Below are 70,941 nucleotides of genomic sequence, written 5' to 3'. Positions count from 1 at the left end.
AGGTGTCCCCTGAAACAACCAGTAAATGAATCCCCCAAAGCTGTGCGCTCTGGGAGCTGGGCTGGGTAGGGCAGAGTATAGACTTGCTCTCCTTGATGCCCGCTTCAGGCATGGTAGCTGGCTATATCACAACCCCGACAAGGTTATGGGAAAGAAGTGGCAGTTGTGTCACCCACTGGTCTCTGTCTCCGTTTCTCTCTCTCTCTAGGAGTGGAGGTGAGTCTCTTCCTGCAAAGGAGAAAGAAGCTAGCCAGAGACAGCACTGCTTCCCTTTGCAGCAGCAGCTTTGAAGGTTGTCCCAGTGGGAAGGCTGGAGGTTTACGGCAGGCATATCTGATGGAGCAGGCCCAGAGGATGGGCTGGTCTCTACAGGTTCACCTTCTGGTCTGGCATCCATGAGGAGGTGTTACTCTTCTGGTCGCCTCAGTTTTGCAGGTCTCTGGGTGCTCCTTGATCCTGTCTAGTATTTGTCGATGCAGCGGAGGAGGAGAAGAAAAGGTGCTTGGTTCATCCAGTCCTGTAGCTAGCTGGCTGCTGTTTTTCTGCAGATGACTTTCCTTGCCTTCGCTGTGTCATCGCGGTGATGGGTGAAGTCTGACTCTTGCACAGCGCTGGGTGGAGCTCATTCCTGATATGAAAACCTACTTTTCTCCTCTTCCCTCCATTATTGGATATATGCAATGCGTACAACTGAGATGGGTGCTTGGCGGGTAGGAATTTCAGGGATGCATGTGGAAAAACAGCTTGGCAGCCCATCCGTTTCATAGCAAGGTCTACTTAGCAGACTCCTTCCTTTGTGGGTTGCTCAGTGTCCTTCCTACTGTTACCCACCTGGGAGGTGGAACAGTCCTTTCTCAGGCTTCCTTGCATTGCAAATATGGGATGAAGAGAATCCACCTAGAATTAAATATCTCTATGTGTAGCTTCTGAGACTGGTAACACTTGTTAGTGGTGGGTTTTAATCTTTTAATCTGCACGTTGTAGTGAATCACTTCCTGTAAAATTTCTGTCCTATATTTTTGTTTCCCCTTTTTAATGGAGGAGCACCAGTTTCTGTAAGGGACATGTGATATGATCACCAGAGTCTGGGTCACTGGATCCAGTTTCCTTACAATCCCATCGCCCATGATATAGGAAAAGCTCTAGCTCACCCTAGCTTTCTTAACTCTCCCATTGCTTTACTTATGGAAGGGCATGTTTCACTAATGCTTATGTATGTGTATATATATATGTACAACACACCACATATCTATATAAAAAATATAGAGTAATTCCTCCAAGAGTTACTGGGCATTGGCTGCCACTATGGAGAGCGGAGAGGAGAAAAGTGTATTGTTAAACACGGCATTGCTGAAGCTGACTGGTAGCTTAATACATTCCCATTAATAACGATGGGTGTTATATCAAACAAAGGGAATGTCAAGAAGCTTGTCAGAGCTAGTAGCTTCTTTCCAAGAATGTCTCTTAATCATGCCACACGATCTCTCTTTGAGTGAGACAAACACATGCAAATCCCTGTAAATCTCCTCAGAGGTGCAGCAGAATAATAGAGAGGGTCTACAGAAGTGCACTCGGTCTCTGTGGCTGTGAAGGAACTGCTACTGGGAAGACAAACTGACCAGTGGCTTTGGAATGATGAGTTTTTAATTGCAGTGCTGTAGCATATTGTCTCTTACCAGCTGAAGGAGGCCGGTTTCCAAAAAGTGAGCTGCTGAATAGTTACTTTTAGATAATTGAGTAAAAGAGGAAAGAAGAAGAAAATAACCACCCAAATATCGCTTAGACTGTATCAACTGCAACCACTGTGTTCTGCCGTACTCTCTTGGAATAGCTTAATACCAGATGGGGAAATGTGCTGATGTTATCTCCATCTTAACTGCATCTGAGTCATTTCAGTTGGGGGAAGGAATTTTCCTTTTCTTACAGGATTGAAGTAAGCATCCAGAATCCTTTAGCTAGGCCTAGGTTTTTCCCTTGCCTTCGCTCCTCACCCTCCCTCCCTTTTTTTTTTTAATAAAAGGTCTTACAGTGCTGGAAAAGCACTTGGTATGGTCCCAATGCACAGCCTATATTCTCTTCTCTGGCTCTGATTTAGGAAACACAGCTATGTTAGTAAGTTTTTGCAATGTTAGGTTGAAAAACATCTGCTAATCTTGGAGACCAGTTAAATTTTTGGCACTTCTTTAAGCTACCTGGCTTTCCAACTCCAGAGTCTGGAGTCCTCGCCAACGTATTTTTCATAATGTTCACATTTTAATTATCCCCGGTGTTTATGGTAGTCTTTGGAAGTTTGGAGCTGAAACATTTGTCTTCGGTGCACGGGGGCCTATTTCAAGGTGGAGGCAGGTTGTGGCGGGAGGTTTGGGATTATTTTCCCTTGTGCTCCATATATAACTGAGTGCAGCAAAGTACTGAAGGACATGCGTAACTTGAAGAACAAGAGCAGTCCCCTCCAGCTGGACTCATTGCGATTCGGGTTATATAGTGCAGATGTCCATCTCTGAGGTACCGTCTCCCCCAGCACGGGAGTCAGCATCACGTACACTCTGGGGTGCTGTCATTCGAAGCAAGGAAAGCGGTAAATGGGCTGTCTGCTTTCCAGCAGGCTTTTTGGGTCTGTCTCCTGCTCTGTGACCCCGGTCACCAGCTGCAGGTCAGCAGATCGCAAAGCGGACTGTGTCTGGCATGCGTAGGGTCAGACAGAGGCCCTGGCGTTGTGCCGAGACATCCCAACTGCGTGGGGCCCCTTCTGCGGACCTCATGCTTGTCATGAGAAACACAATGTGTCTGTGGCGCGAGGGTTTGGGACAGCTGGGGCTGAAGGAAGGTGGTAACAGAGAGCCCCAGAAATGGAGTGGTCTGATCCTGATCCATCTGTATTTCCAGGAGAGGTGGAAAGGAGGAGGTGTTTAGTAAGATGGACTAGGCTAGATGGAATCCTCCGAGGGAGCTGGCCTCATTTTTTCCAATACTATTTAAATGACCAAGGTCACTTTTTTAGCATTTCCAGTTGCTGAAGTGCTTCAGCCTTCTGGTCAAGTCCTGCAAGAGCCTTACTGGGACAAGTGAGGAGCTCCAGTCCCCTGGGTCTGATTTTTCCCTTCCACAACACGAACCCTCCTTGCAGAGAGCCTTCACGGCCCGGCCCTCTGCAGCTTTCCCTGTCCTGGGGCTTCTGAGGGAATCTGTCCATCTTTCTAGCTTTTCTTTTGGCTTGGGGTTTATCCTGGACAAGGACCAACTACAGATTCTCCACAACAGAGTCCTATGCCTTTGTGCACCCCAAAATCTGTTTGCTGGCTCTGAGAAAGATCAGGAGCTCCTCAGGTGGCAGGATGCAAAGGGCTCCCTGGGAGACCTGCATCTCTTTTTGCTATGAAGGACAGCAAAGGTTTTTATTAGCTGTGATCTTCCAGCCAGCAGGTGACTCATCACACCAGGCATGGCTTGGCCCCAGCATGTGATTTTTTTACACAGGAGGGAACAAGGGCACTAAAACGTTGAAGACACAGGAACAGGTAAGGACTTTTTAAATAGCTAGCTTCTACATTTAGTAGCTACCTTTGGAGCAGCTGTCCTTAATACATACAACTGAGCTGCAAGTACAAGCATTGACCCATTCTCAACTCCTGGCAACATAAAGCAAAATGCACTTTTCCAGTTCCTGTGCCCCACGTAGAGAGGATACCAAGACTGCAAACCAAAAATGGAAACAATTTGCAAAGCCCAGCTCTGTCCTTCAAACCTGTTTTTTTCCCTGAATTTCTCTGCACCTCTGAGGAATTGTGTTGAGACTCCTTGTGTAGCATGATGATTTTATTTTCAGGCTAAACATTGTAGGTTGGGTACTGCAGTAAGAAAGAGTTGCTCTGGGTGTTAACAATCCCAAAATGCTAGAACGAGGGGAAACATATGGAAACAAGTAGATCAGTTTAAAAGGGATAATAGGAAGTACTTTTTTTTTTTTTTTTACACAAGCGGTAAACTTTTGGAATTTGTTGCCACAGGAAGTGGTGGGGCAGATATCATATCAGCAGGTTCAAAGAGGGTAGACAAATTAATAGATAACAGGTATTATAGTGAATAGGGAGGGATAAAATGTGCGCTGCCATTCCCAGTTGAATGACTGTGGATGCTGGGAGGAGCATGAGGTGAATGGACTGCAGATAGTGGTCAGGCTTGCGTGCTCACCCAAAAGATGATCTGTCCTGCCACTGTTGAAGCACTGTTCGCTGGAGGAGATGCACCATTGCACTGACCCTGTAGACCTTTTCATACATTCCTGTGATCTTGGATATTCCTGCAATCTTGGTGTAGCTGATGTGAAGCTACACATTTTAAGTGTAGCGTCAAGTGAAGACTTGATGACGTCCAGCCCAAAGAAACAGTTTGAGTGACAGAGTGCTGGGCATCTAGTGCACCCTGTGTTGGGACTTGAGGAAGTTTCCTCTCCCTCTGACTGTGTCTAAATTAGTGCTTTCCTTTGGAGCAGCAGTGCAGTTTGGAAGTGAATCCCTTCATAGTCCCCACTTACTGCACATTGATGTGGACGGCAGAGCCTTTTTGGTGCACGCAAACTAGATAACTTTCAGGGACGCCAACCCAGATGCGCTGTTCCAGGGCCACAGCAAATGTGCTCCTCCATGGATGGGGACCTGAGGGCCTGAACCCATAACGGATCTCTAGAACAGATTCCAGCCCAGACTTGGTGGAGACATTTGGACACTGGGGACTAGACTAAATCTAGGCTGACGTAAACACCTGAACTGAGTATATTCTACTTGTGGGGACCTCAGTTTGGATCTGCTCCTGTCGTTTCGAATAACTTGTTAATGTAAACAGAGCCTCTAAATTAATGGCTTTTCTTTCCGTGCTGTATTCCTTTAAGATCAATAAAATATATTAGCATTAATAACTTGATTTCACTGAGCCAAGACCCGAAAATCTGACTTTTGTTCTTTTTAAAGGAATTGGAATTGAACGTCTCTGGAATGAAGATTTTCATGACAATACCGAAGGAAAATCTGTATGATTCAGGGTCAGATCTCATGATGCAATAGTTTTGCAAACAAATAAGTGTTTTTTCCCCCAAAAGGTTCAAGACTTCTGTAGTCTAGGACAGGAGGCTGGAAATTAGGAATGATCTATACCCACTACTTTGTGACAGATGTGTTCCCTGTATCTCTATGCACTGTGAGAGTGTTGTGTCTTCAGAAATGGTATTTTCTGGAGAAGGTAGGAGGGGAAGCATGAAGTACGGGGAAGAGAAGGACCTAATCAATCTTAATCTCTGAAGTACTCATGCAGTAAGTGCTTAAGCATGTGATAAAGCCCATTCTGACCCAGCGAAGCATTTCAGCGCATGCTTAGGATACTTCGTGGTTAGGGGTGAATTAAGCACATGCCCGGGAGTGCTGCCGGATCGAGGTCTCTAAGCTTGTCTTTGTCCTGATGAAATGCCTGTTTGTGCAAGCTGTCCCCGTGACTTCTCTTGGCTAATGCTGGAAGGACTCCCTGCTGGCATCAGGCTTCAGAGTCAGACCTGTATGGAGAAACTCGTTGCAAACTGATCATCTGAACATCTGAACTGAGCGATGATACTTTGAGTCTGTGCTTTAAGCAATAATAGCAAAAAATAGTAAGAGGTGCATTTGGGTTTTTTTTGTGTTTGAGGTGACCGAGCTAAAATGCTTAAAGGTAAGTAAGAGTGAATGTGCTTGTGCTCTGCATCGATAGCAGATGTCCATGTAAGCCCCAGAAATAACACTTGAGGAAGAGGCAGAATAACCCTTTCTTCATCAGTCCCTTCCCTTGGACATCCAGGCAGAGCTGGGAGATTGATCCGGGTAGGCAGGGCCAGCTGTAGGCACCAAATCAGTAGTGCCTGGCTAGTGATGGCTCGTGGTTGCTCTGGACTCCCTGGTGAGCTCCAGGGAGCACCACCATGCACGTGCCTAGGCAGTCTTGTCGAGTCTCCGTTTTAGGGGTGGGATTAGCAGCAAAACAGTGGGGTTTCTGGGTAGCCCAGACCTGGAGAACAGAGCTAAGACAGGTAGAGAGGGTGGCTTTGCCTGGTTTCAAGAAAAGATGTTTCCTTTCAAGGTAAACTTACTTGACCGAGGAAACAGTAGAAGGAAGAAGGGGTTAAAAGTTTGTCTTCTCTTCCCAGACACATTATTTACAGTGGGTTGGTTTCCTTTTGGAAGGGCCCACTGTAAAAGGAGACGTTCCCAGCGTTTCTGCGGGTTAGGCCCATATCACATTACAGTGTTCGTTCCTGGACTCTCGGCTAACACCATTTCCCGAGGTTGCTCTTCTCTCGGGAAGGAGAACTCAGGAAAGAGTAGGAGTTTGCTGAAAATCCAGAGCCTTGGAAGGCAAAAGCACAGCGATGTCCTTTTCTTTCTAGACAGAAGGTCAGTCCTTAATGCTGTGTCATGCTCCGTGTCTCCTGGTGCAGGGCAAAGGCTGGGAAAAGAGTGGGAGAGGAAATCCATCAGGTTTGATAAGAGACTAGTCTGTAAATCCTGTTGGAGCAGCTTGCAAGGGCCATGGCACCGGCCACAGGAGCATTGCCCGACTGTATCGCACAAGCAGCTGTCATGCCTTGTGGCCATTGAGGTCAAGGGCAGCGTTGGCTATTGACCTGGATATCTAAATCAGTGCTATTGCGTAGGCCACCTTCGTGCCTCCAGGCCATTGCAGACACCATATCCATCCTGGTAAGTGTTTCCTTCATTTTTTTTTTCTTTTCCCCTTCTTAATGAAATAAGTTGTGGCTTGGCATTAACACACAATGCTTGATGAAACCGAAGTCCTGGCTTGTTTCTCCTGTCAAACACCTCATGATAGTATTTTCCTTGATATTCAATTGCTTAGAAAAGAGGGAAACTATCCCCTTCTCATCTGCAAGATGTCCATGTTTTACAGGAGTCTCCTGGCAGGCGTGAATGGAACGACGCACCAAATAACGCACCACCGTGCTGGAGCACCCCCCGAAGCAGCCCTGTGTCTGCACAGTCCGCAGCTATCCCAAGTTACTTTTCCAGCAGGGATATCCAAATCTGTGCCAGATCAGGAGGTTGATCAGAGTTTGCCCACCGGAGACCCATTAGTGCTTAAGACGAAGCTACTCTGCAGCAGGCAGCTGGGGAGGAGGCTTGGGGCAGGTCGAGCCCAGCTTGAGAGGAGCAGCAGGGCACTCTGCTGAGGAGAGCGGAGCCAACTTGTTCTCCCTCTCCCCCCCCCCCCCAAATTTCATCTGCTCACCCATGGGGTTTGGGGGCTAAGTACTGGATCTATGTGCATGAGGAGGGGCTGACTTGTGGCTGCCCAGCCTTGCTGCTCTGCTGAGGCTCTGTTTTCGCCCCTGGCAGCCTACTCCGGTTAGAGATGATGGGGCTTTGCTGCAGGCTCTGATTCCTGCAGCCTTGGGCAAATCTGAGAGCCCTGGATTGATGCCTAGGAGCAAAGCTGGAGCTGGGGTGAATGTGGAGCTGCTGGGCCCTGTCCCTTCCCCTCCCCATCTCTCCCTGTCCTGCTTTTTCCTATTTCACCATGGTTAACAGGGCAGACAAAGGGCTTCAGTTTTGTATTTTGTATCCAAGGAAAACCCAAAGTTTGCTTTCAGAGGCGTTTTATCAGCTCAGCCCCTCCCTTCTCCCTCTCGGTGTCTGGGCAGCCTGCTGAGTACCACCTCTCTGGGGTGGTGTGGTGTCTCTGGCACCAAGCACTGCAGGATGCTCAGGAGGAAGCACCCTCAAGAATGTTAATTATTGGTGTTAAAGGACAAGCTCATTTTCTTTTTTCCTTCCTCTTTGCCTTCAGTTCTGTCATGGGGATAGTTGTCTCTGCTGTGGTTCCCCCTGCTTTCTTTTTCCTGTTTTGATCTCTGACAAGACTTGCTGCCCTTGAAGGACGGGGTTAGCTCTGTCAGTTTTTTATTGCTGAACCACTGACTTGCAATGCTACAGATGCCCACCATTGCCCTGGGTAGGTTGCCCAAGCTCAGGAGCACGTAGGGTGTTGGAGACCAAGCTGCTGTTCAGGTTTTTGCTTTCCCAAGGAGGTATATGGAGAAATGCATCTTCCTTTGGGGATCCGTGGGTATGTGCATATGTGACTTTGGTGCAAAAGAAGTGGATGAGCAGGGTTCAGTGGTCAGCGCTTAGGCCAGACATCCACAGTATGTATTTTGCAAGGGTGCAGAGTGGTTAATTTTAATTTGGCCTAGGCCTGCTCTGGTCCCACGGACCGAATGCCCGCTAGAGCATGTTATGTGAGCTTCTGGATTGCATCTCCTGATTTGGTAAAGCAGAGAGTGTTTAAAGTTTTTCTGTCTTGCTGACTCTGACTGCAGGACGCTTAGCTGTGGGGGTGATCCTCATGACTTCAGGACACGGCACTTAGTCTGTAGTGACCTTGGTGGATCCATTGTACAAGTATGAAACAAGTAACAAATTTCATATCTGGAGAAAGGTGAGCAGAGAGCTGAGCTTTCTTTTGGGTGTGCTTTTCCCCCATACCTCATTAACTTCTCAACACAAATGTCATGATATGGACAGGAAAGACAGCAAAATAAGTAAAATAATAAATCATCATCTCTAATGCATGGTGTCAATGCTTTCACACGGTGGGGAGAAAACAAAAGAACTTTTGTCCTGCCGAAGAACCCTCAATTTATATTAATCTAAAAACCTAAATAACTCACTGAACTACAGATAATGGGGGTAACAGTATGGACAAGGGGAAGTAGAAACCTGTGAAGCTGGACAAAATGAAACAGGTCCTTGCAGGAGAAGCTGCTTGCTTTGGCTGCTGGATCCCTCTTGTTCCTGCTGATTGATTCTGTGAGACTGTTTTCCTGGTGGTCACGGCTGCTTTCAGAAACCACTTATGGCACTCTGATGAAAAGGCCAGTTTTGTGAGTAAACATCCTAATAAGCAGGTCTTGACAGATGGTTTGTTGCTGAAGCCCCACATAACCTTACAGCTGGTGTCAGTGTCTCCCGCAGATGTTTCCCTGGAGAACTTCCCTACAGCGTGCTCTGAAGCTTTCTGCTTTCACAGCATGGCCGGCTGCGTCTGAAACAGGAGCCTTGGCGCCTGCTTGACACGTTGCTTATATGACTTTTGGTACAACAGAGACCTCTGGAAAGGTGATTCTCACAGCGTTGCTAAAAATGGCCTGGTGGAGCCTATTGATGATGCTGAGCAGGGTAAGCAAAGGTGTCTGGGCACAGCAACTGCTGTCCCTACCTCTTGGTCCATAAACAGCGAGAAATGTCCAATGTTACACGAAGCAGATTAAGAGACCTTTCATATGCTTCCAAGTATCCTTCAGCCCCTCTTCTTTTGGCATTGGCTCAATCTTTCCAAAATCTGTCCTCTTCCCCCTCTGTTCTCTAGCCAATCATAGAAAAAAATTCATTTAGACAGTGATTTTTCCCAGAAAACCTCTTCCCCTTCTGCCCTTCCCTTTGGCTGTGGGTCTATTGAACTGGACTTAGCCCTAGGGTCAGGCCCACAACCCTATAGTCACTCTCAGCATCAGATATGTAGTCTCCAGGCAGATGAAATATTTCCATTAGAAGATGACAGATAAATTACAGAGGTTTTTACCTTATTCTGGTCCCTTGGGGAGTTCCTGGGACTGTAAGATACTTTGTGTCATCTGCCTTCCAGATCAGGCAATTTAAACTTAACTGATGCGTATATCCCTGCAGAGTTCCTTGACTGGGGCAGTCCCCCGTGTTTGGTGGGCTATTGAGGAAATGCAGCTCTCTGCCTCCAACACCTTCCCAGAGAGCAGCTGAGCCAGGATTCAGCTGCAGAGGCTGTTGCTGAGAGGGAACTGCCCCTGCGAGGGTCTCCGTTAGAAGCGGGCTTAGAAAGATGACTCTGTTTTGGGAAAAGTTTGGCTTTGATGAACTTAGGCTGAATTCAGTTGGACCCGGAGCAAAACACAAGCAGGTGGAAATGCTGCAAAAGGGAATTAGTGCACCAGCTTGCACTGCCAGCTGCCTCGAAGGAGCTGATCTCGGGAGCACCAAGCCTTTCTGCTTCCTCTCATGGGCTCTCCTTCTGCTCTGACATTTCCTCCCTGAGACAGTCTAACATCTTGGATGCCTCCAACTGAAGTGTGGGAGTGCAGAAATCCCCTTGTGCGAAGCAGCCTGTTTGGCAGCGGGCTGCCCCAGGGCCCAGGAAGCCGGAGTGGTGGAGGAACCAGATAGGTGACCAGGCAGGAAACTCAGCAGGTTTCTGATGTTGGGAGCCCTGCACGAGTTTCATGGGAACCTGGGCGAAATTGAGTCACCTTGTTGAGATTTTGCTGAATTTGTGAATTCCTCTGAAATGCTGTTTTGCCTGAAACCCTTCAGAGCAGGTGCAGTATCTTCAGCTATCTTTTGAAAATGGAGACTACGTGTTTTCCCTGTGCTTTGCTGCATGGGTCTGCTGAGAGCCAAAGAAGCACTTGTCTTTGCTGAGCGCTTTGCCAGCGTTTGCGCTCTTGGACTGGTGTTGAGGAGGGAGGATACAGGAACTTGGCAGTGACTAGTGGGAGATGCTGGCGGGTTATTCTGATCCTTAGAAAATCATTGTGCTCGCCTCATTATGCTATACCTCATCCACCTACTCTGTCTTGTCCTATAGACTACAAATTCTCCATATTAAATTAATTCCCCAAGTTCTCTATTTGTTTTCACAGCCTCTAGCTGAGTTTCCTAGGTGTTACCCTAATATAAACAATAAGAAAGACTGCTCTGTCCTGCTGCAAACCACTTCTGAGGATATTCCCTCTAATTCTCTTCCTTGTTTAGCGTTGTATCATTAAAAGGCATGAGGTGGTTAATTGGAGGCTTACAGCTTTTGTGACTGATGCAAACCAGCGCTTGTGTAATTGCTTGCTGCAAACGCTCAGGTGAAGGCTTTAAAAGAAGAAGCGGGGTGGGGGGAAGGACGCAGATGGCCACGAGCAGAAGGCTCCCTGCAAAAGGTCACAAGAAAAGGTTAGCGACAGGGTTGCCCTGAAGCTGGGAAAAAGAACCTAATACCTGGACAACTGGGGAAGAGCCTGGCTAGACCGCGGCTTTGTTCCCCAAAGGGGGCTGCCGCTGCCACAGAGACTCCTACATCAAAGCTCTCATAACAAAACGCGGCAGAGATCGGTATCGCCCAGCCTGTGGCACTGGCAGGAAATGGATTGGTTGACAAGTCTGAGGCCCTTTCTGGGCAGATGGCTGGGTAGGAGTCATCCGCTGCTTGCAAAATCTCGGAAAGAGCCTTTAATCTGCGTGCGATACTGTGTGTTTTAGTGAGCATCAAGATGTTTATCTCGGCCACATTAGTCACCGGGAGAGTCTGCTCTCAGCCTTTCCTCTCCCTTACCTTAGCTGCAGGTTTCTTCCCTGGGTTTTTGGGGTGGATGTGGGCTGAAGGCTGTAGGATTTGTTGGGCTTTTTTTGTAGTTTTGGGAGGGGAATACATCAGGGACTGTACTTCTTGGTAATGCTCTGTGGAATGTGAGCATTTAGTGCGGTGACTTTGCCTGTGCTGTGATAGACAGTCAGAGCCTTGCCTGGGGAGCCACGGCCTGAAAAGGCTTATCATGCTCCTAAACAAATAGTTCTGTCTCGAAGCCCATTAGAATAACAACTACAAAGCTGTGCTTCTCCCAGCCCGATGTTAAATGCCTTGCAGTACTGAAGGTAAACAGGATCAATCAGTCACCCTCCCAGGGATGCTCTAATGGCCGTCTATGAATGAAGCTTGGCTTTCGAGGTTATTTTTATCTGCCTTTGGCAGTGCAAGCCAACCAAATTGGGGTCTTGCTCCGCATGTGCAAGCTGAAGAGTGCAAGGTCGAGCCTGGCAGGGTGCATTAATTAGGGGGAGCCGGTGTAAATATATCCGTTTTGGCGTGGTCTGCAAAGTGGTGGGACCTGAGCTGCCAGAGTGGCTTTGGCCATCCCTGCTCTCCGACGAAGCTGGTATTGCCATAGTGCATCTGCTAGCTTGGTCAAATAACAACTTGATGCTACCTTTGCTTCTGCACTTATGCGCCTATGGTGGATTGTTTCTCTTCCTTTGAATATAACAAAAACATCCCAGCTCAGTGGGGAAAAAAACCTCCCAGCAATGTCTGAAGAATACAGACAATTTAATAGTCTGAAGTTTTGCTAATCCAGATAGTAACATGAGCTCAGGGTGTTCAGCTGAGGTCCCACAGCAACTTTGCACATCATCCAGTGAGATTTAGAGCCTACCAGGTCATGGGCTGTGCACGCGACTAAAAAGCTCCTTCTTTCTAAAGAGTTCACAACACAGAGACAAAATATTATCCTCCTAGTCAGTTTATTGCAGCAGACTGGGGCACAGAAATCAGATGATCTCGGGGCATGCTAAGACCATTGATGTGTCATTGAACTTGACGTCTCGGTTCAATCAATTTGTCATCAGTTCAGAGTGCCAGACCCATCTTCTGGGGCCACTCGAGTACACAGTCACTGGCGAGAGGCTGCAACTGTGTTCCCAACATAAATATCTAGTTCAAGCGTCCCGCTGCCTCTTGCCCATGACTATGTAGAGAGTGAGGACCTGGTGGCCCTGGTCTTCTGGACACAGCTCCTCTTCCCATTTCAGAAAGCCTCAGACTGGAGCATGACTTCCAGTCATGCCTTCATACGTATGATGCCTGGACAGTCCTTGGTGAGGACTGAGCTGGAGGTCTCTGTGCTGGCGGGGGAAGATTCGGTGCTGGGTGTTACGGATGTCTCTGTGCCTCTGCCCTAGGTGAAGCAGGCTCCTTCCCCAGCCTACCTCTGCATTTTGCTTTTAGCGCTCCAACCACCTTCTTGTGCAAACAGCCCGCTGAAGCTGAAGCTGTGATCCTGCCAATATGGAAACACACCGAGAGGAGAAGAGTTCATTTAAATGTGTGCAACCACAGCTCATGCTTTTACAGTATATATTCAGTGAAGCAATGCCTTTATCTGCAATACTTAGCCTTTATCTACCATCTTTTCAGTCTAAAGCTTTTTTTGAAACGCAGATTAAGTAATAACAACGTAGGATAATTGAGTGCATTTTTTCACAGTGACATAATGATGCTTATCTATAGCTACTGAAAAGCAAGGATAACATGCTATGTGAGTGGTGTATTATCTTGCTTCTGAAGCAGACCAAGTTTGGCATTAGGGCTTAAGTAATTGAAATACGGCTCCTTGTACTGAAGCCTGTTTGTTTATAATAAAGCCTAATATGTCTTTCTAATGGACATTGCAATGTCAGAAGCACTGAAGTGACTGCTGACTCTCTGCAACCTGTGAGGTTGGCAGAGCACTGACTGTGGAGATCCTACTATGCAAGAACTACAGCTGATGTGTATCCTGTTACATGAGAACAAAACCCATCTTGTTGCGAGAGGAGCTGACCTTGGAGATCAGCGTTTGTAATGTGTGTTAATTTTTGGGATGTCAGGTGAGATGCCGTTCCTTAGCACGCTCTGCTTAGCATCGTGCTAGCTTTTGTGGATAATTAGTTACAACGCTGTTGTGAGCAGCCCTTACAAATCCACTGGGTGATTATATTTACATAAGAGACCTAGCGGAATAAAGCAACTGGCTGATATGGGGAAACAAGCTGGTCTCCCTTTGAATCCTACCAACTGAAGGGGAAAAAAAAAATTAACCCTTCCACCACCCTGCAATATGCAGGTGTCTTCTAGGTCTCTTCCACAGTAGCCAGTGCTGTTCAGAAAATTTGGAGTATTGATGGGAGATTTGAATGGATTTGCTGCCCATAGTGATATTTTTAGTCCCTCTTTCATTTGTTCAGGCAGAACATGATGGTGTGTCTCTGGATAATTTTCCACCTGCCTGTTTTGAATATCAGATGGAAGCATTTAGCTGGTGAACTGAAATGGTGCCAAATTTTACAGAAGCCTTTGCTTTGAGTTCTGCTGTTTTTGTAACTACTTAGATAGAGTTATCCAGGCATGCTCCAGGCTGGCACAGGGTGAACGCTGAGCGACACAACCTGATTTAGATTCTTCAGGTGTCAACACAATTCCACAGTTAATGTCAAAGAACTAGCTACAAGAGCTTATTTAATTGCAATTCACAGGTTCTCAAAAAGGCCAAGAGGGTGCTTGGTGTGGTATGAACCTGTAGGGTGACATTGCACATCTGCAACATGAATGTCACCTACAAAGTCATTTCAGAAACAGAAAAAACCGTTCGTACCCTCTGGCAACTGGAGCGCGGTGCATCGTACCCCCAATGTGTGCGAAGAATGTTTTCCTGAAAATGCTTGACTCAAAGGTTTCTTATGCTCTTAAGTATCTTCTGATGGGGTAGAAGTGCAGATTAATTCAGCCATCTGATGTGGTGCTTTGAAGTTACTGAATCTATTGGGTGGAAAATTGGTCATGTATTCACTTGGATAAATGGAATATCGATGTTAGGACTCTTGCCTGAATCACCTATTCCTTCCTTGTGCTGTTTCATTGAGGCTAACCACGAGGAAAAAGGAAGTGGTGCTACAACTGTTTTCCCTGGTGGAAAATGAGTACGATGACACCCGCTCTGGCATTTGGTTAGTATCTCCATACTGCAAGAATTTGTTAGCTTAAAGCTTCTTTCTAAATAGGTGGCAACTCTTCTCTGATAAGATGAGGCTGCCCTGCATGTGAGACCTCAGACACCAAATAAACACGGCTGGCATCAGATAATTCTGTTTAGAATGCGGTAGCCTTAGAAGTACCCTATCTTTTGAAATGCAATGTTTTTTTCATGGGTTGTTTACATCTTCCTGCAGTGACTTCATGTCTTCTCGTAGTTCTTCAATGTCTATGAAAGCTTAAACCACTGATCCTAGTAAGTATTTGCAGGGTTGGGTTTCTTTTTCCCGGGTTTTTGGGGAATGACTTAGCTATAATTCTCCTTCCTGCTCCCAAAAGGTCTGCTAGAGTGCTTATGGGGAAAATAAGCTTGCAGTCATTAGAGATATAGCATTTCTGGAAAAGGCCTCACTTAGCATTGCACTCCAAGGGTGAACGCTGAGGTCGATGAGATAGTGTTGGGAAGAGACACAGATGTTCTCATGCTCACAGTGCAAAGCCTTAGGTCTACTGGCCTTGAAGTGTTCCTGACATTTCTGCTTGCTTTCTTTAAAATGTAAGGTGCAAACCATCACAGTAAAGATTATGACCTTGTGCAATTTATGGGAAAGGTGCTGTTTGGACTGGAAACTTCTAATGCTTAGGAAGCTGTGAGGAAACAAAACTGAAGCTGGCTGTGTAAAATCATGGAGCGTGCCAAGTGCAGAAGATAAAGGACCAAAAAGCTGAGGGCTTTGAAACTGTTTATCTAGGTTTCTTGCATAGCCCCTCTTATCACAGCATCGCAGCGCCTCCCAGATGGTAATATGTTTATCTTCTTGCCAACACTCTCACAGGGTTCCTATCCCTGTTTTACAGTTAGGAGACCCAAGTGCAGGCGCTGAGAGATATGCCCGGTGGCACTTGGGGTTCCTGTGGCAGATCGAGGAATGAAGCTCAGCTTTCCCATGCCCCAGGCTAATTCCTTAACCCCGTGGGATCCTCATGGAAATGAACAGAACGGCTTAGCAAAACAAAGCAGCATGTGGAAATAATGCTCACATGCAGCATGGCAGAGCTCATCTTGGGCTCCAGAAAATGAAAGTACTGGCGGCTAAGTTGTGGCCTCTTTGAGCAAGCTAATGCTGTGCAGTGGAAAGCTTAAGGGCTCTGGCAGGACCAGAATATAGTTGCATCAGGCCGGTTTTATCAGTGTTGGTATAGCCCTGTGCTGGCCTGGCGGTACTGCTTTGGGGCTCAAATGAGCAGCCCTGCACAATGCTGGATGTGTGGATCTTGCTGGCCATGCAGAGCAACTGGGATTTCAGGCTCTTTCATCACCTTGGACCAGAGCTGTCTCCCTTTGTCTGCCAGCAGACCAGCGGATTCCCAAGTCCATTTTTCCCTCTCCCAGAAAGCTGTTTTGCAAAGCTCACGTCCAAGATGGGTCAGGCAGTTTCAGCCTATGAGCTGCCGGTTGCCCATGAGCTACTTGGAGCTCTCACTCCTCCCTTATCACCACTTCCTACATCTCTTGATCCTTATTCTTCGCATTCCTGCAGCTGGAGAATGCCCTCATTCTAGCAGAGTGTCTTAGAATCACAAAATGATGGGTTAGGGGAATGAATAATATAGGGAGAAAATGTATATTTAGTAGGTCCAAGTTATTATCTAGTAGCAGCCTGTTTCATTCACTGATAATGTTTAAACTACTAAAAATTGCAGCATCTCATGAATGCTACTAAATAGCACTGTGCTCCTCACTTAATTGCAAAATTCCATTAAGGATGTGTTTCCAAGTATTAATGTTTCTCAGCAGTTAACCAGTAAAGTAGTTCTTAGCATGAGTGTTGGGAGAATCCAGTGTTTCTGATGCCTCTGGGTGTGGTACATGCTGGTGACTGCACTTTCTTTCTTCCTCTGCACTCCACCAGTGTCTAGGTCCCCTTTTATGGAGGCCAGACTAACAACGTATAAATAGGCAAAGAGCCCCAGCCTGAAGCCTACAGGTTTGGTTAGAAGTGGAAGTGAGGTTTCAGGACAAAAGGAAGGTGAAAGCAAGCACAGAAGGCAGCAATCTCAGTTGACTGCCTGTCTACTCCTTGCTACTGTTCATGATGGCTTCGCTGAACTGGCGAACGGTGTATTGTCGGTTGGGAGTGCTGTCCGCGCCTCAGAACCTTGGTTCCCCAGAGGTTACTCTCCTGTACACACTCAGCAGGTCTCCAGTGCGAGCAAACAAAATCTTCAGTTGTCACTGTAAGGCGGGCGATGCATCATGAAGAGAAGCAGTCCTCCTCTAAGAAGATGACCGTCTCATTGGCATGTCTAACAAAGCCTTGGGTAATCACCAAGAGGATGCTGGACTCAGTTAAAAGCCTTGGACGATAGCACCAGGTATTTGGAAAGAAGCATCTGTGCACTGTGATGCCTTGATCTGCCTCAGATCGGAGCTTGTGTGCTCATCTTGCAAAACGATGCTGTAGCAGCTTCACAGTGGTCTCTGGAAATGCAGATTTTTGTGGAAGGCTTGGGAATGGGAGCTGGGAGAAGCACTCTTCTGTAGCAAAAGTAATCTCAAGAGTGTAGGGCCTTCCCTTGGGCAGCTAGCAGAGGGGAAGAGTAACCGAGGGCTGCTCGCACAGAGGAGCTCACCAAAGCAGTTCCCAAGTCCAGATCCAGGCAGTTGCTGCAACTTTGTTATGACATTATGCAAAGTCCTTTGAAGGTTTCCTCTTCGCAGAGCCTGCCACATTGTCACAGAGGTAAAGTAGGGAGGCATCTAAATCTTGTTAGGAATGGTAAAGTAATCAGAATGGCTGGCTGCAAAATGATCACACTTTTAGAAGGAGAAACTGAGGGGTTGCAGGCTTGGTAGAGTGGAAGCTCTACCACAAAGATGAAACCGTTAGCAAAATAGTGAGTGGCTGCAGCAGAGGACTTGAACAGGCTGCCTCTGCCCTAGAGGTGTAAAGAAAAATAAGAGAGGAAGAAGAATTAAGGTGTCGGGAGGATGGGAAGATGAACAGAGTGCAGAGCCGATATGGGAGAACACCTTTTTCTGAAGCCCAGCAAAGCATATTTCCATGCCCCCGCCCCCATTTTTAAAGAGCCACAGGGATGGTTTTCCTTTTGCCCACTGTTGTGTACCGCTGATAACTCAAGGTCTTTCCCAAGGTGACTGCCCAGATCAGGATGTGATCATGCTGCCTCCAGACGTGACAGAGGCATGGCCAGGAGACTCACTGGGCTTAGTTTCCTACCATTTTGCCTCGCTCTGGAGTGTCACATCCTCCAGGCTGGTCAACGGTCCCCAACGCGAAGAGCTCCTTAGCTTTACAGAGGCGTCTTTCACACCTCGGGTCATCTACTTCCCCATGCCTCCCACGCTTCCCTTTCCAGATAAAATGTGTCCCTGATTTCTCTGCCCATCCTTGTTCCCTCCCCTTCCATCTCTAATGAGACAAATTTTAAAACACAAGCCCCCAACAAGGGTTTCTGCTGTGTTACAGCTCGTGGTGGTCCCGTCGCGTTGGACTGTGTTTAGCAGAGAGCGAATGTTGTTTCATTATGAAGCAGTTTGCCTGGGAGTCATTTAAAAATCATTAAAAGTGACGATTTACCCTGCTGTTTAAACGAGCTGAGCTGCCTGCATGCGTGCCTAGTCCCCCCGGACCGCGTGAAAGGCGGCTGCGCTGCAGCGTGGGCTCTCTGGCGCTCTCTCCAAGTAGGGCAGGATTTCATCTCCTCGGCTATATCCTCTGCCTTCTTGCTCTTCACAAAGCGTGTAGCTTAGAGGGAAGTTGCCATAGCCTTGGCCATTTAGGGCCTTTACAATGACTGTCATACAACCGTTTAACGTTGTGTTCTTTTGGTAATCGAACGTTAGGCTGCTTTTTGCTGCTCTTGCCTGGGAATAATCACAGGTCGGGATTTAAAGGGTGGAAATTCGGTTCTGGGATGGTGCCTCATCCTGAGCTATTGCTGATTCTGTGGCTTTGCAGCAGACGCACCGCAGGGGCGTAACAGGCGGCGCTTTGTGTCAGCCCGGCAGCGCTCGCTTGTGCCAGGTGCTCCGTTTTTAACAAGAACGTTGTTTTTTTTTTTTTTTTTAAGAATGACTAAATTAGCTCATAACCTGTAATCGGTATTAATTTCTTTGGACGCTCCTGCGTGAGTTATAGCTGCTTACTGTTGTCTGACCCTAGTTAAAGTCCGTTTCTAGACAACTCTCTTTGTGACTTTGTGTGCACAGATGAAAGGCATGTAGCGTCCCTCCTAATTATACACTGCTAATGCAAGAGGAGACATTTCTAGTTCTGCTTCTAAAACTATTTCCTTTGAGCACTGATGAGCTGGTGATAGCAGTAACCTCTGAAACCGTTTTGAAAAGCAGAGACAAGACAGGAACATGCAGTTTCACCACTTGAAGCCTTGCATATATTGTAGTAGCAGCCTTGCATATATTGTAGTAGCAGCCTTGCATATATTGTAGTAGCAGCTGAGCCATCAGTAAGTCACCGAGATAATATCTTTAAACTGGTCCGTATTTTAATGAGGTTAAATTGATGTGGGCCTTTGTCAGCCTTTTCAAAGCCAGCGGTGTATAGTGGTCAGTTGCTCAGCCATGTAGAGAAGCAAAGAGCCGAAGTTTCGTTCGTATAAAATGAAGAAGCGCACACATTCTTGCTGTTGAACCATAAATTTTTGTGCCCAGTATACTGCTGTAGATGTATACAAAAATTATCCCAGTATAAGCAAGTCATCGTTGCCTAACCAGAAATGTCTACCTGATTTTCCTGCAGCCTTTGTTCCCTGCTCATTAATTTTATTTAGATCTCCTGTCAAGAGCGTGAAGGCATTTCTCACCGTAGGTGCTGCAAATACAATGAATTTCTTACATAAATGAGTTCAATTGTCAATAGCGTTTATTACTGTATTAGTTAAGGAGCTGTGAAGAAATCAAAAGGATTAATATTATCTGTCAGATGGAAAAGAGGACTTGAACATTACTTTGCTCATATACGATTGGTGAGCAATATTTTTCCAACCCTTATTTGTAGGAATGAAAGTGGGTTTCTCTAAGGGGGTTCTTTTCTGTGAGTTTGAGCTGCTAACACAACCTTTACCTTCTAATCATTAAGAACTGTGTTCAAATCACTACTATATGTTCTTATGGGTAAATATTACAATATTTAAGTGCATTTGGGCTGCTGTGCCAGTGCATTTAATGTTTCTTGAGACGATTGCTTTATTCACAAATGAAGCAAAATTCTCCAAAAGAACCAGGCAAAAGTAATACGATATATATACGAGTATATCCCTGCTCCAGAGCTGTGTTAAGGATACAGAGGTAATTCTGCAGAAGCTCTGGGCGAAGGGCATTCACGTGGATAGTTACCAAGCTTCAGCTGACCTGTGGCAACTGCTAGTCATTAGAGAGCAATAACCTCATTGCATTTATTGAACTACAGTCAGCCTGTGGCGAATACATTATTACAGAGTGACCCCCTTGGTCTCGCTGAACAGAAGAAAGGTTAGGAGATGACTTGACTGTGGTCTCAGAATACCTGTGTTCGGAAGAAATTTCTAATAGGAGGTGATGCTTCATTCTAGCAGAAAAGGCTACAATGAGAGCCAGTATTTGGAAATTAGATTCAGCTTAATTAGAGCTTGAGGAGTCTGAACGGCGAAGGCAGCTAACCTTGGAACGAGGTTTCAAGGACAAGTTGGATTTTCCATCATCTCAGCCTTTACATTGTGTCTGCATATTTCCCCGAGGAAGGGTCGTAGCTCGGTCAGGAGTTACAGGCTGGAGGCAGGAGCTGTGCTAGATGTTGCGCAGAAGGTCAGGTGAGACAGTCGTTAAGGTCTCTCTGGGCCTTACGTCTACGAATTCAAGCGAGAATTATTGAAGATTTGCTGTAACTGGGCTGAAACTTGGTGCAAATATTAGTTTCCAAATAGTGCCTGTCTAAGATGCTCTATAAATAAAAAAGTGACATAGTATTGTTGCCATATAGGTCATTTATAATGCAGCATATGAAGCTGAAGTCTTATCCTTTAGTCTATAGAAGGTTCTAGCATGGTTTTGAGGTTAAGCTGTGGCAGGACTCAGAAGATCTTGATTCTGTCACAGGCTTTCCATTTGATCTTGGTAAAATTTGCCGCCTCGTCTTCGTGTGGGCATTTATTTTCCCAGTATCCAACATGAAGTACTCAGACGTCTTGCGTCAGATAACAAACTTGGTATAGATCATAGCTGAGGCTGAAGCTGTTTTCCAACTCTGACATCCCCAGAGCTTCTGGAAGGTAGTAAAATTCCCAGAAATGTATTTTCAGTGCCTATGACTTTAAGCAGCACAGAAGCTGGACAGCTTTTACTGGATCTGGCTTCAATTTGCATAATCCCTGCAGTACAATTCAGTGATATTTCAGTTCCTAACAGGGTGACATGAATGGCACACCAAATGTGCTTTTTCTTTAAACTGCCATTTAAAAATAACTTGTTGTTAGGACTGTGTCCAAAAACCACAGGATTTAAAAATAACTCTCTGTTAATGAGAGTGGATTGGCAGTAGCAGTGTTATAGGTTAGATTGTGTGCATGTGTGTGTGCGCACGCTCGCGTGCGGGTGTGCGTGTGCGCCCTCTCCAGCAAGCGGACCCGGTGACTACAGGAGAAACGTGGGGCCCTTGATCCTATAGGGCTTTCCGTGTGGCTGTGAAACCCGAAAACCTCTGGACATACCTTTGAAAGCTGCTATAGTAAAAGGCCTTGGGAACCTGCACCCCAGCTCAACCCACCGAGCAGGGGCTCTGCTGCACTGCTCCAACACACGTGCGGCATCCATGGAGAAGGCTCTTCACATACTAGCTGGGCCCTGCTGTACGTGAAAATATGAAGAATACCCTGGAAAATCAACCTTTCAGGTCTCAGTATAGAGAGCATGAGGCTGAAAATGAATTTCAGCTTTCAAATGACTTTATGCTCTCTGCTTGATTGACTTGCTGGCTTTAATACTGCAAATTGAGGGATTGTGTGTAATGCATTCATGCCGCCCTTGTCTGGAATGAAGCAGGAACATAATTTATGGGGATATTCTCGTCTCAGTCTTTGAGGAATTAGCTTCAATTAACTCTGCTGGGAATTGTATGTGTTGGGTGTCAGATAAGCCATCAAGTTTTCCTTAGAAATGCCTCCTGCTGCATGTGCTTCGTTCTTCGGCTGTCTGAGGGGCTTTGGCAATGGATAAGGATTCAAAGCCTGAGAAATGCAGATCCAGGTGACCAAATTTCAGAGGGTTAATACCAAGAGCAGATGATGGACAGGACTGTAGCAGAATGCATTGTAGTTCATTATAGTGTATAGCCCTCTAGCACGGGTGAGAGGGGGTTTGGGGAGGGTACAGTAGTTTGTTGACCCAGAGTGCTGAAAGATCAAATGCCATCGTGGCATTGCGTTGCTCCCCGGTCCTTGCGCACAAGGCCTCCTCGCTGCTCGCAAGGTCGGAGCACGCCAGAGAGCGTTTCCCGACGTCAGGCGCTGCGGATTTGGTTGGGAGCAGCATGTCGGCAGATTAAGCCGGAGACTCGGTGTCTCTCGCCTGGGAGACGCTGCTTGTCAGCCTTGCCGAGATGGAAAGGACGCGCTGCCTGCCAGAGCTTTTTGGGCAGCTGTACCAAAATACAGCGCAGAAGAGCTGGGAGTTTCATACAGCCCGAGTGACGTTCCCCGTGTCTCAGCTTGCCAGCGCTCTGCAACGACTCTGTAATTACTCTATTAAGTATCATTTTAAATCTAGGAAGAGTGGAGGGTGCTTATTTTCACTCTCAGTGCACATTCTTCAGCACTCTTAATTTCTGCATTAGTGGAGGCAGAATCAGGCAAGGATATCTGGTGCTTCTTGAAAGCCAAAAGTCCCCTCTCTGCCCTCTCCCGTGATTATCGCTTCCTTGTCTGGCAGCCGCTCGCCAGATTAGACACTGAAGTCATTTTGCAGTGGGTGCTGGCAAACGGTTTCCCAGCGATGCACATCTAGCTAAATGGCCAATTCTCTGTCCACAGCTTATTCTGAAGATTAAAAACCCAACCAAACTAGATCTGAGCAAATCCCAACCAGGAATCCTAATCAGTTCTGTCACTTAAAGTGCATTAATATGGCACGAGAGAGAGGGAAGGTGGCTTCCTTCCAGCAGATACAACAATCACAGCTCATTTGGGCGGGGAATTTTTCTACTGCTGTGTATTGACACAAAGGAGCACTTAGCTTGATAATGCCTCTGGCTGCTGCCACAATGTGAATATTAAGAACAAATTAAGGTGTAAGATCAGGCTCCGGACTTCATTACCTGTTCACAGAGAGGTAACAGTTGCTTCTTTAGCTTTTTCACAGCAAAATATTGGCTGTCAGCACTTGGAAGTTTAAAAATAAAATTAAGCTCCTACCTTACTCAGGAAACAATTAGGATCTCAAGTCTCCTGTAATATTTCTGCTACGGCATTTCTACTCTGCAATTAAATCTGTCATGGGCTGTAGTACGACTGACTGCAATCCACACGAACTCCAGCTCGTCAGTGTGGTTTACTCGTGAAGCCGGTTCAAAGCAGCATGGATATAGCGACTCGCACAAATTGAAAGCCAGCTCCAAGTTTGTCACGGCCACAAAAATCCCCAGGCTGGAGATGCTGCTGTTGTGCTGACGCTGCTGCCGGTCGTGGGGATGGGATTGCCGGGCACCCAGGTCCCCGCTGCTCTGGTGGGGCAGTCACCAGGGTGGTCCACACTGTGCCTGGGATGGCCCACGTTGTGCTTGGGATGGTCCATGTTACACCCAGGATGGCCCGCGTTGTGCCCAGGTGGGGAGGGAGCAGCAAACAGGGTGTCTGCTCCTGATGCCACCCAATGGGCAAGCAGGCAATTGCCTGAAGTCCCAAAAGCTTAAGCTGTATCAAGACCAAGTCAGAAGTGAGTAAACTGTTTGCCTATGCATACCCTTGACATCAGTATCAACAGCGATAATTGGAGAAAGATGCACGGCTGGGATGAAAGAGGTGTCTCCTGGGTTACAGGCAGAGCTAGCGCTGGATGAATGCGCTGTCTGCATAAGCGATCTCAGTGTTAAATGTAGAGCAGCGAAACCTGCAGCCGCTATGGAACTGGGAGAAACCCAGAGAAGCGAGAATCAGAGGAAAACAAGGCTCACTTTGGAAATACTTAAGCTAAGCGAACAAGGTTAAAAATGACCTGTTAATAACGAGAAGCAGAAGTTGGGAAAAGCACGGAGAAATTTGAGGAAGAACGTACAAAAGCTGAATTCTAGGAGACGGCAGCAAAGCTGCCTGGCATTAAGGGGTAGGTTGGACGTGCAGATGCTCTGTGCCAGGGAGCGCAGGAGCTGCAAGTCCCTCTCTCCGCTGAGCTTGTCTGTTCACACCTGGAAGGGCCGTGTCCCCTTCCTGGCACGTTGGCCACAGAGACGCGGTGACGAGTGGCAGGAATTCAGGGAATAGCACCAGGAACGTGCTGGAGCTGGGGAGCCTGATTTATGCGGAGACGCTGACAGCGAGCTATGCGCATAGCTTAGCTAAGCAGCAGTCTGAGCATCTGATGTGGAAGGGGAGAGAGATTAGGTAAGAGCACGGAGTCATTTAAAAGCCTGAAGTGCTGGTGAGGAAAGAGGGATATTTTAGGTGGTGAGAGAGACAATAAGGGAAACAATGGTGTGATAACAAGAAAAGAAATTTGTAATGAGGACGTCTATTAGAGGCTTACATAGCTTTCTAAAGGGAATGATTGACGTCTCATGGTTTGAAACCTGGGCGTTACAGAGCGGCCCTGTGGTGAGGATGGAAAGAAATGAAGTTTCTTCCCATCCGCTTTGAAAGAGTGGCCTGAGCCATCCTGTCCTACCCAGCCACACCAGGCGACTGCTTTTTCTTGGCAGCCCCCTGAACACGTTGAAGTGAGCAGAAAGAAAAAATGTCCTTCCAAAAATGCTGAGGTGAGTTGGAAAGCAGCCTGCTATAGATGAGCTACATGTCGACAGGATTTTGGTAATGTGAGTGCTTCCAGGCTGAGCTGGAGAACTCGAGGTAGTATCTTCCCCAGTGACACAACACCAAGATAAAGTCAATTCTCTTCCCAAATTCCACTTGGAAACTTGAACGCTTTGCTCAACGGTGGGCAAGAGTCGCTACAAAGGCTACCAACCGCACAGTAGCTCGGCGTTTCTTCTGATTCACCCAGCAATACAGATTTGCTGAGGCTACTGGAAACTAGCTAACTAGATTGTGCAATGCAGGAAATGTATTAGCGTGTGGCTAGGCAGCCGCTTAGCAAATCTTGCCAAAATCTCTCTGGCTGCCTAGGCTTTTCCTCTGTATTTACTGTCCTTTCATCTTCATTAACCTTTTATAGCTCTGTCTGATTGCTGCAGCTTTCCCACCATTTCCTACCAAAATGTCACACTAATAGCTTTGTTATGGGCAGTCAATATCGATGTTGGCCATTGCAGAGCTGTTAACATCTAAGAGAGTGATTGAGGTGGGTTGGAGCTGTCTACAAGCGAGGCCAACTGTCCCAGCGCTGCCGAAGTTGCAAAGAGGGCCAGTTAGAGGAAAGCCGGAGCACGTTAACAGCGGTGGCCGCAGGAAAGGCACCTCCGTGGCTCTCTCGCATCGTTGATAACATTGTGAGAAATTCAACAGCTTCTGGAACGCATTGCACTGCCGAAAAAGTGGCCAGCTTTGCTCTTTTGCAACTGATTTTTGGGGCCAAGTTTAGAACAAACAAACAAAAAAATGTTCCCGTTAACGAGTTTGGAAGAGATGCTCGTCAGCTGCTGCAGTCTTGATGAGCCCGGGTGTGGCTTTTTTGGGCATAATCCAGAGATTCGCATTGTCTAGCAGCTAGCTCGGGCATTAAATTGTCAAGGATCACATCTTTTTCATCACACACACACACACAAAAACCTGGAAGATTAATTACACTCCCTTTTGTTAAATGCAGTATCCCAAGTGATTAGGGAAGAAATGAATCGAGAATATGAATTTAAGTACCTAAAAGCAACACAGCCATAACTTGACTTGAAAGAGAACAGCTGCCAAGAAAAATAGCGAGGCAAAAATGCGGAGCAATGTCTCTGAGGCTGGGGGAGGGAAAAGGACTCAGATGCTCCCTAGAGAGTGTTTAGACTGACCTGAGGCCCTGACACTCTGAGACGGGATTTCTTCAGATCTCCTAAACTGGGCTGGGCAAAACTTGTGCGGAGTTTCTGTAAGGGACAGGCAGGCGCAGCTGTGGGTTTTCCACTAGTTGGCATTTTTCCTGCTCATCAGGACTGGAGAAACTCTCCAGCTTCACGTGTCAGTGATTGCCGCTTTGCAGCTAAGGCTCCCTGAGTCCTTGCTGCTGCTAAGGGGAAAACAGCCGGGTACTTCTAGGAATTTAGGCAGCATGTTCTGTCTTCTGCTGTCCCTCCCACGGCACGACTTCTTGCATGCTTTTGTTCTTCACTTGCATTTCAGGGGCTCCAGCAGAGGTGACGCAGCGAGGGATGGGGACACGAGCCTTGGCGCCCGGGTTGCCGTGCACGGCGTGGGTGTGTCAGCCGAAACCGCCGGCGTGGCCTGTTTGGGCAGGGTGCGGGGCTGCGAAGGGAGCAGCAGAGGGGCAGACACACGTTCTCCTCCGTGGCCCGGCTGGTGACCCCCTGCAGAGGATCAGCAGCTACGTGGGCGGAAAAATCTCCTTGGCGGAGATGAGTCACGTTGCAAGGTGCTGCCGTACGCCGTTACGCAGCGGCCGCGCTCCACGTTGGAGCCGGGAGCTTCGAGCGGGGCTGCAAGGAATGATGGCGCAAGGCCATATTCAAACCAGTCATATCTTCAGACTGGTGCTGGAGCATGTGTTTTTGGTTCAATATGTGCTCGGTCTGCTTTTAAAACCACGGCTCTCTTTCTGACCTCCTGCTGGGAAAATCTTTGGAAGAGCGTTAAAAATGGAAAAATGCTGCAACGTGCTCTTGCGACCGTGGGCCAACCCGTGGTGGGAACGGGGTGCTGTGGCTGTTGATGACAGACAAGCCACATCATTGTGAAATACCATTGGTCTGACATTGCCTGGTCCCTAATGCCCCCGCTAAGACCTGCCCTATTTTCACACCACCACCAACTCACCAACAAATGAGCCGTATCATGTGCTTCTTCCAGCACCGTCACCAGCTTCTGCTTTATGCATTACAGCCAACCACTGACTCTCTGTTTTTTCCCAAACAGACTGCCACTGTTTGTCTGGAAAAGAGAAGTAAATGTAGCAAAGCCTGAGTGGGAGAGGTAACAGTCTCCAGATGCCTGCTGCGAACAGGATGGGAACGAACTGTACCCTGTGTCTGCTGGGGACGGGAAAGTGCTTGCGCTTAAACTGCTGTGATGGAGATCTAAGTCCAGGAAAAGCTTTGAAGGGTAAAAAGAGAGAATCTCGCCCAGGAAGACTGTGCAATTTTGGCTACCGAATATTTTTAGGACAATATTGGGCAATAAGCGCTATAGAAGTAATTTGACCCTGCCTCGGGTGGTGAATTAGGAGGCCACTTGAGGTTCCTTACAAACCTGTTTGCTGTAATTTAGTTATTTGTTTGTGTTCATGTAGCATGTAAAGGTTCTTTTTTTTGGGCTCGTGGCTATCTCTTTCTACGCACACACATATGCATGGAGCAAGGGGCTCGTAGTTCACAGCATGACCAGGCATTAATCAGTCTGCTTATCAGCTACGGCCCACAGATAAGAGAATTATAAAGCTCCCATTTTAGAGATGGGAAGTGAAGGGTTTAAGATACATTTTCCTGGCAAGCAGCGAGCGGGAAGAAGGACAAGAGGAAGGCCTACGTTTCCTTCCCCTGTCTCCATTTTCCCATGGCTTATCTCGCCCTGGCTCCAGGACTGTGGGACCCCTCCGAGAGCTGATTTAACTCGTTGAGACGGGAGAACACCAATGCAGCAAGGAGCCTGGGCGGCTGTCCCCGGCGTTACTGGGTTGAAGCAGCTCAAGGAAGGGTCTGGTGAGCGTCAAAACCAGCTGGAGAGCGGAGCGGGGGTGGCCTGGCCGGAAATGGGAAGAAACGAGAGGTTCCCTGATGCTTTCCTTGGCAAATAGCAGCAGCAAAAATGACTTGCCCAAGACCACAGAAACTTGTGACGCGATGAAGCTTTTACCTGGGCATTTTCCTCTCTGAGCTGCATTTTAGGAGGAAGCAATGTCAGAAAACAGCGTTGCTTCTACACCGGTAGGCAGAACAAGCCAGTGCCTGTCCTCTAGCACTGAGGGCTAGGGACAAGGCACAGCTCACAGCCACATGGCTGCTTGCTCTTCCCCACCCCAAAACCAGGGTGGCCTCATCCACCAAGCCAACTTCTAGCAGTGTCTGACTGGAGTGGTCCTTTGGGCCGTGCCCAGGTGCTGCTGGGAGACCTTGGGCTGGCACCCAGCATAGTGCCAGGCAGTGTGTGAGCAGTCCGGAGACTGCGCGGTCTAAAAGTCTTAATTCCCCTTTGGTTGTCGCTGCAGTGAATGCAGCACAACTCCTGGAAGCCACTAGGTCTCTTGCAGTTATTCTGTGCAGTTTTTCTGATAATTTATGAGAGCAAGCCGGGTGGGCTGTGCGCCTTGGTGAGGCTTTACAGCTCGTTTCAGGAGTGTCTATTGCCAGCTCTAGTCAAAGATCCTGGTGGACTTCTTGCAAAGCACTTTGGGATGGAAACCACAATCTATAATTGTAACACATCAGCCTTCTTAAATGCAGAGAACAAAAAAAAAAATAAAAGGGAAGAAAGAAATCTTCTTCCTCCTGGGAGGAGCTCTTATCTGATTCCTAAAGATTGTTTTACTGTCTGTGCTATTTTTGTAGCTGGAAGTGCAGCTGGTAGAAGAGTAAGCAGTGCTGAGAACTGCCGAGAAATCCATTATGAAAGCAGGAGGCCAAAAGTTGAGCGAGGAGGTGGACCGCAAACAACTGCATGCTTTGCAAGCTCCAACTTTGATTTAGCTTTCTGAAGTCCACCAGCCTTATGACTCCTGAGCTCTGGGACGGCTGGGCTGCAGCAAGCAGCCTCAACGCAAGGGTCTGCTAGACACGATAGTCACTTGAATGTCCTCGCCCTGTCTCTGTCTAACGTGTCACATTCAGGAGTTCACTATTGATTTCTGGGGCTTGGGATCCTTATGACCGTCAAACCTGTAGATCAAAATTAACTTGTGATCTTTTGGTAAGTCACGGTGCTGAACTGCCAAAGTCTTGCCTCCATCATGGCTGACTGGTTGGAGAGGAAAAGCCAAGTGCCTCAGACGAGTTTGCTGCTCCTGCTCAAGGCTGGTGTCGGTGTGCAGCTGCCCGCTGCTCTGCTGAAACAGCATGGGGGAACAACTCAGAGAAATGGACCCCTCTTGCTGCTTCCAAAATGTATGCGGTGCTGTCATACGTGTGGGAAGCTGGGCTGGTTCACTCCCATATCACTTATCACTCACAGAAACGGAAGCAAGCTGCCAATTTGTTTTTTCAGAAAGCACCCGAGACTCATGTGTTTGAAAATTTTGCAGAAGGTGCTTTTTTTTTTTTTAAGGCACAATCCAAAGCAATGATCTCTTGATGTATGGGTGCTGACAGGTGCCCATCTGGTCCTCCGCAAGCTCATCTTTCATGCCTCTTCTTCTCCAGCACGTGAGATGGGGTGGAGCAGCGTCAGTCTGGCACGTGCGCTCATGGCACGAGAGAGCAGCTCCGCCAGGGGTCTGCAAGAGAAAAGGACATGGGAGGGCGAACGCGGGACTGAATCGCTCCGCAGACTATTGTTGTGCAACAGCGTCTCATCATCCTTGCTGGTGTCTGAAACATTACTGGCTGCATTGTTTGTGCATGCAGGGATGAGGAAGAAGAAAAATGACACTGATGCAAAGACAAGAATGCGTTCGTCATGCACGTGAATGCTGTATCTGTTTCTTTGTTGGGAACAGAAGATCCGTGTCCTGCCAGCAGGGAAGATGTTAAATTTTGATGGTGTTTCTATTCAGCCAGGAAAAGTTTGACCCATGTCTCTTCCTGACTTTTAACTGAATTTGGGAGACTATGAAAAGGACTGCGTGGGTGTGTTCCCAGTGTTTAGTTCGCGAAGGATGGAAATACCATCTTTCTCAACCTTCAGAGGCTTTAGCAGCGTGATCTGGAGTGCTGCATTCTTGGCTCAGAGGCCACCGTGTAGCCTGAAAGCACCCAACATTAACCACACTGAGACTGCACTCTCGTTTCAGCCCTCCGGCTTAACAGCCTCTTTGCTGTGCTGCCCATGGCAGGACAGACACTGCTGTAATTAGAGCAGCTTCGAAGCCAGGGCAGAAGGCAGTTTTTGCTGCATCTTGCTTTCCTGCTGAAAAGTGATTTATGGTGTTTTGGGGGTCATAGAAAAGCCAAAGCATGCGCACACGCTTTCTCTATGTATAAGTATATCCAAATACCTGCTACTACTGGCTTCTGAATGTATTAATATTTATTTAGTCCTGGATTCATCCCACCCTGAATTTAGGTATTTGCCTGAGGTGCCTGCATTTGGAGCACACACATCCTCGGGCTCCCTCTGTTGTCAATGGAGCGAAGCACCTGCAAAAGGTGACCCAGTGCTCAGGTGAGCTATCTGGTTAATTTGTTCCTGGAGGTGCTGGCTTATTTCATGTTGGCAAAGTGCCTGCTGGTGGGCGGGAGACATCTGGCCCCACACATCTGGCCCAGCCAGGAGCCTCAGCCAGGCCTCGTGTGCTGAGTGCTGTGCAGACACAGGGCAGAAAGGTGGTCCCTGCCCTAGAGACCTTGCAATCTAGTGGTGCATCTACCCAGACAGGTGCAGAAACAGGAGCATCAGGCCAGCTCAGGGTACGGGCAGAGGAGCTCACAGTTATCTGAACCAGCCAGAGAAGACCTATCTGAAATTTAATGTGAAACAGAAGGTAGATATTGAGAGGGAGAGGAGCCCAAGGAAGGCAGTGGGCAGAGGTCTCATTGCAACCCCTGATTCTCTGCTGTCATGTTTCCAGGTGGTCTGGGAGCTCTGGACTAGAAGGGACCACCTTGACCATCAGTTCCAGCTCATGACACCTCACGCCCCTCTGCAGCTGTTGTTGTTACTTCCAGTCAAGGTGCTGAGAACGCCCGAGCTCTGCGTGCCCTGTGTGTCACAAGCCCTGTACCACCCTTTTGTCCTTCGCTTCGCAGCAAAGGAGAGCAGCAAAATGCCTTTGCAGGTGTTTCTGGGGTGATGCTCTCACAGCAGGCAAGGCAAGCTGGGAGGAAGCTCTCAGCTGCTTGCGGCAATTTCAACCAGCTGCTGGTGGGGGCCCATCTCGTGGCTGCTCAGGGAGGGGAGCTGGCATCTCGAGAGTGAAGAGAAATGCAACAGCAAGGAGAGATGAGAGATAGGGCAGGGCACACCTTGAGATGAAAGACTAGTGGTTTGCGTTTAAGGAATTGTGACGTTCCTCAGAGAGGAGGATTTATTTCTTCATTAACTTGGTGCCTGAACAAGTTTATCTTGAAGCACAGAATAGGTGTCATTAATGTTTCCTTTGAGCAAACAAGGCGCTTTGATAGTGCCTACTCTCTTTTGACCTTTCTTTTAATTCTGAATGCTACTAATTAACACCGATCATTCACTCAGCCGCTAAACTAGTCGTTCCTGATAAATGCAAAGCAAATGCTTTGTGGTCAGGAGCAAAACTGGGGCAGGTTTCTGTAGGGAACCTCCAAGGTTGCTGGATGCCCTATGCTGACCTGGGACTGTTGTCTTCAAACTGAGGAATTTGCTCTCTGTACCAGTCCTTGGGGACTAGTGGGGAATAGCACATCCTCTAGGAAAGGAGAGGACGCTCTCAACAGACTGCCTGTGCAGTCAAGGAAGTGCCAGGACTCAGGACCATCTACACTCTGTTATTTCTTAGTTTCCCTCTGCAGTATCTGGATTTCAGCTCCCTTGGCAACTGCCGTGCTTGTGGGGGCTGCCAGGAAGCACAGCTTTGCTCTGCTAGCAGCCCCCTCCCCGGTATTGCCAGAGCAACAAGACCTGAGCCACTCGCTAAGTGAAACCTTGGGAAGATGTCGAGAAACGCTGATCCGAGGGAACCTCCCTCCATGTTTGCGGGAAGGACGGAAAGCTCAAAGCCTTCATTCACCTGATGCGCCTGTTGCCGCCTGATTACTGGAGCAGACTTACCCACCAAGCCCACCAAAAAGCACCTCAGGCCTGTACTTGGAGATAGCCTTTGCCTGAGATGCAGGACCAAGCATGGCAGCGAGGACAGGCTGGCTGGGTACCCAGGGATCATGGTGGCCCCAGTTGCCAATGGGCAGTCCTGACCCTGGCTCCTCCTGGATGAGCTCTGGGACAGACCTCGGGGCAGCTGTGGGCACAGAAAATACCTGTATAACAGGGCAGGATAAGTATAAGCCTTTTCCTGTCCCAGCGTATCCATAATCCCAGAGGACCTTGGCTTGATTTCAGGGAGGAAGAAGGAGTTTTACTGAAGGAGACTTGCTGTTGTGATTTGCCTCCTCTGCACAAGTACTGTGGGTCTGTAGCGTCCTGTGCTGGTATTTTATCACCTGGAGGACTAACAGAGTAAGATCTCAATGTCAGGAGAGCTCCCTGGTGCACCTGTAATGGGGTGCTGTGAGGCGGGAACTAGGTGGTTGCCCAGATTTCCTACAGCAGCCGTGGGGAAGAAATGGGATTCTGGGCTCTAGTCTGAAACTCTGCCTATTAAACTCATCCGTGTAACCACTGTGGAAATGCAGATTGTGGCAAGGAGAGAGAGGCTGGGCTACTTGCGGGCCAAATACTTCCTTCACTTGCACCAGCGCAACCTTTGCTTTATCATGGCTGGTGGGACAGGCTGAGTGTTAGCTGGAGACAGGGCTGAAGCCCTGCTATGAGCTTCCTATAGGACGGAGAGCAACTCTACCTGGGCTTTAGTTTCCCCTCTGAGGAATGAGGTTATAGGACTTCCCACCTCACTGGGGCAGTGGGATAACAGAAAATATTAAGCAATAGGAAAGGTTCAGGTACTGCAGTAGGAGAGTCCTATGTCACTTGGGGAAGTATGGTAGATGTTGTCTTCTAGACAGTGAGGGACGTGACTGAGAGGAGTGAGGCACGTGGCATGCTGTGGATGTGGACAAAAAATATGCGCTGCCATACAGAGAGCCCTGGATCTCTGTCACCAAAGCACTTTTTATCTCAAGTCTCAGAGAGCTGTGTGAGCTCTCCCTGCCCTCCGTGAAGCGTGCGCGCCCACAGCTCTCCCCCTAAATGCTTAAAAGTTTTATAAGCTTTGGCCAGTTTCCTGGAGAAAGGAGCAAATGCAACTGAAAACTTAGCGTCGGCAGCACTGCTGAGCGACAGGGACATTCTATTTTGGTCTAATAATTACCGCATTATTTAGCAATCTACCGTCATTTTGGTCCCGTGCTAATTCCAGCATAAGCATGGAAAGATGAAGCATCCACTGGCAATGAATGTCAAGCCTGCAACAGTTTCCAGAGTGGGGCAGCAAATCAAAATGTGACTTCCTAGTTTCTATACAACAACAGCCAGGAGCAGCCAAACAAAATCTCTTTTCCAGTCCCCATGAGAGTTTTTTGCACCCACGGAGCAATCTGGTTTTAACAACTCGGTGTCTGCTAGAAACTCAGCCTGTCTCTTGCCACTCCATCTCAGCCTGAGTCCCATGAGTCTGATTTTAGGAAGCGTAGTAAAGCAGGGTATTTTAAACGTTTCATTCAGGAGCTCCACCGCATCAGAGAGCAGTGTGTGAATCACATATATTCCTTTATCTGATGGTGTGTTTCTGTTAAAGCACTGCAGGAGTGACATGCAGTGAGGAACCTGCTGTTGCTGTTGTGTTTGCATAAATCTCCAACCTACAGATTTTTTTACTGTGCCATCTTCTGTGTGCAAAATTTTCATTGGGAGCTATTTAAAAACCATCAGCAATCAAATTGTTTACAAACCGGGGCTGGGCAGGCGTAGGAAATGCACGATTGCAAAGAGATACAGTGTTTAAGAAGCTGGTCATATGGCTCTATAAGTGATTTTTCTGTTAAGTGTTTTGGTTTTGTTTTTTTCATGCAGAAACGAGGTGTATTTTAAATGTTCACTGAGGTACCTATTCCTGAGGACATCAAAAGCATATTATTGCTACTTGCAAGCACTAAAGAATTTTTCATGCATCAAGGAAATGCTGCAGTCCTTGGACTGCAGCAGAGATGTGCACAAATCTGCAAGTGGCACTGAAGTCCCTCTGACAGCCGCGGGATCGGGCTCTGAAATCATGATATTTATGTGAGCTGGCTGACTCCTGATTCCCCACCCAGAGGCTTGCTCCAAAGCTCTCCCTCCAAAAAAGGTCCCGTACATTCCCTTCTTGAGGCTGTGGGTGGAAAAGGAGCAGGCAAAAGGACGAGCTGAGGAAGTCACATCCCTCTGCCTGGGATGGAGTGGCTCTAGACCAGGCTAGCTGGAGGCTGTGGGAGATGATGTCAAGAAGATGTCCATGGGCATCTGGCCTGCCAGAGGGCATCTTTGAGAGTCTGAGAGGCTGCGAAACCTCTCTTGAGCAAGTGTGAACAGTTGAAAACGGAAGAAAAGTCATCAAATTTGGGCAGAAGGTACATTCTTGCCATTTCTCTGCTGTGTTTTGGAGCCCTTGTTCTCCGCAGTGGGGAGGGCCAAAGAAAAGGCCACCAGAATGCTTCAGAATGGGCAAAATCAGACAGTTTTTCCAGTCCTAGACATGACCTAGATGAATCACTGTCTGAAATCACCGCTGCTTTCCCTCCCTGCCTCGAGCAGACACCTTGTGCTGAGAGTACCAGTGGAAACAGCTGTAGGGTTCACAGCACGTGAAAACGAGGCCTGTGGCTCAGAGGCATTAGGCAACCTTATGCATAGGCAGCCCAATGCCATGGCTGCCCCTGCTGCACAGGTTAACTCTGCAGCGCCCCTCTCCATCGGCACACGTAACGCTCTGGGTCTCCAGCTGCAGCACAGGTGCAACGGGCGCAGCAATAAACCCAGCTCCTTCATCGCTCTCATTTCCCTCATATAGCTGTTGTATCTCATCCCTGCTACATGCAGGAGCAGCAGATCGTAGGCAGAAGCCATGGGCAGAGGCTGAGGCTTTAACTTCTCGTGGTGATTGCCGGGGCCTGGTGTGCTGGGAAAACCCTTCAGCTCACCCACTGCCAAGAGCTGGGCTGGACCCTTTGTTTGCAGGATGCTGAATAGGTCTGGTGCCACGAGCGCGGATTTCCGTTATGGCAGTGACAGTTTATCATTAGCTACCTAACCCTCCACTAGACTAACGTGTTGCTCTGCCCCCAGGATACTCTGTTTAGCGGAGCTGCTGTAAGAAATAATATGAGTGTGCAGACATCATTAAGGACAATCTTGTGCATGTGGCAATATGCAATTGCTGTGTTGCACTAATAGGTTATGCCTATTATTAATATGACAGAGGTGCTTGTGGCTCCAGCTGGGACCGCGTGCCTGGTGCAGCGCAGGTGCGTGGGAAAGAAGCTGTCCAGATAAGTGCCGAGCTGCAGCTCGCCATGGCTACTCCGAGAGGTAACCAGGTTGGAAACAAAAAAACGTTGGGTCTTTATATGGCGAATCCTGTGCTCAGCCTGGGTCTCTCACCTTTAGCTTCCTTCTCGTTGGCACAGTGTAAGCAGGTGGTTTCCATGGTCGGTTTTTGTGAGGGGTTTGTGGCATGGGTGGCTGTGAACTGGTTAGTGTCCTGTGGAGGCTTGGCTTGAGGATTTATGTGCTAGAAGGAGGCTACTCGAACTAGGATGGGTGTTTGATGCAGCGGCAGCATGGATTCTCCCTCTGGCACCCTTGCAGGGATGACCTGACTTCCCTCAAAGGGCTGGGAAGCGGGGAGAAAGCAGAGGTACTGAGGGGACTTGCTCTGTCTGAGAGGAGACCTTCTTGCTAGCAGTGCAGTTGGGTAACATTCTGGGCAGAATAACTCAGTGAATGGGTCTCAGGCTTCACCCCGCTGAAGCTGGGCTGCAGGTTTGGACAGCAAGCAGAAGGGAGGGCAGGGAGGGAGGGAGGGAGAAGAGCAGGAGCAGCAAGGAGAAAAGAGGGAACCAGTGAAAAAGAAAAAGAGAAGCCAAGATCTTCCCGTGGCCAGCTCCGGGGTACTTGGCTGCGTGAGCACCCAGCTGGTGACATGCCTCGGCAGATACCTTGTGCTTTGGTCTCTGGCCTCTTTGCAGCAGCCTTGGTGGCATCTTGTGCAGGCTGAAGGCAAAAGACTCTATTTTACCGCAAGAAGCAGGTCATTCAACTCAAAAAAACCCAGTGCTGGGCTCCGCACTTGTTGTCCAGATGCCCCACCAAGGGTGTGGATTCAGCGAGAGCTACAGGTCAGCCTGGCCTCCTCTGAAGCCAAGGCAGTTCTCGGGACGCTACGTCGAGCTGGGAACACGAGAAGTGTTGCAACAACCCGAGCGCAATTAGGGGCGAGGATGCCAAGGAATGTGCTCAACACTGCATTGCTCTATGCTGGGTCAGGGGAGGTGTTTATTAAAAAACCCAGCTTGGACAACAGCCCTTTACTTGCAACTGGAGGAGGGGGAGGCCTTGGAATAACTAAGAACATTTCAGATTTTCTATTTGCCTCGCAAAACAACAACAACCCTCCCCTACAACGTTTCCACAGCTACTCAGATATAAACAGACAAATTCCAGGGTTATTTTTGATGGATTTCTTCAGTGCTTAGAACAGGCCCTTTCTGAAGTTGAAATGTTAGTGGGAAAGGTTCATTCTAGCAGGAGTGCCCTTAACAGTACTATTTACTGAGGCAAAGTCTTCATTTTGCGATGAGCTGTACTGAGTTGGAAAACATGGAGACTTGTGATTTTAGGGCCTAATCTACTTATTCAAACTGTGGTGGGGAGAGCAGGTACTCAGTTTTAATGGCTGGAGCAGCTGGATCATAAATAACCCATATAGCGTTGAGTCTAATTTTTCCCTGAACAGGATGCTTCTGCAGATGTGGCAATTAATCACAATGATCAGCGTTTCTGTACGAGCATTTTCAGATAAATTGACATGATGAGTTCTTGATTTTTCAAGAGGTCAAATCAGAAATTCAATCTGGAGGTGTAGCAGCTAGTCAATACTTCCCTGTGAACGGAGGACACTGAAAGAGAGAAATTGTGATCGGGGAGATGACTGCTGGACTTACAATCTGAAGGCAACAGCTGGGATTTTGGGGGAGTATCTTTGCCGTTGCCATGCTGCATTTATTGTACCTATAAAAGGTCTTCCAGGTGATGCTCCTTTTCATTGACATTGAAAGTACTGAGGAATTAGGAAAGACGGTGAATCGGGTTTCTTTGAAAGACAAAAGCTAAAAGAACCCCTAGAGCCTGATAACAGATTTTAATTTTTCCACAAAAAAAGCTGCCAGCTGAGCATCTCAGATCTCATTTATACTGTGGATGCCCTTGAGCATTGCCACCTGAGCACTGTGATGGCAGGTGGACAGAGAAGAAGCCGATGCTGCAGAAGTGGCCTTTTTTCTCTGCAAATCCCTGTGGAAACTAGCCCATGTCAAAGATAGCTGGAGGGTCGGGTGATGCCCCGGCCACAGTGGACACGGAGGAGAGCCCAGTGTGCATGGGAACACGTGTCCTTCCCCTGGGCCCTGGCATGAGGAACCAGATTCTAGAGCAGGTGACATGGATGTACCTAGAGATGCTGCTGCTGATGGATCCAGAGGGAAAAGCATGGTGGTGCCCTGGAGGAAAGGGACTGAGTCCTCCTGGAGATGGCAGCAGAGCCAGGCCTGAATCCGTGCACACGCAGGTGGGGATGCTTCACCCAGGCCATAAGGGTTTGGCTGTGAGAACAGGTTTGTACCAGTGCTGCTGGACTGCGTGTTGTTTGACAGATGGAGATACAGGACAGTGCCACCTGGATTAATGCTACTGGCTCTGTGTTATCCCATCCTGGGGCAGCAGAATCAACTCAGGCAGCTGGCTTGAATCACTGGGCTGTTCAAACCAGGGAGCTCTGGTCCTCGACTCCATGCAAAAACGTGCCTCGTGCTCTGCACCGAGCCCCTGGATCTCCTGAGTCACCTCCAGCACAGGCTTTGCACTGGCCCATTGGGATCCAGGATGATTTTGAGTGAAATTAACTGTGAGATGTCTTCTTCTGCTGTTTGGTTTTGGCATATCCCTTTTTCCTGAGTGCACCAGGGCTGGTGTGGGCATCAGCAGGGGCTGGTGACGCAGGGGAGAAAAGCAGTGCAGAGACATCCATGCTGCCAGAGCCAGCTTGGGATCTGGGAGTGATCATGCTACTTTCATCTATACTTTTCTGACCTGAACCCGTGACCATGGAGCCATTCATGGAGTCCAGACTTTGCTGCCCCAGGTGATGCTGCTGGGTCCAGGCCCTCCTGGGAGCAAAGATGCCATCCTGGGCCTTGGGATTAGGTCTGAAGTCTGCTCCTGTCTGGAAAACTGGCTCCTTTGCTTTGGGCAAGTTGGTTGTGGTTGTTACCTCAGCTCCCTTCTCCATCAAACCCCGGCCTGCTCAGGGAGCCCTGGTGTTCGTGAAGGGGCTGGGAAAAGGCTTGGGCCATTGCTGGGAGTTTTCCAGTCCTTCCCATCCACCACAGCCAGTCGGTTTAACCCCGTCCAGCTGTGATTGCCTCCCTCCAGGGAGTGAGACTCTATCACGCAACCAAGTCTCGATGAGACAGGTTAGGATTTATGAGCGTGCTGGTCTCTCTGAGAGGCTCTATTTTACAACTCTGAGACAGGGAAAGGGGAGGAGAAATTTATCTTCTCCCTAGCTGCGAGCCCACCCACACGAACCAGCAGCCAGGCCAGGGAACCAGAGCTCGCTCTGAAGGCTGCCGTGGGCACCTCTTCAGCCGGGTCCCCAGCCCCAGCCCCAGGGTGGGATGCTGAGTAAAGGGAATATGTGCCCAGGGTGTCTGCACCATCCTGAACCTCTGGGCCACATCTGTACCCTCAACCCCTGGCAAGCCCTGCAGGAAGAGATGTGGAGTTCGTGTTGGCCCAGCTCACCGTGGAGCCGGGGCAGTAGTGAGAGTCTCCTATCTGGGTTGCAGATGTAGGATTTCAGCCTGGCTGTGTACCTGTGGGATCATCAGATAGCACAAGAAGAGGGGAGCTTCCATTACTGCTCACCTCACACTATGTCCCCCTGCTCTGGGATGGAGCAGGTGAAGTAATGTGCACCTGGGTAACCCCACGGACAAAGTAGACTCTTGGGGGCACACATATGGAGTGAAGAAAGCAGTAAATAATCACTGCAGGAAAATGTAATTTTTTTTTCTTTATATTGCAGTGTTTTTCTTTAGAAGCCTGATAATCAAGTCCACACTTGGGATTTTCCATCCTGCTGAGAAGCCATCAGGTTTGATTAGCACATTAACTGCCTGCTGAAATTAAAATTATGAGCACTTAAAAGATGACCAGCGTGATGAGACATGAGATAAACCTTCTAAACAAACACATTTTTTGTGAATGAAATGAGATGGAGAGAGGGTCTATTTTTTACCCAGGCTGTTTCTCTTCCCCTTCATTCACTTTTCTGCCAGCTGTTGAGGGAAGATACAGAGGTTGCCAGACCCATGTCAGAGGTCTAAGGAGCCAAATGTGCAGTCAGGCTTGTGGGGTACTGTCACTGCACTGACTTGTGCGCCTAGGGACAAGGCTCTCCTCCCAGTGTTGCACGTGGAAAACAAAAGCCTATCTTCAGATCGGGTTGGAAACTTTGCTCTTTGTGCAGGTCTGAGGAAACAATATAAAAAGACAAATATCAAAGGATCAAACAACAGCAGAAAAAATGGCACTAAGTTGGAAAGAGTTAAAAAACCAAAAACGTTAGCGGCCCCAGAGGCTCTGATCAAATTCTTCACTTCTTCGTTTTGCTGCAGCTTGTCTCCCCTTGGTGACCTTCACGTTGCTTGGCTGCCACCAGGTTCCTGATGGACGTTTTCACAGTTATTAATTGAATATTGGCATGTGACAAATGCTTTATGGTGGAGCCGTCTTGCCACGACCCTCTGCCTGAGTTAAAAGAGAAAAGCGAGAGACATGAAATATCTCATTACCAGAGGGAAGGTAATCCTTCATGTTAGCCAAGACAGGCCTTGCGAGCAGCCTGCTGAGCTCCCACGTGAGAGCAGTTTCTCTGCGGCTGCCGGAGAAGTGGGAGGCCTTTTGTGGCTTCTCCAGAGGCAAAACGTCAAGGCCAGAAGGGGCAGTTACGTCCAATTGCTCCAACCCGCGTTGGCCAGGTTGGGTCCATGAACACGGGGCCTGGGGGTGACGTTGGGGAGCTGGAAGCAAGCCGCGGGTCACGTCACTGCTTGCTCGCTGCCCGCCTCAATTTTAACTTGTTAAATCCCCTCGGCTGTGAGCGAGATCAGAGGGTTTTGTGGGCACGGTGCAAGCCAGGGAATTGCACCGTGTAATGCCTCTCTCTAACCTCTGGCTGCGGGAAAGCCTCTCCTGCAAAACGGCCGCTGAATTCGGCTCCGCTGTGATGCCAGTGAGGTTGTTCCACTCGTTCATAACTGTCGCTGTTGAATTTGTGCAGCTTCAGGTTTCCAGTTTGAATCTGTTCGGCCTAAACGTCCAGCCATTAGATGTCGTTCTGCCTTTGTCAGGCCTCTGTTAGTGGGAACTGTCTCCCCCTGTAAGACTTAAAGGCCTTGATGTAGACACCTTTGAACTTTTTCCGGGATTAGCCAGGCAGATTGTCTTTCTAATCTCTCACTAAAGACCAGGTTTGACCCATTATTAGAGCTCTTTTCTGAACCGTTTACAACTTTTCAACTTTCTTTTTGAAGTGGGAACCCCAGACATGGATATGTTTTTCCAGCACCAAATGGCTAACGTGCTTTTCTTCCTCTCAGCACCCCAGACACCTACCGGTATCTCAGGGCCTTGTTTGCCCTTCGGGCTTCAGCATCACATCAGAAGCTCTGGGGATAACACCAGTCACCAGCCTCGTCCAGGCTCAGTGGAAATTAAACCCTATTTAACTTTGATGGGTTTGTGCCTATGCCTTTTCGAGTGATGATGGCCAATCCTCTGACCAGTAGAGACTGTTTCTGTTCCTACCTCTTTCATGCTGGCTTAGAATTGAGCCACATTAAAAGAAAAAAATCTCCCACTGACTTCAGTGGGAGAAGAGCCAGGCTGACACTTTATGCTTTCAACAACCCCATGGTAGGTTGAGGGATGCTGAGTTACATTAGTGACCCTAAAGCGTCTCTCTCAGCTTATCGACAGTGATATTGACTGAGCTGAATCTGAGACTTGATTAACGAGAGTGTAAACTACAGGAAAACTGCTTCAGCACTCGCAAGCAGACAGACAGCCTCAGGCATTTTGTGGCTTTTGACAGCTGGGAGCCATGAATGTCTGTTGTCTTTTTTTTTTTTTTTTTAAAAAAAAACCCTCCACAGAATGAACACATTCAGCAAATGGGGGCGGGGAGGGAAAGGAAAGAAAACATTACTGCTGGCTGCGGTGAGAAAAATAAAGTCTATCAGCGAGATTCTCGCAGTGGCTTAAAGGCAGTTTCCTAGTTTTTGCTGGTGGTGGATGTATTCTCTGCAGCCTTCCCTTCCTTTAGACATTGATCAGTTTTTTTTTTTACATTTTCAGGTCTTCTTTCAGGAAACGATTGGAGCTATGTTGCAAATGGACCATTTGGAGCCAAACTGCCCTCTGAGCATGGTGCATAGACCATGCAGAGTGCTGGACACTATCTGGCGTGCCAAGAGGGGCTGGTAGGAGCACTTCCCCTAAAGATCTAGAGGAACCATGGCCTGGAGAGGGTATCCAGGAGTAAAGTAGGAATTTGGGAGTACTAACCTAGATCCAGTGGGTGGGATGGGAGAAGTCCTGGACTGCCACCACCTGTCTCCCAGAAAGGCCATCCACTCGTGAGTCACCCAGTTTATGTTCACCCCAATGTCCTGTAGACTTCACACCCAACTGCCCGCCAGGACAGGGTTGGAGCCATTCACCCCCTTGGCCGCTGGCTGTCAGCTTAGCCAGAGAAACATTGCTGTGCTGGTTGCACCAGGTTGCTGGTCTTTGTGGTCAGGAAGGCAAGAGAAATAATTTAAAGGACGAAAATAGAGTTTTGGAAAATCTGAATGTGACATTTAATGCGTGGTGAATGTATTGTGCAGGTTGGATCTGGCCAACAGATCATGTATTTGGCGTGTCTGCTTTAAAATTAATCATGTGTTTGAGTGATATCCTGATTGGGGATGCTTTCTTGAATTTGGGACATAAAACGCAACTTTTGGGAAGGCTTATTTAATCCAACAAATAAATCTGTTGCAGACATAGGAGCGCTTTCTATTGTTTTTCATGGAGCTCTTTATAGCTTTCAGATGGGACACTCCCAGCTTCCTCCAGAAATTTCACTTGCAGTGAGTTGAACTTTTGGTCAGAACTGAAAAGCCGTGAAGAATATCAAGATGTTCAGGGCTCCAGATGCAGCCTATAAAAGCCAAGAAAGACTAGCAATGCTTAGTAGTGATTACATTTGTTTCCTTCCATAGGAAAGGATGGATTTCTCTGTTAAAAGGAGTGTATTTCTTGCAGGGCAAGCAGCATGACAGATGATCATATTAATAATATAGGATTTCTTCTCTAAGATGTGGGAATGGGCTAGACGCTCTCCACCTCCTCCTCTTCTCTTACAAAAGGGGAAAGAGAGGTTAATTTATAAAGATAGACTGCAGTGCGTGGTGGCTGGCAGAACGCATGATTGATTGCTCAGTGCATGGATATTATATCTAACTGTTTGCAATAATGGGTCCCTGAGGTCTGTCTTGCACCAGCCAGGGGGGCAGGTCTCTCGACTGTTATAATTTGCTGCACCTCCAGCAGCCGATGGTTCTGCTGTCGGCTGGTGGTTGTCCTGAATATCTTTTTGGTCCCCGCCGCTGACATTTGAGACCAGGTATCCCTTTTTTTCTGAGGTCTGAGGGATATGCAACAGGGTGCGAGGGGAAGAATGCCTCCAAGCAGACCGCAGCTGCACCAGGAAGCCCTTTGCCGAGGGCTCAGCATCCTGATTTCACTTAGTGTGGGAAAAGCATGGCTGCACATGACAGAAATCCTCCACCATGGGTGAGCCCAGCTGGCTACCAGCGAATGTCAGTGATTTTCTTCCTCAGATCTGCCCTGCTTGTAAATAGGCGTCTCCAGCATGCCGGAGAGGTCAACCCGCGAGATGTATCCGCTGTGTGCTGGTTCCCCCAGGAGCGGGTTCAAAGTAAAGGCAATGCTTCATCAAGAAAGCTAATTGAGGAACTGAATCTGAAGTCTGGTTGCAGAACAACCTATTTTTTTCCCTCCTATTTGATTTTGTTTCAGCTTGCCCGGAAAACTCAGGTCTATGTGTCCGCACGCCAGCTATGTTTGCTCCCCTATGGCACTACTCACAGCTTGCCGCAGATTATCGAGGCTATGCTTGTGGTTGCCCTTTTTTTGTTCCCCTTTGGCTGCTCATATTTAATATTTGTAATAACCTGTGTTGTCTTTTCTGCGGTTGTAGCCCTATGTTTCACTGGCAAAAGCCAACAACATTTAAAGATGAATAATTTTTTCTTTCTGGGAGGAAGATTTTGCTGCTTATATATCAATATGATGGCCTGCAGTGTTCTGGCAAGCTGGAGAAAGGAGATAAGAATGAAAGAAATGCTACATTTCATGACCCAGTGGCTTATATTCTATGTGCTTCGCTGCGGACATTTAACAACCGCGAGAGAGGGTCTTCTATTCTCTTTAAAAAATCCACATCGTAAATGTAAATGAATCAGAACCATTTTTTCTCCCTGGGTCATGAGACTCCGGAGGCAGAGAGGATTACAGTGGGTACATTGTATGTTTGGATAAAAAGAGAGAGCCTGGGCTCTGGAGCAGACACTTACTACAGCGCTGTACATTAAGGAGATGGCTAGCTAGCCTCCTGTGAGCTTTTTTTTTGTTTGTTTTTTTCTGACGTTGATGTACATTTGGTTTCTTTTTTGAAAGTCCTGCAGTGAGAGGTAAAGGCTCGGTAAGGTGCGGAGCTCAGGGCCAGGAGCTGGATCTCCTCGCAGCACCGTTGCTACATTGCTGGCTGATTTTAGGTATGACTTTTCCCCTTTCAGGGCCTGTGTTTCCACCCTGGCTTTCCTGCCTTGCCCAGTCGAACTGTAAGTGCCTCGGGGCAGGAATCGTCTGTCCCGGTGTGGTTATTCAGTGCCTGGGACCGCGGAGGTTTCATCTCTGCTGCCTTCTGTAAAACAATTATTATGAGAGTCATTGCTCATGCCCGAAGATGGATCAGGAGGGTAGATGTGGTTGAGATGTGCAGGGTCTAGGGAAAAATGGGCCTGGACTCCAGGTGTCCTTCTGCATGGACCCAAGGCTGCCTCTGCACCCGCAGACAGGTTCGCAGCTTCCTGGTTAGGAATAGCAGGTTTGGGTAGATTTTGAACAGCGTCTCTGGGTGGTTGGGATCTACCCCTCTGCCTGAGGATCTGGCGCACGTCAGCTTGCCACTTGCACCAGAAACACTGTGTCAGCACTTGGTGCTGGGGAGCAAACCCTGAAATTCAGCAGCAGGAGGGAGCCCGCTAACCTCGGTGCTCCTGGACAGGAGTGAAAGCTGCAGGGCTCCTGCCCTACCCACAGAGCAGCCCGGTCGCCTGGCCGGGGGGATGCACAGGGTATGGCAACACAAGAATAAGAAATACCCAATTCTGACAAATGCCATTCTTGGAGGAGTGAGTGATGGATCCCACTGCTTCAGCCTGGGTGGTGTTGCCTTGCATTTGTATCCCCTCCACACCATGCCAGGCTGCTGCTCTCCTGTGGTTCCCAGAGCGGGACGAGGCTTCTCCCGTTCAGGCCATCCATGCTTCCAGGAGGTTGCTATGTCCCTGAAGAAGGGCGAAGCATTTTTACTCAAGGTCATGCCTCAGTGTGACAACAGAAGGAGCTCTGTAAACGACAGGTTTGCATAAAAAACAGGAAAGGTAGAACCAGCCTGCAAAGGTTTTCCGTTTGTTTGGGGTTTTTTTGTTTTTGTTCCTGGGCAGCTCACTTGCATTTCACAAAGGAGGCTTGGTCGTGGCTGCAGTGATGAGCGTGGCAGGGTCAAATCCATGGGACATCTGGGGCTGGCTCTTCATGGCAATGATAGGTAAGAGACTCTGAGGTATGCTAATGGTATTATTAAGCTGTCTGTGAATTTTCATTACGTCCTCCGTGGATTTCGTGCTAGCAGTGTGTGCGGCTGAGATGTGCATGCAGCTCTCAGAATACAGATGAGCCCGTGGCATTAGTATTCAGTGCCAAAAGCCGGAGCTGTTAGACTAGGAATAGTGGTGCGAAGGGGAGAACTGATAAACGATTAGGCTGTTTCATAATATTGGCAGCCCTGGTCCAGCTTCCTTGCAAAGGAGATTTAGTAAGTGCCAATTTACAGCCTTAGCATCATAAATTTGCAACTGGAGGATACGTGTGTTTAGGGTGCTGGGAATAGAAGGGTTTGTCACCGGGGGGTTTTGCAGAGAGGGAAACACCTGACTGGCAAGGGACTGGAAAAACAAGCAAGCCATAGGGCCTTCTGTGTGCCTGCACACATGTGGTTTCCATTAGCAGGGCACGCAAGCACCCACCCCTATTCAGCACAATATTTGGCACGAAGTTAACTTAAAATTAAGCTCAAGTTGAGGTGCTTTTGTTGAACTGGGCTCTAGCTGCACGGTCACGTGTTGCACTTTGGACTAAGAGTGCAAGGGGGTCTGCTGGCAGTTTGATGCATTCCAGATGTTTCAAATAGGGGTGAAGTTGTCCCTTCGCCCTGTGAACGTGGGCGAAATCTCTGCGGACAGGGTTGCCCAAGGTGTTTGATACAGAGGCAGGTGCAGCGTGCAAACTGAAGGTTACTGTGCGGGAGTGCCCTGCAGCTGTGGGAGCCGCAAACACAATTCATGGGTAAATTAATTTAAACAGGTGAACTACTTTGCTCTGGTTTGTTGTGTTTAACCGTCACGGCAGTCTCTGTTTTATTTAGACCTGTGGATAAACAAAAGAAAAGCCCGGAGGCTAAACCAAAGAGATGCTTTTTGTCTAGTTTTCAAACAGAGCTGATTTATAGTGGGCACAAAAATACGAATGAATGGTTATGCTTTTTGAAAATAAATTTAAGCCGACATTTGCAATAAATGTAGCAAATGACCTAGGCAACTTTTTCTGAGCAGTTTTTATGAGAACAATAGTGAGAAACAGCCTGTGTTCTTATGATTAGCAGGAAATGGTTGCAAACGGTTCCTTGACACCAGAAGCAAAAATGAAGCATCAGGAATTAATATCTGCAAGGTGGCATTTTGAGGCCTCTGAGCTCAGCAGACCCCTAATAAAGGAAGGAGCTTTGATCATTACTTTGTTTGCAAAGCTCAGGGTAGGTAGTGGCTGGGGAGCAATCTCTAAAATTGTCTAGTTGTGATAGATGTAATTGGGAGCAGGCGGGGTTTCCAACAGCGTGGATTTGCTGCCTGTTGGTGGAGTGAGAAATGGAGAGAGATGCACCGGCGATATATATCACATACATCAGGCATCCTTGACAGAGTGATCTGCACCGCAGCAATTTTCTCTCGGCCAGATGATTATTACTTGTCAAGGTCAGCTGCTACCTGAAGGATCCTAGTTATCAATTACTTAAGATCATTCTCCTCAGCATTGATTATTTTATTAGCTCCCCAATTAATCCTCCTATTGACTGTCTGAGCTTTGGAGAGGAACGTCTGGTGGGTATCAACGAGTCGCAGCGAGCACCAGGTCATCTGTTGCTGCTTCCCAGGAAGGAGGAGGTTCCCAGGGATTATCGTCCCTTTCCATGGGAGATCTGCAAGGAGCCCCCCTTCCCGCTGCAGAGAGCTCGCAGCAGCCTCATCCGGCTCAGCGCTCAGAGGCAACACGCAATGCCAGGCGGGAGGAGACGAGCGGGACTGTCCCCGGCCGAGCAAGGCACAGCCCGAACGGACGGCGTGGCCTCCGACAGCAAACACCAGGCCCCATTGTTTCCCGCGAAAAGAGATGGGTGACATGCAGGCAGCTGCAGAAAATGTTCTCCAGACAGTGCTTGTGCAATGGATTAAAAAAAAAAAAAAACGAAACCAAAAAACTAGTTATTCATTTCTCCAGTGATGAGCAGTTCCTGCAGGGAATGCTGAGCCAGCAGAGGAGACCTTCTGGAAGTGGGAGATGCACATTGCAGTGAGATCTTGGGGTCTGCTTTGTTGTAATCCAGCGCATGGACAGGAGGGATGCAGAACAGGGCAGCGCCTGGGACCAGGCATGAGGAGCAGGTGCATGAATGCTGAGAGTCCAGACTGGCAGATTTCAAGTTTGCTTCAGAAAACGTTGCGTTTTGCTGGGCGGGTTTTCCCAGTGTAATGAAGTCCCTCAGAGCAGACAGAAAAGCTCCAACAGAGGGAAGATTTTTGAAATAGGGAAAAAGAGCAAAAACACAAGAGTAGGGAGTCTGTCTTAAGAAAAAAAAGAGAGAGAGAGAAGAGAGGAAATAGAAAAGAGTGGGTGGTATGTTACACAGTATACAAGCCAACAAGCAGTATCTGCAGGTCATCCATTCATCCAAGCCTTGGAGAGGACATAAGTCCTTCAGTTAAATTACAGCAGTCCCTCTTCCTCAGCCTCTATTATTTTGTCTCCAAATGCCCAGCAACAACAGTGACAAAAATAGTTTGCAAAAATCTGACAAAAACCTTGATTTCCCAAAGGTTTGCCAAGCTCTGTTTCAAGCACAAATTGCTCTGGCTGCGATTCCCCAACTCAGCACTGACCTTCCAGCTGTTCCCTCCCTTCCTGCTCGGATGGAGAGGTATCAATGTTCATTACTAACAACCTCGCCGTCAGCCCTTCAAAATCGTCTTCCTAGCCACGTCCTTCACTTATTATTTTTATTCCTTTTTTTTTTTCAGAGCATGTGGCCTTTAAAGTGAGATTTTCTTTGGTTAGCAATAATTCAGTTAATATTTCCTCTGGGGATGGCAGGCTGTGGAAAGGGAGCAGTGGCAGAGTGCTGAAAACAGGCTCCCAGGGGAGGTTGCTGGCCTTTTTGGGAAGCCACGTGCCGGGCGGCCGGGCGGGCTCGTTCTGGATGTGCAGCGAGTGCACTGGGCTCCCGTTCCCGGGCACGGATGTGGCACGGAGCAGATTCAGCTCCTTCGGTCATTCTCCATTTTTGCAGATGACAGACTAAACAGTCTACAGTGAGGCAATTATCTTAATAAAGATAATTTCAGCTTTGCTGGAGTGATTTAAAAGAGTTCACAGAAAACAGCGTTAAGAAGTGACTAATTTTTGTAATTCATTTCCGAGAGTATTTATTAACTTGCTGAGCTTTGGGGTGGGAGTTTGCAAAGCGGAAGGTTCAGAGCTGGAGAGAGTGAATCAGGGGAATAAGCAAACGTCCTCCATACTTTGAATAGCAGCTGATTATGTAGTTTGTTGCCGTGTTTGTTCCCCCTGCAATTTTTTCTTCTTTTTTTCTTTTTTTTCCTTGGGGTTTTACCGACAGAGGAAACTACTGTCAAGGCACCTTGGACTTCCTACAGCCCTGCTGGCTCGTGAAGGAGTAATAAAGATGGAGAGGACACTTTTGCTGCTGCACTGAGCAGGCCAGCTGAGTTGATCCGGCAGTCCTGGAGATCCAATGAGACACACTCAGCGTAATCGCAGACCTAGCGAAAGGCAGATGATCTGCCCCAGAACATGCAGTGCTGGACGCTAACGAGGCCAGGTCTCAGGGCTGGTGCACGGCGCGGTTCCTGCCGGGTTTGCTGGCTTTGCTGCAGGGCAGTCCTGCCAAGGACCCCGCTGCTAATCCCGACGGGTAGATGAGCTGCATGCAGGTTTACGTGCGTGACTTTTTAGACGTCAGACAGCAAGGAGGGGAGAAACTCCTTCGGAGTTAGCTAAGGAGCTAACTCCTTTAGCTACCCCAGGCAGCTAAATGACTAGTGAACCTCAAGTCTACTGATCAGTCTGGCACCCTTGAGCGCAACAGCCTGTGGGCACTTCTGGAAATCATCATCTGTATTTTTAGGTACGTGATGAATCTAACAATCTGGCTGGGGGTGCCTGAATCACGACTGAAAATGGAATTACATTCCTTAGTCGTACCAACATGATTCACCTCACCTAACCAAGCCAGCTAAAAACCAAGTATTTAGCTGAAGCAACTTGTCGAAGCTCTGCTTGGCTGGTGGTGAGAGAGTCACGCCTCTGGAAGGGGGTTCTTCCCTCCCCAGGACAGGTGTCCAGGGTAGGAGAGACGTATTGCCTTCCAGAGATGCTTGCCTCTGCCCTTTGGCTGCAAAAGGAGCCTTGGAGATTTCTAGTCTAAGGCATGAAAGCCTGCAGGTGGACAAAATTAGATAAAACAAATCTTCCACATAGACACTTCCACAAGTTTTACCCTGCATTTTTAAATAGTGCTGTATAAATAACATTGGCGAATGACACAACCCAGGTCTGCAAGGCATTAGTGCTCTCCGGCACGCTGTACGTTTCACACTGAGTGCTGTTAGCGGTAGAGGAAAGGCCAAGCCAGACCCTCAGATCTAAACACGCTCGAGTTTTGGAAAAGTTTGGATGTGGAGGAGGATCTGAAATTTCCTTTTGGCCTCTATCTTTACAAGGAGTCAAACCCTTCAGTCCAATATTGCTGAGCCTTTGAATAAACAACATTTTGATCCAAATGCTGCAGCCCTGGGCCCACCTCTGCTCCAGGCAAGCTCTGGATGAGTCATTCTGGTTTCTCTCCGCTCCGTGGATAGGTGACACAGTAAAGCTGGGCAGGGCTTTCCTCCACCTTAGTTTTTGTAGACTTTATTGAGCCATTTGGGGTCACACCCCAGCGACCTTGAGTATAAGCCCGGGCTGCATTTACAGAGTGGACATGATGCTAAACATCCATACCAAGATGTAGGCAGGCAGAACGGCTCCTGCAACGTTACAGTCTGCTTTGGGAGACGCTGCGCTTAGGGGATGGCCCCCTCATTCAATTGCTACTGTATTGCTGTGGCTTCACCAGTCACCACCCTGCAGCTGAGTGATGGTAATTAGCTGTATGTTTCACCTGTTCCACTCAGAAGTAAAATACATGTATGTAAACCATCATAATGAATTAATTTTACTTTGCAGACAAAGAACATTAGGAGTGTTTGATGACTACCAGCGCTTACCCAAAAGACAGTATCTTCTGAGATAGCTCCTGCTAAGCCAGCAAAGCTCAGTCTAACCTTGCCCTTAGAGGCCCCAAGTGACGTCCACTTTATCATCAACCTCTTTCCCATGTTAGCTGAAAGGATTAAGAGAGCATTAGGGAGCAATTTTAATCTGAAATATGTTTCTTACTGCATCCATCAAAATACCTGTGGTGTTTGATGGCTCCATGGATCCTGGGGATGGTGCGTAGAAGTTTTCACCTGGAAACTCGCGTGCCAGTGCATAAAGATAGACATCTCCTACGTAGGTTTTTTCCATCAGTGGCTCTGCTCTTTCCGGGACCCTCGGCTTTGCCGCGGCCATATATCCTCCTGTCCCCATTTTTCCTGACGTTGCTTTCAGTTGTTTGGCTTGTCTTGCCGCTGTGAGGGGTCTTGCCCCGCACACCGTGAGAGACACTGCACAAGGCCAGTGCCTGGCAGTTGCTGTTGGCTAAGCCACCCACGTGGCAAGGCCACAATGCAGCAGTGACAGTGTTTTTATATTTTGTTCTGGTATTAGCAAATCCTAGCTGGGGAATCTCGTATTTTTTCCAAATGCTACAGGGTGACAGGAGGTGGGAAAGGCCCTGAAGGGAGGAAGCGAGGTGCCTGCCTCCATGCCAAGGGGCTGCAAGGGCTGGGAGGAATACCTGGGGCAGGAGAGTGTCCTGTGTACTTGTGTGTCTAACCAGGGCTGAATTATTCTTCTTGCTGTTTTCCTTTAATTTAATATTCTTTGCAATAGGACTGTTTTTCCTAATGGGCCTAATACAAAGCACGCTCGTTTGCTGACTGTGGCAGGAGTATCTGGCTCGGGCTGCTCCGCGTGTCGCCGCTGAGTCTAACACTGGGAAGGGTAATGACACTGGGAAGCTTGACATTTAAATGACATATTGGGAATATACACTGGGCAGGGTAAAGGGAATAAATTATTCTGCTGCAGATGATTAGATCTGGTCTGGCTCATAACGCAGAACAGTGCTTGCTGTTGGACTGGGAGCTGGGCTGGCTGCTAGAGGGTGCTAATTTTTAGGAAACAAAAGTGGATGCTTTCTGGGTAGCGAGGGCAGCTGGTGAGGCTGCCTGGGTGTCTGTGGCTGCTGCATTTGGAAACCACGTTTGTGTTCTTTTTGGATAAAGTCCAAGGCAAACCGGCCCACACTGAAAGCCCAGGGACTCCCAAATGCAGGGTCACGGTCCCACGTGGGGTTACCGTGTGTACAAGCAGGGTCACAACAGGACCCGGCTGGCAGGAGGGAGGCTCCCCGCTGGAAGAGGGTTGTGAGCTGCAGCTGGGTCCCCAGGGCAGATGTTGGCCCTGGGCAGGGTGAGCAGCGTTTTCAATCTGCTCCTCGGCGGTCCCCTTCCCAGGCAGGGGGGAACAAATCTATCTGTCATTGTCATTTTAAAATTGTTTTTAGTGTTGTGCTGCTGATCTTTTCAATAGGGCATGATCTGAAACATGCTTCTCTGCTGTCGGTGGGCACGTGTCCCTGGTCTCCGACCGTCTCTGCACAGACTGATATGGCAGAGAGGGGAAGGTCTGGGGGACAACCTGCCTCGTAAAGACACGCCAGAAATCTTCACCATTCACTAGTGCCAAGCAGGAAAAATATCCCCTCTTCCCGATGGGAAAGTCCACCCCCTTAGGCTGCAGTTTCACAACTGTCTGTCTTAACACTATCTTAAAGACCATCTTTCCAGCTGCTCGCTCCTGCCCTTTCCATTGTGCTAGTGGCTTGTGGAGATCATCCAGGTGGCAAAACCACTCTCTTCGCTCTCCTCTGGAAGGTTTCCCCCCACAAGCCGTATGCACGCCCGGAGCCACTTCCCCACACAGCTGCACGAGCAGACGCCTGCAGCGGGCAGAGCCGGCGGGAAGCAGGTGGGTGATGGCAGCTTCAGCGCTCTCGTCTCCTTTTGTACTTAGCACAGAGCTAGATGACTGTAATACCCATCCCTGTAAAGTGCTTGGAGGTCTCCAGGTCTTAAGAGTCACACAAGGTTTTTCATTTCAAAAAGGGTACGTTTTACTCCCCTCTGCTTTTAGACCTCTGAGGTAGATTTCATTCAGATTTTCAAATTTTATTTGCAACAGCATACTTCTCTTAATAGCTCATGTAACTCCAGGACCTAGAGATTTATAATCTGCATTGAGTCCCTCTTCCTACTGAGACTGGGTTTGACTAGGCAGGACAGGGACTTGCAAGGACATGAGCAGAAATTCCCGGTCTCAAAGATGCTGCCAAGGCTGATTCATTTTGCAGCCAGGGCAGGAGATGATAAGAGCTCACTTGCCCAGCAGGCCCCCTTTTTCGCTCTTTATCAGAGCAGCCGCCATCAGCCAAAACACATGCAGAGATTTCCAGGCACAAATCATGATGGTTCACAATCCTCTTAGCTCTGCAGCCAGCACACCACGTCCCGCCGTAGGGCTGGGCCGCGCAGCGTGTGCATTTGTGCGCATCCCGGCCCCAGCAGGCAGCTGACTTCAAAGAGCCCAGGAAGCTTCTGCAGGTCAGCAAGGAACAAATGTGCCAAAATCCTGATGTGGTCTTATTAGGGGAACTGATCTCCCATCAATTATATCCCTGTCTTGCCAGCCTGCCGCTGCTCCCCCATCCGTCCCCTCCTGCCTGCCAGGCATTTCCCATCACTGAGGAGACTCTGTCCTTTGCTTCTTGCTTGTCAAGTCTTCTCCTCCTCGTCAGCCACCGGGTGGGTTGTCTCCTTGCCCTTAGCTCCTTGTCCCTTTTCCATCTGTCTCTCTTGCGGCATGGGAGGTCTCCGCTACTTGGGCAAGGGACGGCTCCTCGTGCACGGCTTCTCGTAAAAGCTGCCAAAGGTCCCGTCTCTCTTCCAGAGCACGGTCCATGCTGCCTCCCTCAGCTCTTCCTCTTGGCAAAGCCCTCGGGGCCGCGGGCCCCGCTGACAGCCACGGGGCTGCTGTGTGCGCTGCCCCGGCCACCGTGCAGGGCTCTGCCTCCTGCCCCACAGCCGGCCCAGGGTACCATGTGCAGCCTCTCTCCTGCCTGAGCCCTCCTTGCTCATGTTTCTGAAGGTTGCGATTGGAGTGGGGTTTGCCAGAGAAGCCTTTATTTAGCCTGGATGATATAATTGCTGGGGGAAACCAGAGAAGGTTTTGAGTACATAAGCCTTTCCTTAGGTCTGAAACATAAACGCTAATCTCTGAGCTAAGCTGCAGGTCGGGGAGGCTGCTGGGTTTCACTTAACTTGAAAAGGTTGAGGCTGTGAACGGTGTGGGAGTGACTTCTGGAGCAACTGCACGTGGACGTCGTCTGCCAACCGCGTACCCAGGACACACAACCAGACACACTGGGAATAACATGCTCAGATGGGAAAAACCCACCTGACCTCAGGCATTTAAAGCTTGCTGGCCAAGCCCTGGAGTTGTGCTGCCAACCTCAGTGGGTTGCTGGGTGATGCTCCAGCCCAGAGGGTCTAAACGTCCCCCAGATCTGGTCTCTGGTGCAGCAGGACTAAAGGACAAGCGAGGTGCTATCTGATTCCTGCTGGGTTGGCTCCTGTCGTTCTTTCCTTTGATATTCTTGTGCCGTAACTGCTCTGGCTTCTCCAGCGCTGCTTCTCACACAGCCTGGCCGAGACTTAAGCCCCGTGTTTCCTAGAAAGGCTTCAGGAATCTTATCAATCTGCTGTTATTATTTTCTTTTTCTTTCCCCTTTGAATTCTAGTCGACTGCTAACTGTGAAAACACAACAAAAGGCCCAAATCAGTCAGCCCTCAGCATATTCAAATTGGCACCAGTTTGTTTGTTTTGGGGGTAAAGCCAGAGTGAGAGAGCCGGGGCTTTGAGATGCTATTGGGATCACCTGGGAAAATACACGGGCCTTTCATCTCGCCTCTGGCCCCCACGGGCAGGAGAGCTTTCTGCCCCCAGCTGGGCTCCCAGCCCCCTTCTCCCTTTCATCAGCGGCGGGTCCCTTGCTGCGTCTGGGGAAAAGCACTTAGCAGTGGCCATATGACAGGGAGTGAAAGTCCCCAGGGAACAGATGTTTCTCTTTCAAGGTGCGTTTGAGGGTGTTGAGCAAGGTATCGAATACCTTTCCGGCTTTTAAAATTGGCGCTGGAAGGTGCTTTTCTTGATCGCGGTGGTGAGTTGCTGGTAATTCCTAACCCCTGGCAATTCTCCAAAAAAGGGACTTGAATACAGTATCTTTGTTTTTTTCAGAGAAATGGCATGTTCGCAGACACGGAGGTACAGAGCGGAGCTGTCCTGGCCGTTCTTTTTAGGGGGTGAAAATATCCATGCACCTTTCTTGAGCCTTTGAAAGCACTGATTCTTCCCCCCTGCAGTAACTGAGGGCCAAAGTCCTTGCAGCAGAAACAGCCCTACTGTCCCCACACTCCTGCAGCAGTGTCACCCATATTTGCTTTTCTTCCACATGCCCAAGTCCCTCACTAGAAGACAGTGGGAACAGTTATTTGCACTAAGCTTAGATGATCCCAGCAGCTAGTTTTCTGCACCCATTCTGCATAGTGATGAACATTTGTCCCCTGCTGCCCCAAGCCCTCAGCTCTTTCAGATCCCTTGGCCTTCTTCCATGGAGTTTTTTTTTCGTTTTTTCCCACTTTTCCTTCATCTCATTCATTATTGTATGAGTTTTCAGGATACAGATCTGCTGCAGGGAAGGGACTTGGCCTTCTCTGGATCTCTGCGTGCATCACGGTTACAGAGTGATTGAAATGGGTTTAGCCTAGCAGCCCCAGGTTGGGAAAGACTTTCAAAAGGCTTCAGCTGGAGAGCAACATCCCAAGCTCTCCCTCGGCACGCTCGTCAAATCGGGGGATGAAACGGCCCCTTGGAGGACGGCACCGAATGTTTGTAAAGCCTCGCTGCCCAGCTGCAAGCTTGACTCTTTTATCTCCTGATCCATTATTGCAGCGTGAAAGGTCTGAACCTGCAGGATGCAGGGCAGTTCCTGGCACTGGTGCCCTGGCAGTGCTGTTAGTTCTGTGCCGCTCGCAATGTTTAAGCGCTCGATCATTCAAACTGTGAAAGCTGGAGCTGGGTCTGACCGTGGGTTTTGAACATCTCGGAGATGAGAGCATGTGAGAGCAGGTTCTGATCTGATTTTCCCATTACGTCGACGGATCCCCAGATTCTGTTTCCCCACTTAGTCAAAATTTAGTTGCAGATACATTCTTCGCATTTCTTTCATTGTCTTTCCCCTCCCTGACACTATTCCCTGCAGGCCTCAGATAGGGATTTGACATTTACCGGTCAAAATGCCTGATATAAGCATGTCTTTGGTTTCTTTGTGTGTGATTGAGATCAAAATGTGTCGGATCCATGTTTGGAAGCAACGCTGGGTTTGGGATTTCTTTGCTTTGCTTATTATTTTCCTTGTAAGTTAGCTCCAGCCGAAGTGCTTGGAAAATGCGTTGCATAGAAAGGTTTTGCTGCATAAATCACTCAGAGTTTAAGAAACATTATTTACTCCACAGCAGGTAGCAATATCGTCTGTGTTGTGCACACACCAACGAAGCAAACACCTCCTGCTCGGGCACTGATGCTCTGGATTGGTGTCAGAAACGTGGAGCTGTGGGTTAAATCAGTGCCGTCGGCTGAGGAAAGCTGCAGGACTCAGCTGTGATGTTCAGCAGGCGCCCCTCGAGGAGGATAGTTTCTGGCTGGAGCCCTATTTGGTTTCAAAACACTTGCCCGAGGAAAAGGGTTAAGAGGGCAGAGGTACTGAAAGCTGCAGTCTGGAAGGCGGGTTTAGACTCACCTTCATCTGCATCCCCTTGGTGGAGGCGTGCAAACCCCTTGTAGGAGCGTGGCAAGCCCTGATGACAATGAAAAGGTCCCCTTCGTTGTGCTGTGGGATAGGATATGGCCCTGGGCACCGTGATGCTGTGGGGCTGAGGATGCTGGCAACCCTGGCTTCCTCCTCCCAGGCTGGGAGTTGAGCTTGTGTGACTGTGAAATATTCCACATGAATTTCAGGCAATTTTCCTTGCTCCTGGTGGGTTTAGTCCTTGTCAGAGCCTGGATTCTTTGCTTGCTCTTCTCCACAGCGCAAAGGTCTTGGACAGGGTTTCCCCAAGGAGATGATGGGGCTGAAGGGGACAGTTTGCAGCCATTTACTGAGCTACCTTGGGGACCTCAAAACTTCAGAGGCTGAAGTGACACACTTGGTAGCTTGGTAGAGTCGCATGTGAGGTTAAATCGCATTGAAACCATCGGTATAACAGCTACACATGATTAATTAGGAAAGTAAGAACCAGCTAAGCTCTTTTATGGACCCAGATTATTGTGAGGGTAGTAGCCACCCTACGGAGAGGGACTGGGTGCCCTGGGACCCCCCCCCCAGCAGCTCCTTCCCTTTTCCCTACTTTGCCTCTGCTATCCTCCACCCCGGCCACCCCAGCTGGGAGTGTCAGCTCGGCTCTTCTTCAGAGCAGGCTGCCTTTTTATTAGGGAGGAGAGGCAGAGGAGATCCAGCAATGCCGAAATTCCCCACCGCGCTCAGAAGGACTTTACCATCCCCACCCCCTTTAGCCCAAACCGGGCTTGAAGCGCTTTTTTGGGACAGCACAGGGCAGAAAAAAAGGTGCAAGCAGCTCTCTGCAGCTGCAAGGAAGGTCATAAAAAGGGGGATTACACTTTTCCTGCGCAGCAGCCTACTTTCTCCCTCCGCGGGCTGGGCTGCCCTGAAAAGCTCTCCAAGGAGGCTGCAGAGACACATGTGCATTCCTGGGAATGTGAACGCGTGTTAAATAAACACCGCAGCTCAAGAGCGAGGCCAACTCTGACTGCAGCAGCAGGGACGAGCGGTCGGTGGAGCACAGCTGGGAAGCAGCGGCCGGACCGTGCGTTTCTGTGGGCGCTGCTGAGCAGGCCGAGGCGAGTGGGCACTAGGAGCAGGATGCTCGCCTGGGCATGCAGGTCTGCAGAGGACCTCTGACTGCTGATCAGATCATGCTCTGGGCATCCAAGATCATGGATAGAGCCACATCTAGTTCATACCGTTGCTATAAGAGTTCAAGATTTAAACAATAGCTAGCTTTCCATCTTAGGTTCTCTTTATTTTGCCTTCTCTGGGTTTTCAGGCTTTGATTCCCAAGTTTATAGGTACAAAGCAAGCCAGGGTACAAAGCAGAATCTCAAGAAAAAACACCAGTCGCGGTTAAATTCTGGCAACGTTGCAGGGGCTATTCAGCAACAACTGTGTTTAATCCAAGTTTGCTTTTTGTTGCTAGAATAAAAAACTAGCTCAGTGGGTGAAGATCAGTTAGGGTTGATCTGAGGTCCCTCCATCTTACTAACATCATGGCCCTCGCGGCAGAAGTGAAGTGCCTTCCAACACCTCTCAGGGCAGGGCCGGGCTGCCGTCCCCAGGAAAGGGAGAGGGATTGGGCATTGGCAGGGGGACTTGCCCCAAACACCCCCAGTGTCTGTAGCAGAGAGGCCAACTTGCATGAGTTCCTAGATTTCGCCTTGTGTATGTGCTTAGACGAGTTTGGTGTCTACAGTAGCACTTTGTCTAGGACTCGTCCATAGTCTGAGCTCTGACAAAGTGCCCAGCCCTTGAACTATGACTGTGGGCCATCCCGTGAAGCCAATAAGTAGGAAAATATCTGCTCTTCCTCTGCCGTCCCCTGTTCAGACTCCCAGTGTGCTTGTCAAGATTTGCCCCCCAGTAAAAACGGAGGGTTCACAGCTGCCTTGAGAAACCAGCCACAGCGGCTCGTCCCCAGTGCTAGGACGTGGCTGAGCCTTCGGCTCTACCAGCCATCCAGAGGAGGCTGTGGCAACCGCAAACACATGAACAGAGCTGACAGCGACTTTCATCTAGGGAGCAGACTCGTGCGTGCTTGCAACCCCTAGTGGGGAAATGGCCTGAGAATGGCTCTGTCGGGAGAAAATGCCCCAGCGTTTCTGTTCATGTCCAAGCTCTGATTGTAGTTATTTTTCTGTGAAGGAGAGGTGACCAACTGCTCTTTCTGAGAACAAGGACTAGTCAGCAGTTTTTAGACTCCGAGGCCCAGGGCGCTGTGCTCTCGTTGAGACCTACGACACACACCAGTGTAGCAAAGCTTAAAATGCATTTCCAGTACCATCTGCAGCTTTCACTCCTATCTCATCTGGCTCCTTGCCTGAGAGAAGATCTCCGAACCACTGGGGACATGCACACCAAGGAACCACAGTGATGTGACTCTGGTACCTACTCAGGTCATGGCTGTGTTAATTCTGCAGTTCTTACAATGGGATTTGTTCCTCTGTGGTTCATCCCTGGATTCAAACCAGATCTGGCTTTTTCTACGCAGCTACATGCAATTGGCAGCCACTGTTCAACTATCCAGCTGCTCCTAATGGGGGCATGGGGCACGTAGCTGGTATGAGAAATGCCTTTTTTAGACAATATTTTGGTGCGGAGCTGTGGGAATGATCTTACGGCAAATGCTCCTCTTTGCAGTCAGCTGAATGCATGTTTCTACCTTCCCTCGTAATGATAGGCTCCTTGTGTTGTATCGATTTTAGCGGCTTTTGAAGCACTCAGTGCCTTTCTCTTCAGCTAATGGCTGAGTGGCATTGTCTTAAACATGGACACTTCTGGAGGAAAAGCATATTTCAGTGTCAAGGAGCCGTGTGCTGCATACACACCCCAGAGGCACTCAGCGGCTTGGAGCCCAAACCCCATTACACAGCGTATCCACCCTTTGTGCTGCTGGGGAGCTTTGGAGGGAGCTAATCCCAGCCACTTTGCCTGCCTGCAATTAACCTTCCTAATGCAGGGTAAGCTTAAGGGTTTTGAAGTCTGCCTTGAGTCCTTGAAGAACTCTCCAAATTCCCGTCTTGTCTGCAGGGTACTGCTGCTCCCTGTGCGATGCCAGCATTTTAACCTTGCCGTATACAAGAGAGATTAGCCACTGGTTTGCACTGGTGTGCTTCACCAGAGGGAAAAAGCCCTTGAGGGCAATACCACTGCTTCCCAGCAGCCTCTTCTGGAAATCTGGACAAAGCATAAACAACAGCGGGATGATCCAGCCAGACTTTCATCCTTAACCAGAGGCTTCTAATGAGAGCCTCCTCCCTGGGCTGTGGAGCCATGCCATTGTCCTTCTCTGCACCGTTGTAGCGGATCGAAGAGGGGGAAGGAGCATTTAACACGTGAAAGGCACCTCTTGTATGGGGCTACATGCACGGCACAGTTCAGCTGGGGTGAGGAACCAGCTTCTGCCAAGCCGTGATATATGAGGCAGAAAGGTCAAAAGTTCTCCTTTACAATCGGCAAGAAAGGGGGAGGCAGGCAATGGTCACTTAATTTGTGGGTTTTTCCCTCTCCCTGTCAAGAGGAGTTTGGGCTCTGGTGATGGATGAGTCATCAATTAAAGTCAGACGCTTGGTCTTTTGTTTTGGTTCCTAAAGAGCCCAATTCAAGCCCCAGCAGAGTCGATGGGAGTTCATCCACTGAAGGCAGTGGGTCCTCGATTGGGCCTGCGGAGGCTGTGGAGGCACTGGGCTGAGCAGCCTGCCTTTCTCCATTCTTAGCATCATGATTCTCAGATACCCGATTGCTGCCGTTATCTGGTGGGATATGCTTTCCAGAGATGAATCTCCCCAAAATTTGGGGTTCTTAACTTTTACCAGTTCCTTACATTTGCTTCCGTGGTCCCTCTCTGTGCAACTGTTTTGATGTGTGGCTGGGACAAGCAGCGAGCCATGCAGTGCGGTCTGCTCCCTGTTCGCGCCTTCTCGCTTATCTGACCATATATACTGTTAATATTTCCTGTAAGGCACTAATGCTCCCATGATAGCACTGCTTTATCACAGCAAACAGCCTTTTAAATATTTGACTGGGGAAAGGGATATTTCCACTGTTTTATTGTAGTAAATATGACCCCTAAAGCCTGGATGCTGCAGGACGTTCTGCAGTCGGCTCATGGCGCCAGACATACACGCGATGCTCGCTGCAGATGAGGCCTCTCTGCTCGTGGCCTGGGACAGGCTGTGCATGAGGATGGCACCCAGCTCTCTGGCCCCAGCCTTGCATCACCAGCCAGGTGCTGAGGCAGGGTTGCTGGCAGTGGGGACGGCTGAGTGAGGTGCCACATCACCCCCAACGTGTTCTCTGTGACAGAGCCTCAGTAGTGCCACTCCACTGGTGAGATCTCTCAAATTAAGTGACCCAGGGCCTGGATGCTCACCAGCATAAAGTTGTTGTTGGGGGTCCTCAGAAGGACATTTAGGTGAAGGTCGCTGCTCTGGAGAGATGGAACCTCTCCCCTGGGGCCTGCTCTGCTCCCAGGCTTTGCACAGCATTTCTTGAGAGCATGAAACCCAACCAGTGAAACAAATCCCTTGTAATCCATGTGTGAGGATAAAGTGGGGGTAGGAGGGAAATAAGTGCCTAGGAATTAATATCGTTTTAATGGAATGAAAGTACTTATGATGAGTGTAAACTGCCACCAGGCATGCAATACGCTGGCAACTGGGGTGCGCTCCGGCCATGCCATTGGCTTAGTTGATACGGTGTTTCTGTGCTGCTGCTGCTGGGGCTTGGCTCCAGGGAGGTCTGGGAGGCTGGAGGCGAGAGGGCTCTCAGGCAGGATCTCAGGAGAAATGGCAACTAAATTAAAGCTTTTCAGTGCTTTCCAGGTGATGTTGAACCTTCCCACTTTACCGGGAAATCATATCCCATAAATCATTGCACACATTAACCTGGGAAGACTGAATCAGTTCTAGAGGAGTAAGATCGCTTAGAGTAAGTTCTACTCAGTTCGAACATGAAGCCTGGGCTAACAGCAAGGGATGCCTCCTAGCCCCTCTGCTTATGCCTTATCTGTGGGCCTGGGTGGGTTTTCTCACTCCTAGGTGCTTATAAGCAACTGCTTCCCGTGCGCGGAGGTCACTGACTCCACAGCCTGGACATATCTTCTGAGCCTGAGACCCTGGCCAGGCACAGACTTACTAAGGTTGGAATAAAGGCGAGAAGGGAGGGCATCAACCTTCTCCTCCCATGCCTCCATCAGCCCCAGCTGGGATAAGCATGCTCCCATCCATGTAACATGGGTTCGGCCAAGTGGTACCCTCCAGCCTATGCATTTGGGGTTGGGGCTGCATCTCTCCCTGCCTTAACCGTAAGGTATTCCTTCCCCTTGTGTCTGAATGTGCCCACATCCTGCAAACCTGAAGAGGTCCGCTCAGTACTTACCTTGGGGACTCTGCCAGGAACCAGAGGGCCCTTCTCATTTTGGGTAGGAGGAGGCAGCCAAGTGGTCACATGGAGCAGTGTACTTTGGAAGCCGAACATATCCTCCACCATCTCTGGTCTTGGTCGGCCTAAATAAAAACATATCCCCCTTAATATACATGCTCATGCTGCCTTCCCTATGTCTTGCAGACTGGTTGAAGGTTGCTCCTTCTAAGTCTGGATGGTGAGGTTGTGGACTATGGAATTCTCCAGTAGTATGGGCTGGAAAACCTCCAACATCTGGTCGGCGCCTGCACAGACTGTCAGATGCCAGAGTGCTCTGACAGCCATTAGCTTACAAAGTGGATGGTTTGTATTGGCGTGGGATGAACAGACAATAATCTTGTCTCTGCTACATGTCTCTTTGGAGAATTACTCCATTCTCTGCTCTTTGCTGGCCCTAATCAGATCCTGACATAAAATACTACTAAAAACTGTTTCTTATGGGAGTGGAACAGAAGCTGGTTCTATATTTTTCAAGCAGTCCCTTTTCTCACAGCGGCGCTCATGGGGAGGACGCAGTTGTGGTTTCCATTAACATGGATAGCATGGCATTTTGATCGGGAGAGAGTAAAAGCATTTAGGAATTCACCTACTAAAATGATTTAGATTATAAGTAAATACATATAATAAATATTAAAATGAATTGAAAAGTTCATTATGTTATGCCTAAGGCCAAAAAGGCATCAGTAGTCCTCATGTCTATGCCATGGCTGTTTCTGGAATATTGCATTCCACACAGATATTCTAACTAATACCCAATAAATGCGTATTTTTTATGTAAAGAACTGGATAGAGTCCCAGGGCTGTATTTTCCAGAGTCCTGTTCTTTAATGCCTGGGACCATGCTCAAGAGGTCAGAGGAACCCAAATCCGAACAAGGCCAGAAGAGTTCTGGAAGGCTCTCCAGCCTTGAGGACTGTTCAAGTTATGAGTGTTGTTTTTGGATGATGGCAAAAGTTTAATAGACGCTGCAGCTGTAGAAAGCACCCTCACTGGAGAGTACAACTCTGCATGTCAATCTGAGATTTACATTTGCATCCTGCATGTACACAGCCTTCATGACTCAGTCGGTGGGGTGGGCAGATCCAGCGCTTACTTTGGCAGAATAATTCCTCAAGTCTTGTTTAATTAGAACTCCGACCAACTTCCTGGAGATTGTGGGAACCTCATTAGCAGCACAAATAGAAACCTGAAGAGGCCAACTCAGTGGGAAAAGATTGCTTAGTAAGAACTTTACTTACCAAGAACTTAACCTCTTCAAGAGTTGGGTCTCATAGGTATAGCAGAAGGATTTATGGTTGGAATAGATGGATTCTTACCATCTTCCAAAAGCTGGAGGGTTTTCTGCAGTCCAAATTAAAACCTCTCAAAATAGTAGACTAAATTATTTTGGCTCAACAATCTCCAGTTATTCTTAGGTGTCCTCTCTTGGATTTGTTTTATTTCTTAGTGTCTATGTTGATATTCTTCCATCATTTGGAGATGCCGGCTGCCTGATTTGCAGTCCTCATCCTTGTCTCATTTGGCAACATTACCTTAAATTTCAATATGTGTTCCTCTATAAAAAAAATCCATTTTTTAAAATACTTAAGAATTGATAAGAGGAGGTTAGACACCTAGCTCACATGTAGACACCTAAATTTAGGTCTCCTAATCTCAGAAGGGGTCCCTATAGTGCCTCGAGCAGATGTTAGGGAGCTCTCCCTCTGAAGGCTAAGCTGACATGCATTGTCTGCCTGTCTGCTTCAGGGCTGACATGGAGTATAGCTATAAAATATAGTTAGGCCATTTGAATTGTTCCTCAGTAAATGCATGTACTTGCGTGTCTTTGTGAGAACTACATGGAGTCTCAGGGCTATGTTTTGCAGTCATTCTGTTCCCTTTAATTTTGGAGCTATGCCGAAGATGCTAAAGGAACCCAGATCTGTCGATCAGAACGTGGCCAGAGGAGTCCTGGAAGGGCTGCTGATTGTTCATTTCCTGTCCCTGTCCTAGCCTCATGCTGGCAACGTTGCCTTATATTTCAGAGGAGAAATATGTGTTGGCCTATAAAAAATTCATATTTTTTTCAGCCCTGAAGACATGATTATCCTCCCGCTTCTTTTGCCTCATCAGATACAGAGAAGGAAAAACAGGATGCCTGTATCTACCTACCACTATAGAATTGTTTACAAAGTCATGAAGTAGAATGAGGTTTTGGCCTTTAATAAAATGCATCCCACTCAATCATGAAAGAAAATCAAATCTCCAGTTAAAATAAAGAAAGATCAAATAAATATACTGTATGTTTTGTTAGATAATATTGTCAGTGAGGAGGACAGATCAGGGAAAAAGACCCAAACAGTCTTTCTAGAGGACAGACCTACTGTTAACCACCCTGAATAGGAAGGCTTCCCTATGGAAACAGATAAGTATATATTTTTACAGACCACTCTTGCAAAACATGAAAAAGGCTTTCTGCTGCAATTTTATCTTCTGGCATTATCCCAGGCTGAAAGACCCTTGGTCTCCTGTTGATGAAAGACAAAGCACAAGGCAAGATTTCTCAAATCCCTATCATTATTGTGCTAGAGAAATATCCTGGTTTGCTGAGCTGTTTTGAATCTTTGCTACTGCAGCCAAAAAATATAGCTTATTACAATAATTACAAAAAAGTTTCCTCAGACCAAATATCCACTATAAAGACAGTGGTTTGCAAAACTGAAAGACAGGGAGAGACTTGCTGCCTTGATTACAGCAAACCACTGAGTGCTTAGAGGAAAGATGGAGCACGCTATAGTGCTTGGTGCTTCCCACTGTCTCTGCTGCTTTCAGGTAAGGGTAGATCCAACCTTCTCTGGTGAGAGCAAATCGTCTTTGCTTCCCTATGGTTGGACCACTGGCTTCTCCCCCGACCCCTGCAGGGTGCCCCTGGGGGTCTGCACTGTGGGACCAGTGGCTAGTGGGTCTTAAATGTAACAGGGTGGGATGGAGCAAGGGGATAGTTGTGGAGATCGGAGGTCTGTGCTCTGTCGCTGCTTCTCCAGGTCAGGATGCCAAGCCCATGTGTGGAAACTGCTGTGTGCCGTGTCCCAGTCTGCCCATGCACCTGGTGTGACTGGGCTTCCTTTGCTGCCATGTGACTGCTGTGGTCTCATTCCAGCTCCTGCAGGCTGTGATTTTCCTTACACTTGATCCATAAAACGAAATCGTTGGCACAGATTCACCAGCTAGGTAAGTAAGTTCCCCATTCTCAGAGGTGGGTCCAGGCCCTACCAGGGATGTGTTTATAAATGTCCTTTACTCCCACGCCAGTGCTTGAGGTCCACTTCCTGTAAGGGTGCATTTGCAGGCATGACACACTTGTTCCCTGATCTGCTCCTTCTCTCCGTGATAAGAGCATATCGCTTCCTCCAAGCTCCAGGCACCCACAGTCCCTCCTTCGGTTTCTCCTGTGTGCACAACCTAGTCCAGGACTTCAATGCTCAACCCAGAAGGCTGTCATCAGGCATGATCCCCCAGAATGGAGCTTCTCCCTAGGTTTTGGCCACCCCTCCTAGGGTCAGCCTGTGGTAGAGTGAAAAGTGGAGGGTAAAACTCGGTATGATTCGAGCCAAGTAAATCTGCCCCTCCGCTGTCATGCATGGGAGACGCTGAGCAGATGTGAGACGTGTAAGGTCATGGGTTAATGGAGATAAATGCTGCCCTGCTGGCCTGAGGACTAGCCCCATCTAAACTAGAGGAGCGTGAAGATATGTCAGAAAAGGGTGAATACCTGGAGTGCGAGTGGAGATATAAATTAATATTTGTATTAATAAAGGTTTAGCATGGACCTTTGTGTATGTGTACATACACCTATATGTTTGATTAGCCCAGGCATGTGCTCCAGAGCTGAGTTTTCACACTTCTTTCATTTGTTTTTGTCAAACCTTGAGCACACAAATTTCCGCACAATTAACTGAAGCAACATATGTTTACCAGCAGCCAAGTCTTAATCCCCTCCTTCCCTTTCTCCATGTTTCTGATTATGCTGATGGCAAATCCTCCTTGTTTGACTGAGCTTTGCACTCACAGTGGATGCAACAGGAGCCAAATCTTCTTTTAGAAGCACAGAAATATTTGCTGAATGTCCCATGGGGTCTGAAGTTCTGCAGTAATAAACAACTGCTTCATTAGCTTCTGAGACTGATGTGAACAGTTACCAGAAACTGCAAGCAGTAACCAGCTCCTAAATCATGTCTGGTAGTCCACAGCCGTTATTAGTGATAAGCATGTTTTGGTGTGGCCTAGTATTCTTGCTGCAGCCCTCATTTTACTACGAACTGCAGGCATGTGACAAAAGATAGTCTTGCCTGACATAGCTCGTGGAGGTCTATGGACCTGAACCATCCCCCACCCCAGTACTCATCCCCATTCTGGTCTGTAAATCATGCACAAGACCCAAATCCCGAGGAACAACATGGTTAATATGGGAAAACAAAGTCCAGAACCCGCCTTGCGTTGCTGCAATGAGCAAAAAATGTGTATTTAAAATCTCTGGGACAGGACTGAATGAAAATGCTGTCACCGCCAGGGCATCAGGAGGTACAGACAGGTGCAACCCACCGTGAGCATACTTTGTGAGTCACTGCAGAAAGTGATTTATGCTAAGCACAAAACACTTTGCTGATCTTCCCAGCTGAAGTCCCCAGAGCTCTAATCATTGCACTGATGGTGGAAGTGAAAAGACAGCAATTTTTACTGCGTGAGAAGCTTTGATTTCCTGTGAATCACTTCCTCCTATAAATCAGCTATAGGCAGCTGCATCCACTTGCTCCTTGGGATAGAAAAATATACCCCGCTGCTAGACAGCAACACAGGCGCCAAAAACATCATGGGATCAAAGGGCATTGAGATTTATCCCAAGCAGAATCTAAACAAGCCTGACAGCTTGCCCAGACCATTTGTTTGTTTTAGCTGTGGACGTCCGTGTCCGTCCAGTGGCAGGGGATGGATTTATCATTAGCATCGTTTGTTCCATCTCTTAGCTTGCTGAAAGCGTCCCTTTCATTCATAAACGCCCTGATGGCTGGTACCAAATCTGCATGTAGTGCATTTTCCAAGGGATCAGCATTACGGCAGGAAATGCAGCCCTCATCTGTTTTCTGGCCATGCTGGGGACCGTCTGATCTGCTTAGAGGGTGGGCGTGTTAATGTTTCAGTTGGTCTTTCTTTTCTTGACAAGGCCCAAGTGAGAGCGCTGCCCAAAACAGTTATTGTCTGCAAGCACCAACAGCTGGAGTTAGTCTCAGTGCGGGAAAAATGTGTTGTTTCTTTTCTCCCCATTCAGGCTTCCCCAGAGAGAACTGTTTTTCAGGCTGTCCTCCGATTTCCTCGTCAGGAGGGCTGCGAGCACTCTCTGAATGCCCCCCCGCCCCGAACTTCATGGAATTGCGTAGGTTTTCTTTGGAAGTGCAGAGCGAGCGCCATGCTTGCCTGGAGAAGGTCAAACAGCCTTCTGGGTTCCCAGGAGCCGACCTGCCAAGTCAAGTGATGGTTTGGGTTTCTTCTTTTTTCCATGTAAACTACACAGAGGGTGTGGGGAGGAGGGGGGTTGGCCTTTTTCTCAGGGAGAGTCAAATGATAGTTGTTTTTTTTCTGATGCTATCTCTTTGGCACGCAGAGGAAGCAGCTTCCACAGGACAACAGATTGGGGTTGAGCTGTGAGAAAAAATAGGTTTGACATTACAGTGTTTCCTTGTCTTCCCCAAGCACCACTACTTTCTTACGCATTGTTACTCTTTCAATACCATGCTTGGGAGAAAAAAAATGACCTGGAATTTCTGCCTATGGATAATATAGCAGCTGGCAAACAAGCCTGGACAACCCTAATTATACTAGCCCTTCTTTCTTGCAGGGTGATGGTATACGCAGAGCAGAGCAAAATGAGTGTTTGTCAAAACCTGAGGCTTGTAAGCTAATCAGCTCTCAGTGCTGCTCTGCAGGTCCACATATTCACAGAGCCCAGCTCTGTGCTTGCAGCCAGCGTTTCAAAGGTATCTGGGTATCTGGGGGCTTCTGAAAATACCACCAAAGGTACCTACGTTAATTAACCTCTGTATGAATGGGAAGCCTGTTTAAAAGTCCCTGTGGCGGTCTCATAGAAAAACATCCCTCAGTTTTGAAGCAGAAGGAATGAAAAGACACCCTCCCTCTCACACCTCCAACAGAGCGTGTCTGTGCACACGGAGGATTGCGGCAGGAGAGCGCTCGCTGCCTCCTAGCACCCAGGCTGAGCGTCACCACAGCGTGTACCGGGTCTTCCCATGCTGCCATGTCTACACGGGGTCTGCAGGGTGGATGGACATCTGTTATGGAGGGATGGGGGGATGGGCATCCGTCATGAATGGAGGGGTTGGATATCTATCGTGGATGGAAGGATGGACATCCATTGCAGATGGAGGGATAGGCATCCATCGCAGATGGAGGGACAACCATAGGAGTCGATTCCAAAGCCTCCACTGACCATACAAGACAATCCACTACCTTCCTCCTAACTGGCTAAAGGTACCCAACTTCTATGGGAGCTACAGGCTGTGAGGCACCTATTACCTTTAAAATTTTAGATCCTGTAGCGCTGGCAGTGGGGCTGTACCTGGATCTCAGTGTCCCCACTACACAGGTGGATGACAGTGCGTATCCCAAGCATTTTTCACCTCGCCCTCCTCTTTACTATTTTTTTCTTACAGGAAAGACCTGAGGAGGTGAGAAAAAGAGAGCTGATGAATGGCACCAGCAAGGGGAGATAAAGGGAAGAAATGAATGACATGACAAAGGAATCTCTTCTGGACATGTTTTTAAAGCTGTAACCTCGATGCCTTTACTTCATCTAATCTGATGACATTCAAAGCATCTTACTTGCCTTGAGAAAGACACGTGGGGTTAGACAAGAGGTAGTTAGCAAACTAACAGCAAAGTGACCCGGATTGCTTGATAAACTGAGCCTATTCATATAGCATGTGTTTGAACATCTGGCTCCAGATCCGGTACTGGATGGGGCACTGTCTCCTGGAAACACTGTGGGCAGCGCAGAAACCTCTCCAGGACGTGGGGTTGGTGACTGCACTGCAGCACTAAAGGGCTGGGCTGGACTGTGGAGCTAGAAAGCACGACTCCTTTTTCACTGCCATCCAGAGCCAACTTGGGCTCTGCAGAAAAGAGACAGAAAAGTTACTTCAGCACTGGAAAAGATGCTTTGCACCATGAGACTTAGAGAGCTCAAACTGTTTTATTCTCAGAAGGGTGACAGTGAGGTTGCCTAACTTTCATGTAGTGGTATCTCCCTGGGGAGGCATCTCTGGGTACCAGAGATGGCAGGAAGGACAGAGCAAGGAGCAGTGACTGAGGGCAGACAGACTCGAGCTGGAATTAAGCAGCACATATGTCTTGGTAAAGTGATTAGCCACTGGAACAAATAACCAAAGAAAGTGGTGGATTCTTTATCTCTTGAAGCCTGTTTTTTGCTGAACACAAGGGCCTAGGCTCACTGTGAGGCCAGGAGGGAATGAAGGAGTCTAACGCTATCGACTAATCTGATGGTGCCCTGGCCTTAGACTCCTAGAATGAGTGATGCGAATAAGATTTTGTCATCTTCATATACTTGGATGAACGGTGCCTACGCTTGTAATCTGATATGCTCAAAATCTTACATGCAGTGACTGTGTCATCTCTGCATTTAACGCCCATATTATTAAGCCAGCTCTTTCAAAATTCATTAAATGCATTTATTTCCGATAGGCGTGCAATGTATAATAGTTGCTAATGTTCTCACAGCTGGACCCTCAGAGAAAGCTCTCTGCACTGCTAACTGAATATTTTATCAATAGCTGCTATCTGAGCTTCTAATGGTGGTTTGAAATACCCATCAAGGCCAAGGGAAACCATTTCTGATTCCTAAAACATAGACTTGGCAAAGCAGGGCTGGGCTTAATTTTAACCTGTTCTGATCTCAGCCATTGCAGGCTGTAATTGTACACAATTCTTAAGGGAAAAGGCATCTTTTCATCTGAGTGTGGGCCACAGTTAGAGAAACAGAGGTGCAGAAATTCAACCTCACGCTGCTGAGGCAGAACAATAGCATTTAAAATTCCTACTGCATGGTGGGCTCAGAGTCAGTTATTTAATACGAATAAAACCCTGTGAGCTGACGCAGTGTACTGGTATTTCAGGGAGATAATCCTGAATAGCTATACAGAGCACTTTGCTGATCTCCATTTGAAATCCCGGAAGCTCTAGTCTTTTCACTGAGCACAAGAGAGAAGACAAGAATATTGGAACCATACTTGGAACATAGGAGGATATAGGCTGTTTGAGAGTCAAAAATCCTGCTGTTGAGACACTGGGATCAAAGTCAGGGAGCTATACTCCAGGAATTCGGATGATGATTGCCCACCTGAACATGGTATTTCCTTTCGTCTGCAATGCTGATACACAATTCCCTGCACACTGTAGCTTGCTGTCAAGGTGTTTGTATGGCAGAGTGGTGGAAACTTAGCTATGAGCAGTGTGTGAATGGGGATGTGTGTGTTTATAATATTGCACAATCCTAGAAGACTGCACTTGAAGGGGCTTTGAGAGATCATCAAGGCTGAAAAAGGACGACAATTATCACTCTGTAGAAACCTGCCACATTTTTGTCAAGGTGAGGACCTCTTAAGGAACGCCACCCACATCAATTCATGCTTTCCTAAGTTACCTGCTTCACACTACTCAGAGGGAGTTCACAGATTCCCTCTGAATCTCAAAACCTTTTCCTCCAAAACCCATTCCTTCCTCTTGCCTGAGACTTTGGGACCTGACACTTAATGGGTTCCCAAGGCACCACTTAAACCTGCGTAACCAGTGTCCTCCTTTCCTTAACTTTGTCCTAGAGAACACGCTTTTAAAAATAGGAAAAAAAGCCATTAAAAAGTAAAACTAGAAAGTTACTAAGAGGACAACATGAATTTCTACTAAAATTGTAATGGATTTTATGAAGAGTGTCTATTTCCTACGCTTTCTTTGCAGATGGACCCCCAGATTTTAGCTCTCTCTTTGTGTATTTGTAGAAGAGAAAAACAAACCAAGCCCCATTCCTACATAGGGAGACTGATATGAACAGGAACCTCTCCCCCCATTCCTGGGAAATGGAATGAGCTCCCATGGGGTAGGCGTGGGACTGTAATTATCTCTCCAGCTGTTGGCAGGATGTACTCAATGGTTCATCAAGCAATGGGAGGCTGACCCCCTCCCTACAATAAAATGTTAAATATTTTTCAGTAAGCAATAATTTGTGCTTGCCTTGATACTGAATCCAGTAAGTCTTATGCAAGATGGGGTGTTCAGCTTCTTTAGGAAAGAAGGTCTATTCTTCCTCCTCTATGGATGGCTGGGGCAGGGAGAACTAATACCAAATGTGCTCTCACCTAGAAGATGAACAGCAGCTATGCCTTGATATTTTTTTGGTATCTGGTTCTTTTAATCAGCATTCTTTGCTCCATATGCATCAAAAACACTGCTGAAACCACTGTAGGTGTTACTGTCCAAACTGTGCATTGTAATAGCAACTAAGAGTGTCATTACAAGCCGATGGATGTTTGGAGGGCCATGGACAGTGCTGCTGGAAAGAGATAGAGAAGGTAAATCCTGCCAGTCATGTCTATTCTACAGAACTTTTTTTCCAAGTG

The 70,941-nt window shown here is 48.2% G+C and overlaps 1 long non-coding RNA gene across 2 annotated transcripts; it reads left to right on the top strand.

Annotated features, from left to right (window-relative positions):
• Window positions 1-43,699: 43,699 nt before the first annotated feature.
• Window positions 43,700-70,478, top strand: LOC104141392 (uncharacterized). Of its 2 annotated transcripts, XR_693526.2 has the most exons (6): window positions 43,700-43,862; window positions 44,817-44,920; window positions 47,523-47,623; window positions 48,323-48,850; window positions 64,401-64,471; window positions 67,966-70,478. It is a non-coding gene; the product is annotated as an uncharacterized lncRNA (long non-coding RNA). The 2 variants fall into 2 exon arrangements; XR_011141719.1 differs by lacking the exons at window positions 47,523-47,623; window positions 67,966-70,478 and adding an exon at window positions 66,567-66,671.
• Window positions 70,479-70,941: the final 463 nt, after the last annotated feature.

The sequence above is a fragment of the Struthio camelus genome, chromosome 5, assembly GCF_040807025.1.
Source record: "Struthio camelus isolate bStrCam1 chromosome 5, bStrCam1.hap1, whole genome shotgun sequence".
Taxonomy (NCBI): Eukaryota; Metazoa; Chordata; class Aves; order Struthioniformes; family Struthionidae; genus Struthio; species Struthio camelus.
This window is presented reverse-complemented; position numbering and strand designations above follow the sequence as displayed.